The following is a 60,948-nucleotide window of genomic DNA, read 5'->3' as shown; positions in this document are numbered from 1 at the left end:
CCCTCTATATAGTTTATAAGTTAGTTTTAAGGTATCCCTTTTCCCTTTTGTAAATGTAGGACCTCCTACATTTGAAAACACTGAATAGCGAAAGCTACAATATTTCATGAATAAATGAAAATTGCTAGTATTTATAATTGAGGTGAAAAGTCAACGATTTTGATTGGACACTCAATATTATTTTTAACTGAATAAATGTACATGGAAAAGAAAATCTGAATAAATATAAATTAAAAAAAAGATATCTCAAAAAAATTAATCTTTGGGGCTGAGCTTGAGTTAGATTGGTGTCAGCGTTTTTAGTCATTATTTTGTTGAAAATTTGTACTTCTGAAGAGAACCCAAATTTGTCTCCCCTCTAAGAAAAAAGGTGTTCCGGATTTGTGGATTTCAAGGGTAAATTTTATTATAGGCTTTGTCATCATGCGAAAATTCAAACAAGCAAACTATTGTTTAGTACTTTTTATTTTCCAATATAGAAAACAAAAACTTACAAATGTACAAAATATAGAATCACTGATGCTAGAGTTGTGGTAAAATTTTGATGAATTTAGTTTCCATTCTTTAAATTTTTGCTACACCGTAATTTTGCTTCCTTTGATTCGAAATGGGTAAAGAAATGGCCTCATCACTTTCCTAAAAATGCGCGCTAGCCGCAAAGCCTAGCATCATTTTCTCTCCGCGGTTTTTTTCTTCTTCTTCACTTTTCAAAACTGGTTTTTAACGATTTTTTTACTTTTGTACAGAGAAAATTCGCACAAACACATGAGTTGTATTTTGTTACACCGTTTTTAAAAACATAATTACATTACATTATAATAAATAATAAAACACAATAAGAATAACGTCCAATTTGTTGTTCACTGCTCCTGGCTACTACTTTTTGCATCTCCTTCTTCTGCATTATTGTTTTTTCTGTCGTAACGTGGTTTCCGTAAAAATCATCCGATTTAGTGTCCCGCGCGGCCAAGTGCAAATTTATCATCCCAAAAAGGTTGAAGAGGTGTGGTTGGTTACTTTTTTTTTGCTGTTACGAGATGTTAAGCACCTTGACACTTTTTTGTTGCTGTCCACTCCCCATACAAGTCGCGAAGATTTCGCTCGGACGACAATGTCGTAGGTCTGGTTTCGTTGGTGAAATCATCCACGACAACAGCATCCACGACTTGGTGGGAAGGGGGTGGTGTTGTTTTGCGTCATTCGGTAGAAAGGAGAAATTTTACGATTTTTTTTTGTATCTTGATTCCAGTTTTCACCGATTTTGGTGACCTTGAAGAGTGATTAGGGACGTCAAAGCTGCACTCGTTCGCGTGGAACTGCTTTCGGGGGACATTTCTTGGTTGGGCACCTTTGGACGGGGAGATTTAGGGAGGCTCTCACGCGTGCGCCTTACAGACGAACTCCGGGGTTGCGCGAGCGGACAAAGTTCAGCAGCTCGTCGGAGTCCTCGCACACGAACGGCTTCAGATGGTGGCAGGCAACGTCGTGCCACTTGAGTCCGTCGTTGTAGAAGTTGTTCAGGATGGACAGGCAGGACTCGTCGTTACCCTGAGCCGCCTCGCGGTTGTCCGGCTGCTGCTGGCCGTATCCTCCGGTGTAGCTCCAGTCGCCGGTGTTGCGCTGGGTGGTCGGTCCGATCTTGACGCCCGAGCCGCTCCAGAACCATCCGTTCTCGTTCGGGGGCTGCAGGTCCGGTCGGTCACAGCCGGCAAAGTTGCACTTCCGGCCGGACGTCCAGATGTAGCGCACGTTTCCGCGGGCGATGCGCTGCTTGATGAACTCGTTCTCCTGCGGTGTCTCCATCGAGACGGCGTCCATGCAGTGCCGGCGGCAGATGTTTCGCGCGTCCAGCCAGTCCACCTCCAGGTTGCGCGTCGGCTGGTGCTCCCAGCTGAAGAAGTACGAGTGTGCTACGCCGCGGGCATCCCGGTACGTCGCGTGCCGCACACCTGGAAAAGGGAAGAAGAAAAAGTTAATGCATATATTTTTTTTACATTGACAACTTGAAAGTATTTTTGAAGCAAATGAATTCCAATGACCGAGTAAGAGATTTATCAAGCTACAAAGAATGTCGAGGGAAGAATCACTTTGGGCTAATATCTAAACATTAACTCCTAAACTCCCTAACTCGAGAAAATGTGAGAGTATCCTTACAAATTCCCCCTTTTTCTTGATCTTTTTGCCTTCCTTAATGAGGAAAGGCTGTAAAATCAATCGAAATATGAACTTCTAAAATAAGCTTCCTAGAACTTCAATTATGCAAGCGGCTCACAATGATGTATTTTTTCACTCGAATTTCTCGGCACTGACTGAACGGATTTTGTCCGGGTTAGTTCCATTCGGTCTGGTTTGAGGTTTCATAAGTCCATATTGAAAACTATTAAGTTAGGTGAAGCCCTTCAAAAGTTTTGATTGAAATCAAATTTTGGTTGATCATTATGTACATAATCTTGAAAATTCCCGAGTATTAGTCAGTTAGCCAATGCTTTCGTAGTGTTTGGCGCGATTTCAACGCTTTAATGAGAAAGGCAGTGGTGGATAAAGTTACGTTTTAAATAATAAACTTGATTAAATAATAGGTTCAATTTTATACAAAAAAAAAAACAAATTCTTTGAACTTGAGAATTTCGAGAAAATGTATGTAAAAAAATGCTTTTAGTACAAAATGATGCACATGAACGTTTTTTTGAACTCTGAATTTCGATCGCATGTTGAACTTTAAAACGCAAATAAAGTGAAATTATTTTCTTATTTTTTTTTATTATGATTTATTTCTTATGTTTAAAAATCCAGTTCGACACTTTTTGACCAAGTCCCGACTCAATTATCCGAAGGCCTTGGAAATTTATACTTCGAATAATCAAATTTTCGGATAATCGAATCACGAAACTACGCTTAATTATGATCCCTTAACTACTCGAAAGTGATAAAGAATTTTTAAATCTAAGATGGTGGCCAAAATAGTGTTTATGAGTAATGAGAAAATGCATTTGGTAATTTAATAGGCAATTATCCTTACAAATATGACTTGACATTATTTTGTAGCTGAACTTGTGAAATCTCAATCGACTTATTTAAAGAATTAATCTAAAAATTATCTATTTTTAAGACCATTTCGAATATAAAGCTTGATTTTAAAATTTTAAAATTATTTTTATTGAGAAGTTCAGAATATTTCACAAAAGTTTCAATTCAACACTAAAAATCGGACCAATAGTTACCGAGATATCGACAGTTGAAAATTGCTGGCTAATTAGGTGACACTTGACATGTTAAAAAAATGTAATATTACATCAGGAATTGGTGAATTTTCATCAGTTTCTGATAAATATTCATCAGGTTCACATTTTTACACATTTTTTGAGTAATATTACTCAACCAACCAAATTTTCAACACTCCAAAAACCATTTTTTTTGCTGTGAAAATAATTACCCGATTTGCAAAGTTCTATAGAAAAATTATAGGAATGCTTTTCATTTATTTTTCAGATGTGCTTTTCTTTCAAGGTTTCTCCCAAAACCAAAAAATTCCAAATTGAAGTACTTTGGACTGAAAAATCGATATTGCTTTAAATGTTTGTTTTTAATCATTGTTTTGTCCAGATTCGATCAAAGTTTCGAAAATTCAAAAGTAACGTATTTTTAGAATTCAACTTTCAGTCATAATCCGTCATTTCCGTGTACCATTTTTTTCTGAAAAGTCCTAATTATAACCTACACAGCAAAAAATCCGATGGTAAAATCGCATGCAAAAGCATGCACATTAAATTCGTCAAAAAAGACACTTAATATTACACACTGCATGTACAATTTTTGCAAACACAAAAAAAAAGTTGCAACCGACGGGATTCAAATCCAGCGCCAAAAGTAAGGACTAGCGCCTTAGCCCGCTCGGCCATCAGACCGATAAAGAATGGAAAGGATAAATGCATATATGAGCTTGACATTTTGGTTTCCCATTCTGATGGGCTACATATTTCAGGGTGTGTATAGAATTTCATAAAATAATGCAAAAAATATTTTACACCCAGGCCATTTACAAGCAGCTGGATTACTACTATTTGTGCTGTGTTCAACGTTGCAGAAGACACCAAATCGATCAGAAAATCCCTTCTCAAGATACAGAATTTCATACATTTTCATAACCATAATATGACCAACCTCCAAATTTGCATTGAAAAACTTATGATGCAAAATGATTTTTTTGCATAGGAAATGCATGGACAAAGTTTGATTCAAATCAAAGAATAAAATGAAAAGTCATCCAATTTGCAGTTTTTTAAAAAGGTTCACTTTCTATGGGATTATTTCTAATTGATTACAGTTCTAAGTCTGTTAAAAATTGTAGAAAGTTTTAATAATCTAAATTGGATGACGGATTGCACATGCGTATCCCATACTTTTGGGATAATTATGAAAGCAATCCGGAATATCAAAAGTTATCATGTTACTCTTTCCCTTCAGTTGTTTTACTTGTAATGCTTAATCAAAGAAATAATATGAAAATAAAAAATCTTCACAATAAACTACCTTTGTAATAATATAATTTTAATTGTATTTGAATAAGCTTCTGAAGTAATAAAATTTGGATCATTCACTTACGGTTGGCGCAGCTTCTCGGGTCGGGCAGGGCAAGTCTTCGCTGGGCCAGTACCACGGTGGCACCGATCGCCAGTAGCGTCAGTGTTCGCAACACGGACATCCTGGAAAATAGAGAAGAAGAAGAAAAACAAGGAAAAACGGTTAAAAAACAGGTTAACGATTGCTCAACATTTGCGGAATTTGCATTTCATCGTGTCTCGTGCCACAGGTGGAAAAATTCCCCCTAGTTTGGCGTTTGTCCAGCTCGCTCAACCATAACGATGACAACCGACGGCGACGACGATCGATGGGCCAAACCTATTTCCTGAAAGAGGCACCACCCCGCGTTGGTGAATTACCTGTTCGCGTATTTTTTTTTGTATTGAATTTCAATTTTATGACCGCGGTTCGCAGTGTGCCTCCATTGTTATGCTAATGGTGGCATTTCTATTGATGAAATTGATTAGATGATTGTAACATGTTAATCATCGTCGCAATTCGCGACTCACCGAAGGTTGGCCCTGGCCAAGTTCAGTTTGGTCACGTCGTCAAAAGGGAGCCCAACAATGACTTGCAAACTATTCCAGTTATTCAAAATAAAGGGTGTCCAACTGCGTTGCATAATCCTAGATCATCAGAGGAGCTACCGTCAATTGCATAATCTCTGTTCCTCTCTCCCTGCCGTGGGAAGGTTGATCGAAATTCAAGCCGAGTCCTCGCCGGCGCTGGAGGGGGAGAAAGGAGTCCGAAAACCTGACCGGAGGCCGCGGCCATAAAAGTTTGGAATCACGTTTCTGGTCTGAGCGAGATATTTCACCCGTGATTACTACATATATGCGCAAAAATAAACACGAAACTTTCTCTCCCTCACCCTGACCGAACTGGATTTGGGGAGGGGGGAATGGTGGTGGTTTGTTTGTTTTGTTATTTAACACTGGAACGCCCAACGCATGTCCAACTTACACGGACGCCCAAGCCTCCCAAAAAAGTTGGAACGGTAACTTCAACTCGCTGGTTCTCGGGCATAACTCAACCAATCAAGATGATTCTTTTTTCCAGTGATTTGTTAGAATGTCTAGATGATCCTAGAACTTTGAAGAACTTAATTTGATCAAATCTGTAATTTCTGCGACCGAAAACATCGTTCCACCTTTTTTCAAAACGACTGCCTCCGCGGAATTTTTGGCGAATTTTTTTTTACACGCGAAAAAAAAAGTTGGAACGATGTTTTTGATCGCAAAAATTACAGATTTGATCAAATTAAGTTCTGCAAAGTTCTAGGATCATCTAGACATTCTAACAAATCACTGGAAAGAAGAATCATCTTGATTGGTTAAGTTATGCTCGAGAACCAGCGAGTTGAAGTTACCGTTCCAACTTTTTTGGAGCCTTGGGCGTTGGAATGTTAAATATGTTGGACATTTAAATTAGAGGTTGCTGAACTTGTTTATTGTTGATGTATCTAATTTTATGTGTTTCTAAAAATATTATTTGTTCTATCTTTAAATAGATTTTAGTTGATAGTTTATTTGAGATATATAAAGGAAATTATTCTAATTAACATGTATTCATTATGACGATGATTGCATCTTGTTCCAAGGAGGTCAAACACCAATTGCACCATTATGAGTGTAATGCTACTGCTCATAGAAAAAGAAACAAGAGCTGCCAAGCAGTCGTCGATTGGCTAAATCATACTCAAATTAGTAATGCGCCGCGAAGCACACCATCATTGCAGTGCCGGCAGTCAGTGGAGCAGTCTAATCTATCTATTATGGGATTCGCAATAGCAATCACGGCTGTCAATCTAACCCACCTCTGATTGGTGGTGATTACGCGCGATCGTGACGTCGTCCTCGGAGAGCTGCGAAGAGCTGTTCTGATGTGGATCGTCATCAAAGAATTGAAAGTGAGTTTTTTTGTAGTATTGGACAGGGATGAAGAGTTTATCTTAGTTGAGCAATTCTTTGAGACTTCTGTAAACGATTAATATTTGTATTTTTAATTGGGATGAAATGATGTGCTCACGCGTTTGGTTTGCCAAAAAAAAAAAATGCTAGTCACTAAAAATCTTTATACAATTTTAACAACCGTTGAAAGAAAAAAATTACCACATTTTTTTGCTATCTCGAGAAGGCAAAATTATAGTTATAAAAAATAAAAATTCAGAAAATGCGTAGATAGCAGTTTATGTAACAAGTTGCAAAAAGCTGATTTTTTCGGCACGAGTCGTTCATTTACCCATCGAGGTTCACCGAGTTGGATAAATACGCCGAGTGTTGAAAAAATCAAGTTTTGCAACGAGATCCATACATTTTTTTTTTTGCAATTCCGAAAAACACCATTTGAGTGAATTATAAGTCAAATGTTAATATATTTTGTCAATTAACCGTTTAAATAAAAAAATGTTGAAAAGTATTATTTTTTGAAACAAGTGCTGAAAAGTTTAACTTTTCAGCATCCATTTCAGTGCTCAAAAGTAGAACTTTTCAGCATTTATTTAGAAAGGTGTTACTATTCGATTTTGTTATTTTAGGTACAGAAAGTAGGCTTTTTCATCGTTTAAGAATGACAGGAAAAGTAAGTTGCTACTGCTAATGAGTAATCAACAACATTTCTATTAAATAACAATTTTCTTAGTGAAAAAAAAATTACTGAAAGAATACAATAACTTTTTCAACCATTTTATCTCAAAATATCTAGTTTTTTCTTGACTTTTTAGTCTAAAAAAATAAATTATACTGAACATCGAAGAAAATTTTAAACCATAAAATAGAACCATTTGTACAAAACTTTGAAACGTAACAGATTGTGTTATTCTATATATTTATTTCCCAATAAATTTCGTAAATTTTGAGACTTTTTATTTAATGGTACAAATTTTTATTGAAAGTGTTTTTTCCTCAGCTACGGGCGAGGTCCAGGCGGAGGCAAAAAAAATATTTTTTCTTTCAGATTTCAAGCCTAATTTTCGTAAAACAAAAACAAAAGAGATTTATACCTCATAACAGCTATGCTACTGTCACAAATTTGCAAAATATCAACGAATTTATTATAGTTTTATCCTTTGTTTCATGTCTTTTTTCTGATCTGTGTTTCTGATAGTAAAAATTTGTAAAACATATTGAAAACCCAATATTTGATTAAAAGTTCATAAATAACTGTTATGCAACTTGTTCTAAATAGTTTACAACCGATTTAACAAGTTTTTTTCCAATTAAATTTTATTTTTTCTGCAATAAGTATATTATGATCCCACTGATTTTTTGGTGAAATTTGGAAGGGAGAGGGGGACAAAAATTTGCATTGGCTTTATAGAAAATACTTTTTGGTTTGAAATAATCCATACAAAAGTGACTGAAAATAATGAGGATTTTTTTTGTAAACAAGTTAAGTTCAAAATACATGGTTTGCTTTGTTATAATAACATTTATGAAAAAAGTGGTAGAAGTTTTAAAAACTTGTTCAAAAGTAATGTTTAAAAATGTGTGTTCGTAATATCCGGATGTCACCAAAGTGAACTTATTTTTCATCAAAACTCATCATATTACATATGATTAGAAAGAAAATAAAAAGGCTGAATGAGTCATAAACTTTGAAGATCTGGTAATCCTATTTTAAGTTATGGCTTAAGTGATATTTATGTACTTTTTTGAACCCGAATCTCAGCAAACTTGATAAAAATGATGAACAGATCTATCTTGTGACACATCATTCGATAGGTAATTTATAAACCTTTCCAATGAGTCATAAGCTTTGAAGATCTGATCACTCTATCCGAACAGATAATAGAACAAGTGATTTAAGGGTGCACAGCAACGAAGGAAGTTGTTGTCTTCTTATTCCAAAATGGTCAAACTTACGGACCCAATTCTGCAATAACGGGAATGTTAAATTAATCAAACTTTGTTGTAAATTACTTTGTGGACAGTACTTTAGGGGATGAATAAAAAAATATTTCGATAGTACCCGTTGTTTTGAAGATACTAAAATGTCTGTAACAAAAATCTGAGTGCAAAAGCTCTGGTTGATGTGCACCGTTAAAGACCTTTTTTTTGGTGTCCCGCCCGTGTGGATCAATCGGACCGCGCACTGGCTCACAATCCAGAGGTTGCTGGTTCAAATCCCGCGGCGGGCGCTCTAAAATTCTTTGTGTAAATATGGGTATTCGGCGCCGTCGCTCCGTGCCATACTCTAATACACTTAGGAGCCCAGGGCGGCGAAGTCCTTGTAGATAAAAAGGAAGACACTAGTGGTTGGTACTAGCAATGGTGGCTGACAGCTATAAAGTCAACTTCGTTTAAAGACCTTTTCAATGGGTCATATACTTTGAAAATCTGGTCACCCTACACAGTAAAAAAATTAGGTAATATTACAGCTGGTAAGTGGTACATCTTTTTTGTCTGAATAATGCATAATTTTACCTCTATTAATGTGTAATTTAACCTCTGAAAATGTGTGATTTTACCACTATTCTGGCGTAATGTCACTTTTTCAGTCTAAATAGAGGTAAAATTACATCATAAAAGATGTAATATTCAACCTTTTACACATTTTTTTACTGTGTATCTTAAATTATGGCAACTTGAATATTGTTGATGTTCTATTTCGAATCATGACAGAATAAAATAAAAAAAATTCGTCGATTCTATTACTCGAGATATTTGAAAGACTTTTAAAATGTGCAAGAACCGTTGATTGAACCAGAATCCTTATAATTTTGATGACCTGATGGTTCTGATTCATTACACAACACATATTTGGAAAGATTTTAGGTCCATCGACTGTCAAATTATTGTTTATTATTTATATAAACTAGATTAAATGCAATTTGAAAAATATCAGGAATGCATTCACCACGTAGATGGATCCAGTTAGTTTTTTATTATCAAATATCTCTAGTATGTTTTTTATGTTTGTTTATTTCTGCTTTATAAAAAAAAATCAAATTGTAATCATTGAAAACGCATAATCACAGATTGTGCACAAACAAATGTGGTATTATTTTATAAATGTACGATCATTAATTAGGTATGCCTATAATCTTGAATTGGAGTTGAGTTGCTGAGGGTGAACAATTGATTATCGAAATCCATTTTTTACCAATGTTGTGATACCAGCGGAGAGCCCCTCGATCGTCACAGCACGAACGAGTGAGTTCTTACCCAACGGAAAATGGGTAATACCGAGGAAGCGTGTAGGTGAGGCGGGGAGAGAAACAGGGACAGAATTCTGAGTGCAAACCTCGTGTACGGAAGTGTAATAAAAGCGGATTGATAAAACTCCAAATAAACTTAATTATTTAATGAGAAATCCTCGGTACTACAAACTGGCGACGGGCTGGAAGAACCACAGCGTGAATTTGGTTACTCAACAGGTAAATTATACTACAAAAATCATGCAAAAGAAGACGAAAAAAAAATAGGTTATGTTGACATTTTTTATCGCAGCTCTTGGAACACAGCACTGTGGCTGTGGTGGTCCCGAAGGCCGAAAAAAAAAAGAACGCAGTTCGACTGTGGTGGCTCTGAGGCCGTCGTGATTTTGGACACAGTGCAACTGTGGTGCTCCCGAAGAGCGTGACCGGATGTAAACAAAGAACGGTGGTCTTCGAGATCGAAAATTGAACGCAAAAGGTTGCGGTGGTCTTCGAGACCGGAATAAAAGGAACACAGCATAGCTGTGGTGGTTCGTAAAACCGATAAAAAAGGTAAAAAAAAAAGGAATGTAAAAAAAAGCGATGTTTGGAAATTGTTTTTAAATACCTTTCAGGTCACGTGAAATGGACAAATGGACAATTCAGCCGTTCAATTTCAAAGCTCTTCCGTCGTCTCAAGTACGGGACGAGTGGTTGAAGTACAGAAGAAACTTCAAGTACATCGCTCTGGCAAATGAGGAAACCGACCAAACCAAGCTTAAGAACGTTTTCTTGGCCAGAGCCGGTCCTGAAGTGCAGGAAGTTTTCAGCACATTGCCGGGGGCAGATGTGGACGAAGACAAGGAACAAGGCATCAAACCGTTTGATGTCGCCATCGCGAAACTCGACGAGTATTTTGCACCACAACAACACGAGATTTTTGAACGGCACGTTTTCTGGACGCTCAAACCGGAACCAGAAGAGTCATTGGAAAGATTCCTTCTGCGAGCCACGGACCAAGCAGCAAAGTGTAACTTTGGAAAAACCAAAGCTGAGAGCGCAGAGATAAGTGTCATCGATAAGACCATTCTGTTGGCGCCGGCGGACCTGAAGGAAAAGCTGCTGCAACAAGCCGGCCTGACATTAGACGAACTGACGAAGACGATCAAATCTTACTCGTCCGTTAAATTCCAAGCAGGCCAGATCGGAAATGCGACTACGCCGTCAACGTCCTTCGTGAATAAACTACAACCATCATCTCAACACGGAACGTCCGAATGCTCAAGGTGCGGGTGGACAGGGCACTTTGCGAATGATCCTTCGTGTCCAGCTCTCGGCAAAATTTGTGACAAATGCGGTAGAGCAGATCATTTTGCCAAACGCTGTAAGACCGTTCCGTCGAAACGTTTAGTGGCCAACCATCAACAGAAGCGAGGAGGCAAACGACCTTACAGCTTCCCCAGCCAGCACGGATCAAATAAACGGCAGTGCAACGCCATCGACTCGATACACAACACGGAAGAGTCTGCCAGTTTCATCTACAGTATCAGCACCCGGGAGGAGATGGTTGGTGTCACAGTGGGAGGCGTCCTGCTTGAGATGATGATCGACTCAGGTTCATGCAAGAACATTATTGCTGAACGCACTTGGCGTCACCTGCTCATGAACGGACTGGAAATGAAGAACCTGCGAGATGAATGTGATTTAACGTTTCGTCCATATGGGCTGAAATCTGAACCTCTGAAAGTGTTGAAAGTGTTTGATGCAGCAACGAGCGTGGAGGATGCGGGAAAAGTAACCAAGCAGGAAGCAACATTCTACGTGGTGGCGGAAGGATCTCAGCCAATACTGGGGAGAGAGACAGCCAAGGCCTTGGGTGTCCTCATAATTGGGTTGCCCAGCACTCGTGGTGTATCGGTCAGCACGATCAAACAGGACAGCAAGCATTTCCCGAAGATTCGTGGGGTAAAACTTTGCATTCCGATCGACAAGGAGGTGTCTCCAGTAGCGCAGCGTGCTAGGCGTCCACCGCTAGCTTTGATGAGTCGAATTGAGGAAAAACTAAACACCCTGCTCGCAGCGGATATAATCGAGCCCGTTGAGGAATATAGCCAATGGATTTCACCGCTAGTGGCCATCGTGAAGGATAACGGAGAGCTGAGACTGTGCGTGGACATGCGACGAGCAAATGCGGCCGTTCTTCGCGAAACCCACTACATGCCAACCTTTGAAGATTTTCTACCCGCATTGAAGAAGGCCAGGTTCTTCAGCCGATTGGATGTGAAAGAGGCATTCCACCAGGTGGAGCTTGAGGAATCCTCGAGGTAAGCTAAAAAAAACGGTGTACGTTAGTTTTCCCAATCGGATATTAAACTTGTTTATCGCATAGGTACATCACAACATTCATAACCCACAAGGGAGTTTTCAGGTACAAAAGGCTCTTGTTCGGGATTTCGTGCGCCTCGGAGATGTACCAAAAGATCATCGAGCAGATACTCGCAGACTGCAACAATGTAGTAAATTACATTGATGACATCCTCATCTTCGGCGCTACGGAGCAGGAACACGATGCATCCCTCCAAAAAGTTCTCAAGACGCTACAATCCCGAGGAGTGCTCTTGAACGACAGCAAGTGCGTTTTCAAAGTGCCGGAAGTGGAATTTTTGGGACACCACCTGTCGGCTGAGGGTATTCGTCCGACCGAAGAGAAAACCGATATCCTCAAGTCATTCAGAGCACCGTCTAACGTGGAAGAACTTCGCAGCTTTTTGGGTATGGTTACATACATCGGAAGGTTCCTGCCAGACCTCGGCACGGTAACAAATCCACTTCGAGAGTTGACACGCAAAGGAGTCTCGTACGATTGGACGGATTGTCACGAGCAAGCGTTCCAGCAAATCAAGATGATGATTTGCGAGATAAGTAATCTACACTTCTTCGACAACAACCTACGCACACGCTTGGTAGCGGATGCGTCACCGGTAGCCCTAGGTGCCGTTCTGCTTCAGTTCACCAACACCGACCCAACTCCAAGAGTAATCAGCTATGCCAGCAAGAGTCTAAGCGATACGGAGAAGAGATACTGCCAGACGGAAAAGGAAGCTCTAGCTCTAGTGTGGGCCGTCGAGAAGTTCGCTGTTTATCTGCTAGGGCGGAAGTTCGAACTGGAGACGGATCATAAGCCGCTAGAAGTGATCTTTTCCTCGTGTTCGAAACCCTGCGCTCGTATAGAACGATGGGTGCTTCGATTGCAGTCGTTCATATACGAAATCAAGTACCGTAAAGGTAGCTCAAACGTAGCAGATCCATTCTCGCGGTTGGTAAGGTTTGGGGCGAACAACTCGGCTGGTGGCGTAGATCTGGACACGGACAACAAGTTCATGTTGTTGGCTATTCTGGAATCAGTAGCAGTGGATGTAAGTGAGATCGAGAACGTTTCTCAAGCCGATCCCGAGCTGGTCACTCTGCGGGAAGCAATCCATTCAGAGAGGTGGGACAACCCGGCAACCAAACCGTACGCAGCGTTTCGTGCGGAACTGGGTATTCTAGATAACATCGTTGTACGAGGAAACAAAATGATCGTTCCTGCGACGCTACGCCCCCGGTTGCTGTCTCTGGCGCACGAGGGACATCCAGGAGAATCCGTAATGCTCAGGAGACTCCGCGATCGTGTTTGGTGGCCGCTGATGGAGAAGGAGGTCCAACGAACGATAGCAGTTTGCGAAGGATGCCGTCTGGTGGGTATACCATCGCGTCCAGAACCGATGGCGAGACGACCTCTGCCTTTGAAACCGTGGGTGGACATTGCATTGGATTTTTTGGGACCCTTGCCGACCGGCGAATACCTACTTGTAGTGATTGATTACTTCAGTAGATATAAGGAGATAGAAGTCATGACACGCATCACGGCCAAGGAGACTACGGACCGGCTTGAACGGATCTTCACGCGACTCGGTTATCCTGTTACCATCACCTTAGACAACGCTCGGCAGTTCATAAGCAAAGAATTTGAACAGTATTGTACGATCAGAGGCATTCACCTGAACAACACCACGCCATACTGGCCACAAGAGAATGGCCTCGTTGAAAGGCAGAACAGATCTTTGCTGAAGCGATTGAAAATCAGTCATTCTCTGGGTCGTGACTGGAAGTGTGATCTGAACGAGTACCTGATGATGTATTACACAACACCTCACACTGTCACGGGGAAGACACCTTCGGAGCTCTGTTTTGGACGCACGATTAGATCAAAGCTGCCTTCGCTGCAAGATATCGAGACAACTCCACGGAACGACGAAGTGTATGACAAAGACCTGCAAGCGAAACAAAAAGGGAAGGAAATAGCTGATCTTAAACGTCGTGCAACTCCATCAAATGTTCAAACAGGTGACACGGTATTGCTCAAAAATTTGTTGCCGCAGAACAAGCTGTCTCCAAACTTCCTGCCGACAGAACACGAAGTCATCGACAAGACTGGAGCTCGGGTAACGGTGCGAAACACTGAGACGGGGAAGGTGTACCAGAGAAATTCAGCCCACTTGAAACGTATTTCTAGCACCCCTGGGCATGGCCAAGCAGAACTCGAGCCGGAAAGCATTACACAAGAACAGGATGTAGCTGAACAACCGATCCAACAACCACATGACGAAGACGACCATCAAGAACAGCCACCGACACAGAGACCGCGGCGTCAAGCTCGTTGTCCACAACGTTTCGAGGACTTCCTGATGGATTCCGAGACTTCGTCTCTGTGAGAAAAGGGAAGATGTGATACCAGCGGAGAGCCCCTCGATCGTCACAGCACGAACGAGTGAGTTCTTACCCAACGGAAAATGGGTAATACCGAGGAAGCGTGTAGGTGAGGCGGGGAGAGAAACAGGGACAGAATTCTGAGTGCAAACCTCGTGTACGGAAGTGTAATAAAAGCGGATTGATAAAACTCCAAATAAACTTAATTATTTAATGAGAAATCCTCGGTACTACAAATGTAAAAATAACTTTTTGTTGCACTTGATTTCAGTGCCATGCAATTTTGGGCAAATCTATTGGCCATTTCTCCTCATCAAAAATTTAAATTAATTTTTAATTTTTCGTGTAACATGTTAATTTAAAAAAATATGTCTATTTTCAGTTTTTGCAGTTTTTTTTACTTTAAAAGCAATTTATTAGACATGCTATATGGAACCTTTATTAACGACCTTTAAAACTAGAGAAAAAGTTTCTAGAAAATGCTTTGAAGACAATATGATTTTTTAGAATCTTTTAACTATCAATAAAATAAAAAAAAACCTTTCCAAAAAAACCGATGATTCAACCCTGCTTCCACAACCAAAGTCGTGTTTCCCAAATCCGTCCTCTGCGGTCGTCGGCAGTCCATCAAACAATCCTCTCTCAGTTTGTTTGACTTGCCTCAAATTGTCCGACCGAATAAATAAATTGAAATCAAACGAAACTGGTGGCCGGGAGGGATTGATATGTTTGGAACGTCTCCCCTCGTGGTCACGATCTTGCATAATAAGCCCCACTTGTGCAGAGTCAGATGTGCACTAAAGGAGGGTACAAAGCCGTAATTGAACACGTTTTTAGGGCCCATCAACGATGCGCGCGCGGGCAATGTTCTTCACGTGATCTTGCTTATTGGTGTTTCTGATGGTGATGGATGTTTGGAAATTAATCATCTCAGGCTTCTCAAGGTGGCGCAGATTTTTTTTGGGTTTTGTTTTGTTATTGCGCTTTTAAAAGTTCGCCGATTGAGTAGAGAGGAAGCTGCTCCGCTGCAGCTGATCCACCTTGGGCTAATGATGCTCTTAAGACTTGTTGCAGGTAGCTGCGGGTCAGCGTTGAGCTCACCAAGATTCATGTTTGTGAAGTGAGGCACTTCTTCCTATATGTATGCAGCATCTGCCGGCTCATCTGCAATGAGTTGTTACGAAATGGCTGAAGCAGGTACCGAAACCGGAGAAGAACGGCTTGTTTTTCCGCAATGATGGACGAGAAGCTTCTCTCTGAAGTGCCATGTGTGACATAAATTATCAGCATAACCATAGCCGTTACGAAACCTGCTAGAGATTGCGGTGTGATCATGATGGGGAAGACCTATGTACCAACCATCAAACTGTACAGCTGAGTGTTGGCAAAGTAATGGATTGTGAAGGACGTAGCGAATCTTCAAGTCTAATGTTGTTATTATCATAAAACGTACAAAATTCTACCAACTCTCGTACTCCTATGGCTATCAGAATTGCAACATTCAACACAAGTTGACCTCCTTACGAGCAAGGTAGTCTTCCTTATCGCTTTTAAACCGCCACTTTAATGCCAAAAACATGCAAATTCAGCGAGGTGAACCCCTTATCGGAAGAAGCGTTTATGTCTCTCATGTTTTTTTTTGCTGCGGGTCATCGCGCATACGAGCGTCGACTGCCAAGTGGTCTTGACAAGGTAGTTGATATTCAGCTGGGAGTCTTCTTCATCGCTCAATTGAGGTCTGCGTTCAATTTGCCAATTAACATTGCCTCAACCATCGGCAGCATGAACTGTTGAAGTCGTTGAACGCTTTGCGGGTCAGCAGACCAGTTTGATTGACCGACGACGGTGAGGCGTGGTGTTGGACATCTTATGTAAATGATCTGATTGGTGGGTTAGGCGGTCAGTTGGCTTCGATGTATCGAGTGCCTATACTTGTGAAGAGGCTGTCATTATGGGCCAGTCAATGGGGTGAAATTATGGTACTTGTGTTGGCCGTGTTTGTCAACAAAATGTGAGTGTAAGTTCTTGCAACAAATTTAAGCAATGCGAGAAGATTGCAACAGTTTATGAATAAAATGCTAAATTGAAATCACTACAAGTAAGTTTTGATTCTTACTTCTTAAAGTGTAAATTCAAAATAAAAATTTTGTAATATTTGAAAAAGCATAAACACCGATATTTGCAAACATATTTCCCAGATGTAATATTACTTTTTTTTAATCTGTAGGCCAATAAGACGGCATTTTTTGGTCTAAATTCGGGTCCTCAGGAAATTCCACGTAAATTTGAATTATTGGAGTTGAAACCTCTAATAATTAATGAATTTAATTTGCAACGTCACTTTTAGCATTTTATCAAAATTTAGTTGGATTTGGTTAAGATAAACAGTCGCAAACCCGTTGTAATCGAACGAAATGTATTACATGTTCATGGCAAATCCAACAAAATGCTACTATTTTGAGGCAAAATTCAAAATGGTGCACAGAAAAAAAAATCATGGTAATATTACATCTGGGAAGGGGTACATCTTTTATGTCAGAAAAAGGTGTAATTTTACCTCTGGAAATGTGTAATTTTACCACTTTTCTGGTGTAATGTCACTTTTTAAGTCTTAATTGAGGTAAAATTACATCATAAAAGAGGTAATATTCAACCTTCCAAAATTACAGCTTCCAAATTTACATTATTTTTTCTGTGTAGTAGATCTTTTATATCAGACTAATATGTTTAATTTTCCGCCAAAATGTTTAAATTTACCTCTTTTCCGGTGTAATGCCACTTTTTCAGTTTAAATTGAGGTAATATTACATCAAAATTAGGTAATATTAAACCTTCAAATTACTTCCAAAAAAAATTTTTTGTGTACAGGGCAAAAGTTAGCGGCGTAAAAAAAATTTATGGAAAAATCGTTAAATAATGAGAAAAACTGCGATTAGCCAAAAAATTATTTCCGTAGGCTTAAAGTCCATGAAATTGAAACTTTTAACCTACGGAAGTGTTGGAGACTGTTTGAAAAAGTTATTGGGCTTTAATAAAATATCAATTTTTAACAGTAATTTACAAAAGCTATAAGAAAAAATCAAACCAATCATGGATCTATATGGCACATTTTGAAGTGCTTCAAAAGATCTTTCAAATGCAACTGAGAGAATTGGTATTGGAAGTATTCAAATTTTCGACCTCAAACTTCAATGCCCGTTATACCCCACTACCCTTTGTCGTAGAGGGCAGTTTGCAAAATATCTTCAAAGTGTATAAAAGTGTTTAAAAGTGTCTTGTATTTTCAAAGTGCAATTTGCGAAATTATTCCGACAAAGATATGTTCATAAAATTTTGGCAGCAGTCCACAAAAATGAGTTTTAAAATTTTTAGAAATCTTTTTCTCAGTAAGATACCTGTTTGCTGATCGATTTCGAGTCTTCGGCAAAGTTGCAAGTTTTGACTGAGATTATTCAATTGAGTGTTTGCACTTATAGCAAAAAAATCATCTTTGAGCTACAGCAAAGTTTGGACAAAACTGTAGCCGCCGAGTTATGATTGAAAAAAAAGTAATAATCAGTTTTTGAATATGGCCATTGCAAATTTCATTTCAAGGTTTTGTTGTACAAAAAATAGGCGGCAAATTTTTTTTTTGCTAAAATTAAAATTTTCATTAAAAAAAACTTGTAAATCGATTGTAATTTATTCAGATCAAAGTATAACGCTTATATGCAATCAAATATAGACTTTAGAATATTTTTCGGATCTCGAAATTTGAGACCACAAATCGGTACAGATCGTAAGAGTTTAGAAAAATCAATATGTTAATGCCCATCCGCAGTTGCTTTATTTATTTTTATAATTTCATGAATATTTTGCAAATATTTGAAGCTGCACACTCATTTTTGGTATTCGAGCTCGGCAGAATTCTGCTTAAAACAGAACAACTGATTTCTTCGGCAGAAAAATGCCGAACTTCGGCAAAATAACTGTCATTTTTCGCCGAGAATTCGGTACAATTACTCACATTTTGCCGAGATTCGGCATATATTTCTGCCGAGCGGTAAGTTGTTCTGATTTCGGCAGAATTCTGCCGAAGTTCGGCATAAAAATCTGAGTGTGTGCATGACTGCAACGATCTATAAAGCATTTTGTGTTACATTCTGTTTCGAAATTTTTATTTATTGTGCAACCAGCTCAATAGCTTAAATCTTATTGGAAAAAAATACTAAAGAAATTGTATGATTTGTTTTAGAGGATTGAAAATAATTAAAATGTTTTTTTTTTCATTTATAATTGTTTAAAATTATTCGGACATAGGAAATAAGTCAATTCAACTAAATTTTTGCCAAGTAGTTATCAATTTTCACCGATTTCATGTAAAAATGATAATACAGAATAATAACAGTGATTTGTTAAAAAATGACTCAATTTATTTAGAAAAATACAAGAAAATTCAATAAAAAATCAGATAAAACAATTTGATGTTAGTAAGATATGTTTTTTTGCAGTGCTAAATGACTGATTTTGTTTTTTTTTTTTTGAGATTTTTATTATATTAGAATATTTACCCGGATCCAATTTATTATTTCACATTTTTAAAATGCTGTATAAAATTTGTAATCATTGACAGATGGCTTACTAAATTTGACATAGTGGAAAAAAGTTAAATTTTATCAAAATACTCAAAATAATTATTTTAAAAAAGTAAGTCGAAAATTTTAGTAATGCTTAAAAATTTTGATTGCGGCAGATAAAAAAAAATCCTACGCGTAGGATTTTTTAAACTTTACAAAATTTAGTTGACTAAACTTATAAGACCACATTTTATGTTCAAAACTACATTCTTGGCAAAATTTCTCAAAATTTTCCCACAGTTTAAAGCATTTTTTACTAAATAAAAAATAACAAAAAAAAATATTCTTAACCCATAAAAAAAAATCAAACAGATACGTAACATTGGCTTGACATTTTACTCATTCGACACAAATTGTCAAAGAAACTCTTTTCTAAAATAAATTAAATAAATGATGATAGTTTGTTTTTCTTTAAAAAAAAAAAACAAATTTTTGGGTAAAGTAATGAAAATAGCAAATGCAATCGATTCATTTAAATTTTCCATAGATTTTGTTAAATTAAATTCTTTATCAGGATAGGAAAATTTAAAAACAACCAATAATAAACATGTTTACAAAGAATAATTTGCCTTAAAATCTTTTTTACACGAAGAACTTAAACTTTGGAGATTAAATTGAGTGAAATAGTTCATATTGTCTCAATTCAAAAATTATACATTTTTGCATCCTTTTTGCGTAATCTTCTCTCCACATCACAGGTTAGATAAGTTTACGACCCCACAAGCAACTTTTTCGCGCGTAAATCCGTCAACATTTCAAGCTGAAAGTGAAACCGTTTTTCCAGCGCACTCGATCCGCTGGCTGATTGGTGAAAGGAAAATCTTCCCTTGTGTAGTACCGCCACGCAGAAAACCGCAGGTTAAAAAAAAAACAACTTTTACAAAACACGTCACATTCTTCGAAAAGAAAAAAAAAATTGCATTACTGCAACCACTCGGCTAGGGCCTAGGAATCGACTTGCGCTGGTCCGGGAATCCGGTCCCGAAACCGGTTGAAAGTTGTGTAAAGTGAAAATTCACTGACCATCGCGCAATTGAGGGGGGACCTTCGTTCGCGGTCGCCAATATCCCAATAAGGAATTGCGCCGCTAATCGGATCTTCCAGTTGGTCGATCACCTAACTGGTTGCGCGCGGTTGCTAACTTATCACCTGCCCAAGAGACGATCTTGCATCAGATGAGTTGACTTGAGCACATACATGGACGCGTGATGCAGATCCCCTCCTCCTCCTCCTCCGCTAATGAACCTTGACTAGGGTCCGGATTACAGCAAACTATTGCGAAACTTTCCAGATTTTCCTCGCTGGTAGTTGCTGTTGATGCAGCTGCTGATGATCTGTGTGGCAACCGTTTGGCCACCTGGCGAGGATGAACCTTGCGAAACTTTGTCGGAGTCGGAGATTAGCGGAGAACAACCTTGGCGGTTACGCCGCGCCGTGTCGGCCAATTAACCTTTCCGTGCCCGCGCAGAGAACAACGACGTCTCCATTAGCAGTCTAGAACAACTCACCTGAAATGAAAGTAACAGAAAAAGAAGCAATGGTTAGTATGGGTTGTGCTACTTTGCTTACTCTGCAGCAATTAAGGGGCTGACATAATAACAGTAATGCGCGCGCAGTCAAAACACAAAGAGCAGAACCGTCAGAAGGTGAGTTTGGTTCGCGTTCTGGGAAATCTTGTGCGAATCATCTTGCGGACGGCGTCAGTCATTGTTTAGGCGTTGCTAATAATTAGTACCGGTTGAGGTGTTGCTTCAGCAGAAGCAGTCCAGATTAAGATCGTGGACGTTTTTGTTCAAGTTGCCAACCCTCTAAATTGAGCAATATTAATTGGCGCGAAGGGGGAGCAGCAGCTTATGATCGCGTGCTGGGCGGCATTTGTAAGGATGGCAGACGAAATAATTTGCTCGAGGGTTTTGATTTGGTATGCGAAAATTGCTGTGAGAAATGTTAGCGCTCCCGCTTAATTAAGTAATGAACAACTCTATTTGTTGGATAGTTAGATCCGCAAGCGGTGGGAAGTGGGTATGATTAATGGTTTAAGGGGGTTTTCCAGGAGAAACTAGATTAACATTGCTTTTCTTGATCACGATCAGAACCGGTAAACTTTAATAAAGCTCTTTAGTGCCCAATACAGTGTCCTTAAGGGGTTACATACATGTGAATCGGCAAAAATGACACGGGTTGGTATTGGCACACACTCAAACTTTTTTTAAATTTGTTTTCAGGGCATTAACATAAACATTTTTAACTATTATCAACATAATTTTGAAGGCATTTGGTTGCATCATTGCCGAGATATGGCTATTTGAAGTTAGCAGTTTAAAAAACGGGTGCCACGATATCGCAACACTGCTCCGACCAAATCGGCTCAAAAATTTTGTGAAGACTCATTGAACCGGTCCCGTGTGCATGACGAAGGCTGATTTTAAAAAAAAGTTTATTTAAAAAATACATATATTGTTGTGTTTTTCATATAAAAAATCGTCAGTTTTTGATTTTTGTATTTTTTAAAAAAGCAGAATTTCAAAATTGGGCTTCGTCATGCACACCCCAAATTTCAGCCAATTTGGTCCATCCAATCTCGAGATATCGTGGCACCCGTAAATCAATTCGGTGTTCCAAGAAAAACGCTCACAAAGTTTGACAGTCCGCTTTGCGCATGGCAAAATTGTGAACTTAAATCGTCTCTTACTCAGTTCAGTCATGAAATATCTTCGTGAAACTTTCAGGAGTGATTGAAAATCATCTTTTTAGTAAATTTAGTAAATTTTCTGTAATATGAAATTTTGTGATTTTCTACATGTATGTAACCCCTTAAAACCTATGCTATTTTTTATGTACATTGATCAAAAAGAAGTCAAAAATGAAAAGATTATTTTGACAGGTTAATTTTTGGTAAACACGATTGCTTAAAACGAGAAATAAAAATGTATACAAAGAATCGCTAAATTTTTAAAATATTTTAGTTTCAGTTATTACATAGTATTCCATTTCAGCTACTCAAGTAAAAATCGTGTTATCAACATTGAAACATGAATTCTAGAGTTTTTTTTTTGAAAAGGACCTATAAACTATTGTCTTTCATATGTTTATAGGACCTTATAAAAAAACTCTGGAATTGTGAACTTTCAAAAAAGATGTTTTTTTTTCAAAGTAAATTCACTTATTCATGTAACTTGAAAATATAATGTTAAATATAAGTTTAGTTTTCAGACGAAAAATCTTTCAGAGGGAAGTCAGAAAAAAACGAAATCGTTCACGAGCCTTGGCGATTTCTATTGCACGATGATTCCTACTCGGTCCTAGACTTGTCTCAGAAAAAACCACAATAATTTATCAAGACTTAGGCAAAAAGGCAAGGCTACGCCTTATTGAAAAGTTATTGTGAAAATTAATCGAAACTGAGTGAATTATTCGGCTTTTTCTTTTCAATTAATTTATTTATAAGATAAAATACTTAAGATAGAGGTAATATTACATTTTCCAGATTTTCATATTTTGGCAAAATGAGTGGATCTCTAGGCTCTCTAGCCGAATTGAAAATAAAAAGTTTTTTTTAACTATATTTTGACATTTGAGAACATTTACTGAACAAGAAAAAAATAATTATTTTGTTGTTGAGCAATCATATGTTGCTTAATCATCGTTTCAATTGGATTTTGCTTTTGTCTTTTGTATATTAACATTATTGTGCCAAATTAATTTAATAAAAAAAATTTAAGATTTGATTCATATCATTTCCAAAATAAATTATTTCAGAATCATTTTAAATGTGAAAAAATACAGCAAAACAAATCATTAAAAACGAAGTTGACTTTATAGCTGTCGGCCACCATTGCTAATACCAACCACTAGTGTCTTCCTTTTTATCTACAAGGACTTCGCCGCCCTGGGATCCTAAGTGTATGAAAGTATGGCACGGAGCGACGGCGCCGAATACCCATATTTACACAAAGAATTTTAGAGCGCCCGCCGCGGGATTCAAACCGTCGACCTCTGGATTGTGAATCCAGTGCGCGGTCCGATTGATCCACACGGGCGGGACACAAATCATTACATTTCTTAAAAATTTGAATTATTCGAAAACAAAACTTGGATTGTTAGCTACAAATGGACAGAAAAAAACTAAATTTAAATTTCTAAGAGTGTTCTCAGCGTTTACTTCAATTTGAAGTTTATCTTCATTTAAGATCATGAATAAAATTTACATTTTTTAAAGAACGAGTAAGCAATGTTGCTAAAATAAAGGTAATGTAATTGATTCATAATAAATTTTTATAATATTTTTTTTCCATATTAAAATTTTGATTGATAAAAGATTATAAAATGTTGTTTATATTATGATAAAATAATTATTTATTTCGAAAATAAAACTCGTTTTTTTTTAAATCAGGGAGCAATAATATGTTTAAATGCCAAGAAGTTTTGATATTTTTTTTTTAAGTTAAAGCTTTTTTTATTACAATCGACAATTCCCTTTGACTCAAAGAGAAAAAAAAAACATCAAACAAATATACTCAAAGAGAAAAAAAAAACAAAAAATAAGTCCAAATTAATATGAGAATAAAAGATTCAACAATGCAACATATCATAAATGCTCATAAAATTCAGCTTGGCAACTCCTTGTTTAATAAATAAGGTGAAAAAATGCAGATGTAAATTGATTCAAAACTTTCAAGTCTGAATTTTCGAATTTTTAAATGATGGGAAAATGATTCTGAGGACCATACGAAAATTTTAGGCTACTTAAAAAAATGATTTTTGGGTCATATATGACCTATCAGGCCTGAAAGGGTTAAAGTTTATGTCCCTTATCTCTGCTTCGTTCAGAGGAGACGAGGATAAAGAAAACATGGATGCAACATTTCAATGAAAAAAGTGTGTATTCACCAATCAGCTGTCTTCATTAATTCAATCATTTACTTCCAAAAAATCGAATCAATCGCAGAAAAGTTCGTTTTGAATTGTTTTCAGTTTATCACAAATATAATAATGATCCGAATTGATTTTTTTCTTCCCTGCAAACTGGTAATCGAAAGGTAAATGTATGTATAATTCAAAAATCTTCTAATTTTCAAGATTTGGGTCTTGCATGTCCCTTAGTGGTTTTGTCTCGAGCCGTGAAATTGAATTCACATGAAGTAATTTCAATTTCATTTTCGCTTAGCAAAAAAAAAAAATTCTATGCCTAAATACATATAACATTGCAATATAGTTCATTTTCCTCAAAATACGTAGAAAATACCAACAAATCTGCATCTGCATAAAAATTACTTTTATTTTGGCTCTCATCTGATTTGATAACAGATTCAAAAAATGTAATGCTAAAATTCATTACAACATTCAAATACGCATTGCAAATAGAAACGGTCTATCCGTCGACCACATCGCACTCACTCAACCGAAACCAACCATCTGTATCCATCTGTTCAGTAAGACCTCACTATCCGTACCGCTCCCATCAGGGAAATGTTCCGTCTGTGCCCTATCGCAATCTCCCGAGTATGCTGCTGTCAACGCCACCGCACTGCTATCGCACGTGTTCTATCAGCAGGTTTTACATACTTGCGCAGATTTTACTGTTTTTTTTGCGCAATTGCGTTGACTAACTCTATCAGCACGCCGTGCCGTGTGTTTGACAGCTGTGGGAACTTCAGCCGGGCCAAGTGTCGTCTGGTTCGCCCCAACGAACAATGGCCGGTGTTTGAGCGCACTAAAATCTCCGTATTATGAACGGCTGGATAATGGAGAAGAATCTAGGTTTACACATGACCGATGCAATAACTATACTATGTTTTGAAATTGACTCCATTGTGTGTGCGCCACTAGTCGAACTCTGTTTGAACTGGGAGGGTTCGTCTGCTTGTTGGCGTTGAAGTCTTTTGCCCCTGCGGTCATTTTGCATGTTTTGAAAGCGTTATCGCAGCAAGACAACCTCTTACATCACGCACTGGATCGATCAATTAAAATCTTACCAGCAACCATAACAACAGCAGTGCTTCAACAACAATCGGTTGGCATGAAAGCTTCCTAGTCACGTCAACTTGCCGCCGCCTTCCGTCGGCATCGATTTTAACCACAGGCAAATTAATTGTTCCTTTTTCGCCGATACCGACGATTGTCCCTCCCAATGTTCGTGTCCTCGAGTTGAGGTCTTATGTAAAAACCTCAACCCCTCCCCCACCCTTGGAAAGCATTTCACTGAATCAAGTCACGACGACGGTGGAATATCATCGCGCATCGGCAGTTAAAAATAAAGAAAATGGGGCTCACGGGAAATCAGACGAATGCCGTGTTCACATTTCTTTCCAATGCGCAATGTTGGGGGATTTGTTGTTTTGTTTGGGCTTTGCGAACAACGATTAAAAGTGTCTTACATCGGTTATAAATATCGATGGTGTCAGGTGATTGGCCAACCACTTGGCACTATGCCTTGGGCTAGACTAAATGTGATAAGCTGAAAAAACTAGGGTGGTCCCATTCCCCGGATACTACCTATTTGTTTTGAAATATTGAACCATATTTAGGCTAAATTCCAAACAAGAACTCGATCTGACTACGGGAGCCTTTGGTCTTTTTTCTTCAATTTATTTTTTTTGTATTTTTTTATAATCTGGCTGAAACTTTTTTGGTGCCACGAATGATTCATATTTTAACATTGAAAATCGGAACATTAGTTGCTGTGATATCGACATTAGAAAATGGTGTGTTGTTTGGGTAAGACTTGGAAAACATCAATTTTCCTGTTTTTAAACCTTTGCATGGCAATATCTCAGCAAATAAAGGTCGTATCAACAAAGTTCAAAAGAAAAATATAGAGATTTTCTCAACCTTCAAAAATATGTGTTCCATAGGTTGGCAAACATGTGCACTAATTAAGAAAAATTAAAAACTGCGACTATTTTCAAAAAAGTTACCTAAAAATAGATTTAACTTGAAAACGGTGCACTTTATGAAAATTTCACTAAAGTATTTTTTGATTGCAAATTTGATTTTACAACAAATTTTCAACTTCACTTTTTCAAATATATCAAAAAAAATAAGAAAAATTTATAATTGTGTTCTTTTGCAAATCAAGTTTTAGTAACAAATAGTTGAATTAAAAATCACCAAAAAAAAAATTTACCGTGTATCATATTGTTTCAGTGTAGTCCTTATTCATACCTACAACTTTGCGGAAGACACCAAATCAATCAAAAAATTCCTTCAAAAGATACAGATTTTCGAATTTTCATAAATCATTTGTGTATGGACAGCTGCCAAATTTGTATGAAAAATTGTATGGACAAACTAATGATGCAAAATGGCTTCTTTGGGCATATTTTTTCTTTAGGCGGATTTTTTCCTTACCGTACAGATTTTCGACCTTCTCCGCGAATTTTTAACAGGCCGGAATTTTTGTACGGAATTTTAGGCATAAAACGGATTTGTACGGAATTTTAACAACTTTTTAAAAATTTCATTGCTTTTTTGATTGGGCCAAAGCTTTCTCTAATTAGATGTTTTTATTTAACTGTCAGATTGATTTTAAAGGGACAACTTGCATAATTTTCCGGGTTTTCCTCAGTTCAAACTTGATTGTCAATGATTGTTCTTTTCAAATTCCTTACAAAACATATAGGGGAAATATACCCATTTTAATCACTCTAAGCCGTTCGACCAATTCTCATCACTTTTGCCGATTTCCGCTATTAAATCAACATTTTCAGATCCAGAACAATGGAGAGTTGCTTACTCACTTCTATTTGAGCTATTTATTACTTTGGAACAGTAAAAAACACTTAATGAAAGCGGTAATTCATGATCAAAGTGCTGATAGGACGATAATAGAAATAGGCTGAGAAAAGGTATAGTTCCCCTATATTAAATAAAAGATCAAATTTTGGCTTGTGAAAACCTTGTGTTGTGCTGTTATTTATAGGACCTCTAGAAATGTTTTCGTAAAAACACTAACAACGACATTATTCGTAGAAGCAAACTTAACATTTCGTAAACTTTTAAACGTTTAACAAAAATATTTTTAATTCCCAAATTCCAAACTTATCAAAATAATTCCTTGACAGTTTTTTTTCTACCTTGGTGTCATATCGGTAAAGTATACGGATTTTGGCTCAGCAAGAGTTGGTAGCCTTAGGCATACCGAAGGCACCAAAAAAGTTTCAGTCGGTTTAAAAACTACAAAAAAAATCGAATGACCGAAATCTCAGAGAATTGCTCTATACACGGATAGAAATCCGGTCCGCATAACCGAAAACAAGTTGCGATAAAATCGAAAACAACGATTGTTTTCGATTTGATCGACAATGTTTTCAAAATCGACAACATTCTCTTCGATTTTGAAACATTTTGTTCTCAAAATTTGTGAGTATACGATTTCCGGAGCGTTTAAAATGACCCAACTCCTTCCCCTTCATAACGTCAGCTCGATGTCCTTGATTTTCCATGAGTTTGTGTTTTTTTTTGTCGAAATGGCTAGGTGTCTACTCCACGAGTGATGGGCGACGGTCCGCGGCCTTATCTAATCTAATTACCCTCGTGTTTTTTAATTAAGTCACCCTCCTCTCGTCTCGCCACCCTTTTTTTCTCCTCTTACTTCCTCTAATCTATTCCTTCATTCAAACTCTTTTCTTTCCCCCACTATTTAAAAATTTCCCTATCTCCCTTCTCTCATTCTCCATTTCTCGCGCTAAAAATATGTCTATTTTCTATCTTCTATCCTAACTCAACTCTTCACTTTTTTATCAATCATTAACCCCCAAATTTAATGTATGCACTTGATCTTCACATCTTCCACACAAACAAAACCACCAAAAACTCATTCCCTCCTTTCTTTCCCTATATAATAATCTATCGCATTAAATTTTACCAAATTAATCATATACGCTTTTATTAAAAAAATATCACACCATCAGTTACCTCTAATGTCGTGGGTGATTGGTGTGTGTTGGCGGTAAGGGGGAGAGGTGGCTCCGATAGGATCTCCTCTCCTCCTCCTCCTCCTCCTCCTCCTCCTCCTCCCTCCTCCTCCTCCTCCTCCTCCTCCTCCTCCTCCTCCTCCTCCTCCATAATCAATCGATCTAATCGACCTTTATTCCACCACAGACTGCGTCGCCGACCTTTTCCACTGGATCTTCAGCCACCTCGGCAAGGAAAGCGGCCCGGCCAACATCATCCGTACATCTTGGTCAAGCTTCGGTCGGTCGTGCAGAAGGCGCTGAATATCCACACACACACTTTGCTACACTCTACCACCACAAAACTCTAATCCATAATCCATAATTCTAATTTCAAAAACTCTATAATTCCAAAACTCTAAAATTCTTAAAACCTGAAAATCGCAAATTCTAATATACTAAAGTTCATAAATTCTACATTCCTAAAATTCTAGAAGTATTCTTGAATCCTAAAATTGTGAACTTATGAAATTCTATAATTTAAAATTCCTAAAATTCGAATACTAACATTCTTATAACCTAAAAATCTCAAATTCTATTTTTTTCCAATTCTGGACATTTTAATTCTAACTTTCCAAAATTTTAAATTCAAAATGCAAAAATATCAAAATTTCTGAAATTCCAAACACTGAAACTTTCAAAACCAAAAAATCTATAATTCTAGAAAACTATTGATTTTGAACTTTGAAGTTATTAATTCTAACATTTAAAGTTTTTTAATTAAAAAATCTCAAATTTCAAAATTTCAAGGCATTGAATTTTTTAAAAATAAACATCCGAAAACTTTACAATTCTGAAGTTTCTTAATTTTAAGATTTGAATTCTTTACTTCCAAAAATTCTTTGATTCCAAAACACTGAAATTTTCTAAACCTAAACCAAAATTCTAAAATTCTGAAGTTTATAAATTTTTTATTCAAATATTTTAAAGTTTTAAAATTTTGAATTCTTACCTTCCAAAATTTGAAATTCTTAGATTATAAATTTCTAAAATTCGATAATACTAACATTTTTTTAAACAACACAAACACAATCAACAAATCTTAAAACACTGAAATTTTCTAATCCTGAAAATCTTTAATTCTAGAACTTTGAAGTTTTTTAATTCAAGAATTCTAAAATTTCTTTAATTTTCAAATCTATACTTTCAAAATTTTATATTCAAATATTCTAAGTTCCAAATATTCTAAAACAAAAACTAAAATTTCAAAACCTAAAAATCTTAAACTCTAGAATTAGAAAGTTTTTAAATTTTTTATAAAAAAATCTACAGTTCTGACATTTCTATTATTAAAAAATTCCAAAATTCTGAAATTTTGATATTTCAAAATTCTAAAACTCTAACACTCCAAAATTTTAAATTTCTGAAAATCTAAAATTCTGAAATTTCAAAATTCTGTAATTAGTAAATTGTAAAATTTTGAAATTATAAAATTGTAAAATTCTGAAATTCTAACATGCTAAAATTTAAAAATTCTTAAATTCTAAAATTATAAACTATTATTTTTGAAGTTTATAATTTTAGAATTTCAGAATATTAATTCAAAAATTATAAAATCCTGAAATTATAAATTTTTAGTTTTTGAAATTCTGAAACAGTCGACATTCGTGCATTTGCACTGATTCTGAAATAATAAACTTAAAAAATATATAGTTCAAAAATTCTAAAATCCTGAAATTTTGAAATGCTGACATTTTAAAATTCTGATATTCTAAAATTGTTAATTTCTGAAATTTTAAAATTGTAAAACTGAAATTCTAAGATTCTAAAATTTCAAATTCTCAAATTCAAAACTTATAAACTTCAAAATTATATGATTCTTAAATTCTGAAATTCTAAAATTATGAATTTCTGAAACTCTAAAATAGTAAAATTCTGAATTATAAAATACCACAATTCTAAAATACCACGATTCTAAAAATTTACAATTTTAAAATTCTTAAATTCTAAAATTGTAAATTTCAATTATTCAAAAATTTTAAAATTCTCGAATTTTAAAATTATAAAACTCAAGAAATATATAATTCTAAAACTCTAAAATTCTAAACTTCTAAAATTCTAAAATAGTAAAATTCTAAAATACCACAATTCAAAAATTTTAAAATACTGAAATCCTAAAATTGTTAAATTCAAACATTCTAAAATTTTCAAATTCTCAAATTCAATATTAGAAATATTCTAAAATTCTAAAATTCTAAAAATCTAAAATTCTAAAATTCTAAAATTCAAAAATTTTAAAATTCTAAAATACATAAAATTCGAAAATTCGAAAAATCGAAAATTCGAAAATTCGAAAATTCGAAAATTCTAAAATTCTAAAATTCTAAAATTCTAAAATTCTAAAATTCTAAAATTCTAAAATTCTAAAATTCTAAAATTCTAAAATTCTAAAATTCTAAAATTCTAAAATTCTAAAATTCTAAAATTCTAAAATTCTAAAATTCGAAAATTCGAAAATTCGAAAATTCGAAAATTCGAAAATTATAAAATTATAAAATTCTAAAATTCTAAAATTCTAAAATTCTAAAATTCTAAAATTCTAAAATTCTAAAATTATAAAATTATAAAATTCTAAAATTCTAAAATTCTAAAATTCTAAAATTCTAAAATTCTAAAATTCTAAAATTCTAAAATTCTAAAATTCTAAAATTCTAAAATTCTAAAATTCTAAAATTCTAAAATTCTAAAATTCTAAAATTCTAAAATTCTAAAATTCTAAAATTCTAAAATTCTAAAATTCTAAAATTCTGAAATTCTAAAATTCTTAAATTCTTAAATTCTAAAATTCTAAAATTCTAAAATTCTAAAATTCTAAAATTCTAAAATTCTAAAATTCTAAAATTCTAAAATTCTAAAATTCTAAAATTCTAAAATTCTAAAATTCTAAAATTCTAAAATTCTAAAATTCTAAAATTCTAAAATTCTAAAATTCTAAAATTCTAAAATTCTAAAATTCTAAAATTCTAAAATTCTAAAATTCTAAAATTCTAAAATTCTAAAATTCTAAAATTCTAAAATTCTAAAATTCTAAAATTCTAAAATTCTAAAATTCTAAAATTCTAAAATTCTAAAATTCTAAAATTCTAAAATTCTAAAATTCTAAAATTCTAAAATTCTAAAATTCTAAAATACTAAAATACTAAAATACTAAAATTCTAAAATTCTAAAATTCTAAAATACTAAAATTCTAAAATACTAAAATTCGAAATTCGAAAATTCGAAAATTGGAAAATCCTAACATTCTTAAATTCAAAAATTCGAAAATTCTTGAATTCTAAAATTCTAAAATTCTAAAATTCTAAAATTTCAAAATTTAAAGAATCTTAAATTCCTAAATTCATACATTCCTAAATTCCTAAATTACTAAATTCCTAAAATCCTAAATTCCTAAATTACTACATTCCTTAATTCCTTAATTCCTAAATTCCTAAATTCCTAAATTCCTAAATTCCTAAATTGCTAAATTCCTAAATTCCTAAATTCCTAAATTCCCAAATTCCCAAATTCTTAAATTCTTAAATTCTCAAATTCACAAATTCCCAAATTCACAAGTTCCCAAATTCCCAAATTCCCAAATTCTTAAATTCCCAAATTGCCAAATTAACAAATTCCCCAATTCCCAAATTCTCAAATTCTTTAATTCTCAAATTCCCAAATTCTAAAATTCCCATATTCCCAAATTCTTAAATTCCCAAATAACCAAATTCTAAAATTCCCAAATTCCCAAATACCCGAATTCCCAAACTCCCAAATTCCCGAATTCCCAAATTCCTAAATTCCTAAATTCTCAAATTCCCAAATTCACAAATTCCCAAAATTCCCAAATTCTTAAATTCCCATATTACCAAATTCCCGAATTCCCAAATTTTACAAATTCACTAATTTCCAAATTCAAAAATTCCCAAATTCTCAAATTCCCAAATTCTTTAATTCCCAAATTCACAAATTCCCAAATTCACAAGTTCCCAAATTCTTAAATTCCCATATTCTTTAATTCCCAAATTCTCAAATTCCCAAATTCTTAAATTCCCATATTCCCAAATTCTTAAATTCCCAAATAACCAAATTCTAAAATTCCCAAATTCCCAAATACCCGAATTCCCAAACTCCCAAATTCCCGAATTCTCAAATTCCCAAATTCCCAAATTCTTTAATTCCCAAATTCTCAAATTCCCAAATTCTTAAATTCCCATATTCCCAAATTCTTAAATTCCCAAATAACCATATTCTAAAATTCCCAAATTCCCAAATACCCGAATTCCCAAACTCCCAAATTCCCGAATTCCCAAATTCCTAAATTCCTAAATTTTCAAATTCCCAAATTCACAAATTCCCAAATTCTTAAATTCCCAAATTCCTTAATTCCTAAATTCCTAAATTCCCATATTCCCAAATTCTTAAATTCCCAAATTCACAAATTCCCAAATTCACAAGTTCCCAAATTCCCAAATTCTTAAATTCCCAAATTAACAAATTCCCAAATTCCCAAATTCCCAAATTCTTTAATTCCCAAATTCCCAAATTCTTAAATTCCCATATTCCCAAATTCTTAAATTCCCAAATAACCAAATTCTAAAATTCCCAAATTCCCAAATACCCGAATTCCCAAACTCCCAAATTCCCGAATTCCCAAATTCCTAAATTCCTAAATTCCTAAATTCCTAAATTCCCAAATTCTCAAATTCCCAAATTCACAAATTCCCAAATTCTTAAATTCCCAAATTCCTCAATTCCTAAATTCCTAAATTCCCAAATTCCCAAATTCTCAAATTCCTAAATTCCCAAATTCTTTAATTCCCAAATTCCCAAAATCCCAAATTCCCAAATTCCTAAATTCCTAAATTCTCAAATTCCCAAATTCCCAAATTCCCAAGTTCCCAAATTCCTAAATTCCTAAATTCCTAAATTCTCAAATTCCTAAATTCCTAAATTCCTAAATTCCTAAATTCCTAAATTCCTAAATTCCTAAATTCCTAAATTCCTATATTCTTAAATTCCGAAATTCCCAAATTCTTAAATTCCCAAGTTCCCAAATTCCCAAATTCTCAAATTCCCAAATTCCCAAATTCACAAATTAACAAATTCTTAAATTCTCAAATTCCTAAATTCTCAAATTACCAAATTCACAAATTGTATTCCAATATTCCAAACACACACACACACACACTCACACAAAGATTAATTTTATAATTAATGATGTATTTTTTGCCTCAATAAATAAAAAAAAACGAATCAACTGTTTTACTGAACCAAAAGAAATATCCAACGGTCAATTCAAAAACCAAAACCAACGGTCAATTCAAAAACCGATTAAACCGTTCGGGATGGCTGCGTGCTTTTTGTTTTGCCAGGCGTCACCAACCGTGACGACTCAAAATCGACAACATTGTTCTCGATTTTGTTGCAAATGTTACCGGACGACTGGTCGACAACATTCTGAAACGAATTTCAGAACGAATCGAGAACAATGTTGTCGATTTCCCGGACAGGATTTCTATCCGTGTAGTAAAAAACCGTTATACATGTACGTACATGAAGAAAAGCAACTGTTTCCGATTCTGACCTATTCAGGGCATAATAGTTATCCGGTTCTTTTGTATTCTCGGAAGAAAGATTTTCATTAAATTTGAAACAGTTTTCGTAATGACGAAATGATGATTTTTCAAAATTATCAGCTTCGAAAGTGATCTTTTAAAAAGCCAAGGGGTATTACAGAGAGGTACTCTGATTTGAAATACACTTGTAAATTATGTTTCAACAAAAATCCTAAAAAAATACGCATTTTTAACGATCTTAATTGAAAACAATACCAACATTTGTGTTTTTTATGATTTTTTTTCATTGGTCTTGTTCTTGGAGAGTATTTTAAAGTATTCAAAATTCAACAGTAATTTAATGTATTTTTTGTTAAAAAACTTGGTGAAGATTATTTTTGCCTTCCTCACCTCACTGAGGCAAGGCTATAAAATCACTCGAAAAATGAACTTCTTAAATACACCTCCTAGATATACCTTCACGTATACCTATCGACTCAGAATCAAATTCTGAACAAATGTCTGTGGGGATGTGTGTAGACATGATTTTTTTTCCACACGATTATCTCAGAACTGGCTGAACCGATTTTGGCCGGATCCGCCTTATTCTGTTCGTTCTGAAGTCCCCTAAGACCCTATTAAATTTTATTCTGTTTAGTGAAGTACTTTTAAAGTTATGCCATGAAAAAGTTTTTTTGTAGCTACAAAAAAGGGTGATTTTTGCATAACCTCAAAGGCCGGGTCTTTTTGCTTACGCGCGAGAGTCGCGCAGCATGCGTAGGGATTTTGGTCTGACCACGCGGGGGATTGGCAGCCACACCCCCTTGTTTGCGTATCGCCCGGTTGCCACATTGCTTAAGCAGTGTCTGCGTCTCTTCTGGAAAAAGTCTGTATTAATTATGTTGCTGAATACATCATTTTGTCTCGACAAAGATTCACACGAACTTTTTACTGAAATATACAACTCATAAGACATTGTTTACTAAGACTCGGGGGACAGCATGCAATTCCATCGTGCACTTAATGTTGGCATATCAGCGCCTTTAAATTCAATTACTGCCCCCCCCCCCCCTTTTCTCCTTTATTTTGGAGAGTTGATAAAAAAAGAATTGAAAATTGATGTTCTGGTAAAAACAATAATTATAAAAAAATCAAATGAAAAAAACTATGAATTAAATAAAAAAAAAATAAAAAAAAACTCTTAAAATAATTTGTAAATACTACCTAAAATACAACATGAATGTGAGGAAGGCACCAACCACCTTAAGGTGGATTAAGTAACGTTTTTAAGTTCTAACTTCTAACTGATTAGTTATCTTTGTATGACTTTACAGTTTTTATTTTATTTTTTTTGTCCATTCAGTCCTTTTCTATCTCCGATATCAATGTTAAGGATATAAAATCTCGTGAAAACCATGTATTTGAAAAAAAATATTACATTGTACGGTATTTAGATTTTTACAACTCAATTCTTCTACAGAGTTATAAAGTTTGAAAATAATCATTTCTAGAGTTTTTGCCTTCCTCACCTCAATGAGGAAAGGCTATAAAATCACTCGAAAAATGAACTTCTTTATTAGACCTCGTAGACCCACCTTCACGTATACCTATCGACTCAGAATCAAATTCTGAACAAATGTCTGTGCGTGTGTCTGGATGTGAGTCCGTGCACCGAAAAATATGCACTCGATTATCTCCGGACTGGCTGAACCGATTTTGACCGTTTTGGTCTCATTCGATCCGTCTTGGGGTCCCACAAGACCCTAGTTAATATTATGAAGTTTATAAAAGTACTTCAAAAGTTATGCTAAAAAACGATTTCGAATAAAATCCGGAAGATTGTAAAAAGGGTGGTTTTTGCAAGAAAATCCGTCATGCTATACATTTTTAGAAAGGTATTTAGAATACCTTTCCAACGAGCCCAAAACGTTAAAGATCTGAAACCCCTATCAAAGTTATAAGCACTTAAGTGTTATTTATGCACTTTTTGGAGGCCGGATCTCAAATATTTTGATGAAAACGTTGTCCGGATCTATCATGCGACCTGTCTTTGTATAGGTAATCAAAAGACCTTTCCAATGAGCCCAAAACGTTCAAGATCTGACAACCCTATAAAAAGTTATAAGCGCTTAAGTGTTATTTATACACTTTTTTAGGCCAGAACTCAGATATTTTGATAAAAATAAGTCTTATTTATACTCTTTTTTGAGGCTCTGTAGTGTATTAACTTTATGAATGTAAGGAAGGCACCATCCACCTAAAGGTGGATTAAGCAACGTTTTTTTTATAGGTTTCATAAACATATGAAACACAATAGCTTATATCGTCGCCGTCGTGCTAACTTGTCGTTGACCTTCACGGATCCCCAAAATTCGATTTCAATCCTGAGATATTCAATGAAAACCAAAAAAGCTCCGAAAATTTTTGTCACTCTACATATAAAAGAAGTTTCAATCCTGTCGTGCTATCTTGTCACTCCCTGAAAATTGATGTAAGTGCGACAAAGGGCAAAGGAATTTCAGGTCAGAATGCGTTTGACGTACGTACAAGTTAGACTACCGTAAACATTTGTAATTATAACTCGGGACTCCAGCAACCAACTTCAATGGTCAGCCAACCAAATGGAATGGTCAGCCAAACAAAACGTGTTTGTTATTGTTTACATTGCGTGCTTTCGTTTTTGTTTATTCAAGATCAAACATTAAAACGCGTTTTTCTCGGAACGTCAAAATGGCGGGTGCGACATGATAGCACGACGACGTCGATATGACCTTTTCAAAAAAAAAAAAAAAAAAAACTCTACATTTCTTTGCCTGCACTCTTCTGACCTTTAACAGCTTTGAAGGACATGAATTAAATTTTCATTATTCAGATTCTTTGTATAAAAAGCTGTCGATTAATATAAAACAGTTTTAGCATGCATTTTTACCAATAATGTAATGCTGTTGCCTCATGAGTTGATGGCTTTGCGCTCTCTTGTACTAAACTTGCTGGGATTCCTACACTGAAATTAAAATAATGTGACAAATTCCTAAATTTAAGGAATTTTGCCTCTTTTCTTCATTTAATAATTGGGTTTATTGGATTATTAAATAAGGAAAGGAAGCAAAATTCCTAGAATTTAGGAATTTGTTATTTTTTTCTTATTTCAGTGTTTCTAGTTAGCATAAGAGAGCACAGAGGCATCGAAGTGTCAAAACTTCACCACTCGCACCACAACTCAGCATTACTGTGCTGCGGGCGTGAGGTGATAAAACTGCCAGACACACATAAAGATAGAAAGTGACAAGACCAGATGAGGGCCCATTCACAACTACCACCACCACCACGGTCTCTTTAGAAAGCGAAAACGGCCAAGGTTCGAATCCGGAACAAGTTCTTCGTCTCCGGAGCGGCGGAGTTGGGTTGGCAAACGGCAAGTGTTGCGTGTTCGCGCATATCCGAAGGATTTGCGGTTTGCCAACGTGCATGCGAAATAAAAATAAACATAAAATTTAATATTAAGAGAGCAACGAAAAAATGCACACGTCCACGGTAAGTTCACCCCCGTCATCTCCGGGCCAGATTCGCAAAGTTTCCGGATCAACTCACATACACGGAATTGCAGCGTCGCGACGCGAGAAGAAAGTCAGATTAATCAAATGTTGCTGAGAGTGCGCGCGGCGCGCAAGCTAAGGTGACGTGTGCGTGCCAATGTGACGTTTGCCTCCCCCCTGCCCTCCTCCTTCTTTTATTATTGTTGTGATTATTGATGTGTGTCTGGGTGTAACGTATAATCAAGCGGGAACCACAAAGGTTCCCATCGTATGAATGAAAAAGGGCTGAAGAATGCTGATGATGGGATGCAATAAATTGAGGTGTTCCGGATCACAGGGCACGGGGGAATTTAGCGCGGAACAAGCTGTACCGTAAAGCGCGTTGGAAGCAAGTTCCAGACCATATAATTGAGTGGATGCGCGAGTGTGTCGAAGGTCAGTTCAAACTACGAAAGGAAATGGCTTGAGAGTGATTTTCAATCGATTTTGGTGCAAAACCTTGGGTTTATGGGTTAAATCATTGCGGTTGAACTGTAACTTGAATTTGACTTAAAAAAAAAACATAAAAATGCGATTCTTCGGATAATTGATACTTCAGAAAATCGATGTTTCAGGTAATGAGTCTAGAGTCTAAACTGTAGACTGTAATTGTACTGTAGAATCCCTTTTCAATTAAAAATGGATTAAAATAGAAAACCACAGTTGAAAGAGTTGATTTAAAAGTAGCAGTTGATTAACACAGTTTTTTCTGCTCTCGCTTAATTGATTGACATTTACTGAACTTATTTCATCCAATGATTGTATCTGAGAAGCAATTAGAATTAGTTTTAAAAATACAAAATACACTTTCTTACGCTGTTTTTTTTTTTAGAATTTTGGGGGATTTTGAACCTTCCAGTGTTTATTTTTATTTCAAAAAACTTTATTTTACCACAAAAACAAACTCTGTTGAATAAAAATGTTGAGCCCAAGCAAATTTTGTTAGGACTTCTACCAAATTTCGATACAAAATTACCCATAAACTTGAATTTTTACCAAATTTATTTTAAGAAAAACATGTATTACTTGTTTAATTTTTTTTACAATCGTATAAATAACAAATTTGTTTGTTAATAAATCGGCCAACTTTACATATTTTATCAATTCTATTTTTGATTTTTAATATTTTTCATAGCCCTTTTTCGTCTGATGACTTTTCCTGAATTTCGCCGTGAAATTTAAACATTGGATTTTGAGTTATAACGAATTGCAATGAATATAAATACATAATAATAGCGTTTAGCTGAAAAAAGTTAAAATATTGAGAGAAAAAAAAAATATTTCTTTGTTTTGGAAAGGACAATTTGGGAATACAATCCAAAAGTTTCGTTTAATTTATATAATTAAAAATTTTTTTTGTTGGTCTATGCTTGACAAATTGTTTGAAAATTGAAATCAAATTAAATAAATGTTTAAAACCAAAAACAATAATATTTTCAAAAATGGTGCAAAATTTAACGCTGATAACATAAATTCGCACAAGTCTCTTGCATAATCCCCGGCAGTCATTGCATAAATTCCGACTTCCTAAATCACTGCCACCATATCGAAGCCGACCTCCCAGTATTATGCCATAATCGCCACCACCGCCGTCCGGTTGAACCCCATATCGGGGCGCGGCCCCTCCTGGGGTCCGAAATTAGTATTCAAAAGCGGCGACCACGTATGGTTAGTGTGTCAGGCCTCAAAAAAAAAAGTGTGCCACCTCAAGGAAGCCACCCGGCGATGGCCCGCCAGTTTTTCGCATCTTCACCTCGACTTAATCGCCTTTCGGTTTTTGTTTTGATCCATGCTTCTTTCTGCCAGAGGTCGGATATTTGTGCCAGGTTGCAAAATCTTTTTTCCTGACTTTGAATATAATCTGACTTAATCCCTTGCTTGACAACTTTGTTGCATAATTTTACTCAAAGCTTTCTCCCTCCCCAATAACGATTTCTGTGGTCCGGAAAACCACGAATACTCGCGTAACCGTCGCCTCCGGCGACATCGGTTCTGGCAACATCGATGACGACCTGGCCGCAATAAAAACAACCAGTAGTGTGCAGATAAATGATCGATTTATGGCCGCGTCTTGGGGCCCCGTTCCCACCAAGATGTCATCCAGCCAACCGTAAAGCATCGGAGTAAATTATAATCGCTCCATCTAGTGAAAGCTTAATCATCGTAAAACGCTTATCTTTATACCGATCTCGGAAGAAGGTGGTGGCGGTCACCATCGGGTTAGGTCGTTTGTCAGACGAGGGCGCTAAGTCGGTCGTAAATTCTGGCCCTAATTAGTAGCAATACTGAGTTATTTGATGACTTGGTTATGTAAATGTACGCCCGTGTACAAAGTGTCAATCGGGTGGCCAGCTTGATGAGCACACATGGATACGGATCGTAACCTGGTCGGAAGTGCAATTACGTGGGTTCGTCGCTTAATGCTGTTGATGTCTTTTGTGATGAAAGTCAGGAAGTTAGGTGGAGGTTATGTTTGCTTACTCATTTAAATTATGCAATTACATACAACATTTTAAATGTGGGTTAATAATCAACATTTTTTTAATTCAAATGATATTTTTGCTCCTACCAAAACTCCCAAGCTCGAGAAAAAGTGGGAGTTTCCATATAAATTTGCTAAGAAAATTGAACAAGCTTTCCTCCAACAACAAACATTGAACTTTTCAGCACGTAATCAATAACAGGTCTAACGACGATTCCATTTCCCAACTCCAGCAGCACACTAACCCCATCGAGCCGATTATGCTTCCCAAATAAGGTTGGCAGAAATCGAAAGTGCACTCCATTCCCCCCTATTTGGGGCTGGTTTGATTTGCTGGTATGCCATTGCGAGCATTGCTTTCTTCTTCGCTATCATTAAATTGAGCCACATTGCGTGACTTACTTCGTCGCCATCTCCGCCACCAACTTGGTATTGCCACCCATGTCGAGGCACGTGAATTAGTCGCTTTGTTTTGAATTTTGAAGAGCGGAATCGAATCAAATTGGTGTTAATTCGACAATGAATGGGCTCGATTACGGCGGAATTTAGCAGTGCATGGACCTTTTTTGATGGGGTGTTGAAAAGTTTGATTAAAGATATTTATTTTCGGCTTCACACCTGTTTGTTATTCAATCAGTATGAATCCTTTGAACAATAAAATTAAATAACATTATTTTTAACTTTTATGTGCTCTTGCTCAGGGTGGCCAATCAGATCAGACTTTTGGTCAAAATCAAACAGAAAATTTTTGTATTTTCGGTTCAGTAAGAAAACATAAGCAATCACCATATGAAAATAATTTCAAAAGCTTTTCAAAACATCAAATTTTAAGGCTAATTTAAAAATCAAGCCTACAGTTTTATCTGGAAAAGGTGAAAAAATCGTGTAAAAATATGTTTTTATCAAAGGAAAATTAATTAGTTGAGTTTTTAATAAATAAATTAAAATGTAGCATTACTACTGCTTTTAAAAACTGTCAAGGGGATACCTGATTCAAAAAGTTTGCAAGTACTTGAATAATTTATATTTCAAACTATTTAGCTAACAATTCTATGTTCCCAATCTCAAGTTGGAGTTCTTTTTCCAAACATATATTAAATTTGATTTTATATGCCTTTTAACTCAAATAGTTTAAGTTAGTAAAAGAAATTTGAATCAAATTGAGCACTTTGAATTGATTTGAAAATTTTACAAAAAAGAAGAGCACACAAGTGTAAAGCCTCTTTAATTCAATAAAAAAACAATTATAAGTAGAAAATTTTTTTTTTGAAGAGTGCTTGCAATACCCGAGTTTTTGGCGAAAATCCGCATATTCCCGATATTTTTGTGGATTTTGACAAATTGCTGACTTTCTTTTTTTTTTTCAAGACTTGAGAAGCTGCTGTAGCTTATGGGTCAGTGGTGGGATATCGAAATATCTATCTTTTAAAATTATAAATACAATAAAAGCATAATTTTGTTTACCTCTCAATTATTGTTTTGTTAACATATTTTTTTTTTTGAAAATGGAATTCATGTTTTTTAAACAAAACAATATAATAAATTTGCTTAACTAATCATCTTGTTGAAACTGTAAGATATTTATTTAATTTATTTTCACAACAAGCAATAAAACTTGATTATACGCAAAAAGTGGTTTATTGAACTAATTTTGCTCAAAGAATTTCAATATGCGCCAATCGAACTATCGGTTCAGTGTTTCTGGCTTCAGGACAAATAAATAAATTTTAAATTGTTTATATTGAACATGAAAATATAAATCCCTTAAGGCAGGGGTGACCAAAGTATGGCCCGCGGGCCAAACGTGGCCCGCGAAGTGATTTTTTGTGGCCCGTGGACCAATTTTGAATGATCATGTAAAATGGCCCGTTGATTGAAAATAAACCGTGATTTTATACTTCTCAAAATCAAGGTTTATTTTTGACATTTTATGTTATATTATATTTTTGTTAATATAAAACTGATAATTTATCCATATTTTGATTCCCATTTAACGACACAAATATAATTTTCAAAAATCTTTCTAATTGAAACAATTTCACACGTTACAATATGAATAAAATAAGTAAATATCAAAATTTTCAACAAACATTTTTGGAAATGTATATGAAACGTTCAATTTTGACTGAAGTAAAAAAGTGTAATTATGGCAAAAATATAAGTATTACATATTAATTTAGAAGTCTAAATGACCCTTTTTATGGACTGAGCCTTTAACTTATTAAGCACTTAGAAATCTTCCATCTCGGGATCTGAACTAATGACAGTTGGATAACGAATCTACCATCTCATTCAGGCAGACAAAATGTCAAAATCAGAGGAATAAGACTGTTGCAAATATTTTTCAAAGCTTTTTTCAACCCACTCTTCCCCGGCTCGAAAAATCGGAGACAAAAAAATACTTTTTCAGACTTACAAATTTTAATTGAAAATAAAGTGCAATCAGCTGAAATCAATTTAAAATTCATACCTCTGCGTTTATATTCATTTTGAGCGTGTTCGGTTTATTCAAAAATAATTAGAAATCTAGAGAATTTTTTTTCGCTTAAATTTTTATTTTCGTCCAATCTTACACTTTTTCAAAATAATACACTTTCTTTTTTTTTTTTGTCGTTGCAAAGTTGAAATAGTGTTCGAAATTACAATACTCTTTTTTAACCTCCTTTCGCCAGAGTCAAGGGACAAAAACTTGTTTTTTTTTTATATTTGCATCGACCTTATTGTTGAAAAATAATTTTCCAACTATTTTTAATTTGTTGCATGCATGTAAAGATAAAATTGCACCTTGCATAAATTGTTCAAACTTCATGTCACTAGTTTAAAGATTTTAAGTTTCAATGAAAATACAAAGTTATACTAAAAACATTCTGTCTTTTATTTTTTAATAACAAAAATGTTCAAAAAACAACAGAAATTTCTTTAAACTTCAATTATAAGATGTAGGTAGTTTGTTGTCTTTAAATTAAAATGAAGCTATTTATTTTTTTAAATAACCATTTTTATACATTTGGCCCGCAAGCTCATTTCCAGAGTTTTTTTTTGAAAAGGACCAATAAACTATTTTCTTTCATATGTTTATAGGACCTAATAAAAAAAAACTCTAGATTTGAGCTTCAAATTTGGCCCGGAATCCAAAAACTTTGAGCACCCCTGCCTTAAGGGGTTACATACATGTAAATCGTCAAAAATGTCCGAGGTTGGTGTGAGCACACATTTAAACTTTTTTATAATCTTTTTGCAGGAAATTTAAATGTACATTTTCATCTATTAACAAAATAAATATGAAGACATTTGGATGTACCATTGCCGAGATATAGCTATTTTAATTAAGCAGTTTCAAAAAACGGGTGCCTCGATATCTCAACACTGCTTTCACCAAATCAGCTTAAATTTTTAGTGAAGATTCGTTAAACCGGTCCTGTGTGCATGACAAATGCCGATTTTCAAAAACTTTATTTAAAAAAAATATAAATATTTTTATGTTTTTCATATAAAAAACGTCATTTTTTGATTTTTGTGTTTTTTAAAAAAGCAGTAGTTCAAAATCGAGTTTCGTCATGCACACGGGATATGTCTTGGGAGTCTTCACCCCAAATTTCAGCCAATTTGGTCCATCCCATCTCGAGATATCGTGGCACCCGTAAATCAACTCGGTGTTTAGAGAAAAACGTTTCGCAAAGTTTGACAGTTCGCTTTGCGCATAGCAAAATTGTGAACTTATATCGTCTCTTACTCATTTCAGTCATGAAATATCTTCGTGAAACTTTCAGGAGTGATTGAAAATCATCTTTTTAGTAAGTTTAGTGAATTTTCTGAAATATGATATTTTGTGATTTTCTACATGTATGTAACCCCTTAAACGAATGAAGTCTAAAAAAACAAATATTTTTTTACGTATTTATGAAATATCCGTAAAATATCAATTTTGTTCTATTTTGCAAATAGTATAGGAAATTTCAAAGTCTTGAATAAGTTAAAAATCAGCAACTTAAAATGTTGAATGTAAAATGGTATTTAAAAAGCAAAAATAAGCTATAACACAACATTTCATGAATTATTAAATCGTTTTCATGTTAAAATGTTTTTGATTAGTTTTAAAGAAGTACAATTTGCGAAACATTAAGGCCTTATCAGAACCCCTCTGTAGAAACGTAAATAAGCATGAAATTATGTTTCTTAAAATATTGCCACAATAATAAATTTGTCGTGCTATGCCTCACACGAAAGACTATTTGGAATGTTAGCATCGATAATCATATTCTATTTGTGTACCATTCAATTGATACCCATTAAATCTTACTACAGAGAATGGCCCAAACAAAACGACAAGCTTTTAAATTTGTAGATTGTAGACACTTATTTATTACTCTTAGCTTTAAGAAAACACTAATTACAAAAGTCAACTCGGTCTTTACCTGGTCCCAGTACCAAATAGAACTTAATAAAAAAAAAAATGCAATTTTGCAATATGCAATAGTTAAATCCACCCAAAAGCAACAAATTAAGCATGATGTGGAGCAGATATTTTTTTATTTAACAGAAAACAGTATTTAACCATGGTTTAAATGGAGTCTATACCAATGAAATATTCCGGTAAGAATAAAACAAACTATTCCAAATATGTAGGACTTTAAAGAATGCATACTTTTTCATGATAATTCATGTTACCAAGCCATTAAATTATTATTTGCGCCAATTTGCACCGGTTAATTTCCACCACAGATTGCCCAAAAATTCTCCGTCAGGTGTCATAAATTTTAGCACCCACAACGGTTCCCATTTATTACCTCCATCGCTTGGTCTTAGAACACACTGTCGCACACACTCTTCCCTGACTAAAACTAAACAATTGCCACTAACTGACAGTGGCAAAATAAGTAACTGTTACTTCCTCCTCTTTCGCGTACAACGCAAGAGGTTAAGCACTTTTTCCCGTGGAGGGGAAATTCCACGCCAAATTCCGTCTCCATTGGCAGCGGCGCAACCAACCAACGAACGCTTCCAGGCCATGTTTCCGCACCGTCGCCGTGCCGGAATTTCGAACGCGAACGAAAAAAAACCGCTACCAGTTTTGAATTTTTAATTAAATAGCGCGCGCTTCCAGAGTGGGATTGTTATAAGTGGCCAACTCCCGGGGAAGGTAAGGAGGAATGCTGGGAGTACTGCTCCAATCAACAACAATAACATCAGCACAGTTGGCCGCAACGCAACGACGCAAGTGCCAACTTTCTTGACGTGGTCAACAACAGGCACACGAGGCCGATATCTCCTCTGCCGGATGACTCTTTGCCGATGTTGAATGACACGGAAAGAGTTCATGTTTCATGGAAACATTTTTTGGATAATATGAATATAATGTGATTGATTCTGAAGCAAGATAATAGTATGTTATGCTTAGCAAAAAAAAAAAAAAGGGAATCACACTTAGGATCAATGTAACTAAAATAATCATTTTGAAATCAATTGATCAATCAATTTGAAAAAAATATCAAGAAGTTTTTTTCAGTTTTTTTCAAGTGCTTGAAAAATGTTCGCCGAAGACAGTAACGTCATGATTCGAATTCCCGGACGCTTCGAAACCCGGACACCTCATCTTGTTTTATCAATTGTTTGGATATAAGTTCGCATCATAAATGTCAAAACTGTGTTATTTAATGAATTCTAACATCAACTTTCATTTAAAAATTGTTTGAACGCTGTAGTTAGAGCCAAAACAATTATATAAAATAAAATTATAAGTTTACCAAAAATTTGAAACATTTCACTGAAATATTTCATAGGCGTCCGATGCACCAGGAAGCCAAAGCAGAAATTTATGGTTTTGATTTCCTTAAATTCTAACAAATTCTTATATAAAATATCGATTGTTTTGATGTTAACAGCATGTTCATAAGCAAAATCGAGTGTCCGGAATTCGAAGCAAAAGTTTCCGGATTTCTAATCAGCTTTTATCAGTGTCCGGGATTCGAAGCACAACAAGTCATTTAAATTTTAAAATTATGATTTGCTAGTAGAAACATATTTTTCACGCATTCTCTTAAAACTGACTGTTTATACTTTATCCTGATGTTACTTTTACATTTGCAACTTGTTGCATGATTTTTTTTGCCAGCTATAACAAATATGATATGCTACACGGATAGAAATCCTGTAAGCAAATCCGGTAGCTCTGTGTTGTTGAATTCGACAATTTCCAAAATCGTCAACATTTTTCTCGATTTCGCTGCAAATGTTTTCAGAATCGATAACATTGTTGATCAAAATCGAGAAAAATGTTGACGATTTTGGAAACATTTCCATATTGATAATTCAACAACACAGAGTTACCGGATTTGCTTACAGGATTTCTATCCGTGTACTAACTGTCCGGATTTCGAATCATGACGTTATCAACGTTCTAGTGATCCTGCACTGAAGCGAATTTTAAAAAGATTTACAAAAAGTTATTGGTTAATATTCACTCTCTCCTGCGAAATGAAAAGTTCGCAAAAGATGTCGAACAAATTAAACCTTATTCCAAACCTTTTTGGAAACTTTCAAAGGTTCTCAAAAAAACCTAAAAAAACAATCCCATCTTTAAAAGATTGTGATAATATTTTACTTGCTCAGCAGTTTGAGAGTGCTCATAATTTCAACTTAAATGTTTTGAGTCCTATTGAAGATCAAATTTCAATAGGATTTAAGAATATTGCTGAACAAGATTTTTTTTTTAATTGACGATTTAATACGGATCAAATCTAACAATTTCTAAATATGAATGCCCCTGGTGAGGACGGTATTTTTTACATATTAGTTAAAAAAAAATACCAGAAGCAACTTTAAGTAGCTTGGTAAACAAATTCAACAAATGTTTTAATTTGGCATGATTTTCCAGCAGTTGGACAAATGACAAATAAAATAAGATTAAGCCACACAGGGAGGGGTTTGTAAATTACAAATATAAAACCCACGAGGTTATGGCTTTAATGTTTGAAAAAATCTAAACTTTTTACAGCATTTTTTTCTACAATCGCAAAAAAAAAATCAAATACTTCAAGTGTTTAATATTTAAATCACTAACCACTTATGTTAAATGCAATATAAAACCTCGTTGAATATTTGCTCAGTTATCTTTTAAATTGCAAATACTCACAGTTTTATTTCATGCAAATCTATTTAACCAAACTACTCTTGTTTAATATCTAGAAATCTATCTTGGCTAACATTTCCTTTAAAAAATTAAAAGAGTCAACTATTCTTTTTTTTTATTTTAAAAAATACTCACAAAAATAATGTTTGGAAACTCAATTTTTAAAGGTTTTGACAATAGTAAAAATGGTGCAAAAGCATTAACAAATTTATGTAAATAATTTCCTAACAAAATTGAAGATTCCAAATTTAAATTATTTTCAAATACTTTTCATGTTTCATGGAAAACTAGAACAAACAAAAATCGAAAAAAAATCTCTTACAAAAAAACTTGAACCCAGCTCATGATAATCTCAATTCCTAAAACAAAATCTTCAAAATAGCTTAGGAACATTTTCAAGAACTGCTCTTTTTTTTAGAGAATTCAAAGACTCGCAAAAATCAATAAAATACTAATAATAGAAAAGTGGTAATATTCGAAAAAAAAAATGCTAATTTTTTTTATTTATTGCTTTTGAAATAAATTTTAAATAAAGTATGCAGTTTACAAAGACAATTTTTGGTATTGATATAAGAACAAAATTACATTTTAAGCTTTTGCCCTTTGGCTTAGCTAATTTGAATAAATTAAACAAAATAGGATTTGGATTGCAGCTATCCAACAGAACGTAGGAAAAACACTACTATTGACTACAAGCAATCGCATTCTGTTTTTGAAAATACTTTTTAAAACTGATTTCGATAATCTCGTCACCAATTATGCCTATTTTAAACTTCAGTAGAACGTAGAATGTGCCTTTTTGCATTCATAAGCATCTCACAATACCACTTTTTCCGATATCACAAACATACGTTTTCGGTGACACAAAAATACACTTCTTTCCGTGCACTGTACGTGAATGATACGGAGAGAGGGAGGTGGGATGTGGAACATAATGTTTTCATCACCGTTCCCGAAGATATGCCACTGCTGGCTGCTGCTGGTCTGAATTCTTCGCGAACCATTTCGCCGTGGCCTTTACATCACTCTTGGTCCCAAAGATTCACCCAGTCAGTGTCTTCACCGATTGCTCCATTCCACCAGCATCATCATGATCATCAGCCTGCTCCGGCGATGGACCCCCTGATTATAACGGTTTGTTTTGGTTCGATTTCACTTGGTCACTTGGCTGATGTGTGGCCACACTGGGGCAACCTGGCGACAATTGCGCGCTCGAAACAGTCCAGCAAGTCGTGCTACGACAAAGTGACACAGATCTTCACAGAGGTTTCGCGAAACTTACCTTAAAAATAGTAAAAACACAGTTTCTGGAACGTAGAATAACCTTCCTTCGGGGCTTCTTCCCTCCTCACAAAAAAACAATCACACTAGTGGGGTATCAAATCACACACGCGCACTGCTGATGTTCTTCTTCTTCTTCTTTATTGTTTAAACAGTAACACTACAGCAGAGAGGTCCGCACAGGTCTCTGGGGAGGTTTCCGCGTGTGCAACACACGATCAGTTCACTTCGGCAGTTGGGGATATGACTGAGTGGAAAAACGTTCTGGTATCGGTTTATAGCTGGCCTAAATGTGGCCAACGACGACGACGACGACGACGACGGAGACTGCTGCTGAACTCGACGCTCAATTGAGGGACCCCCTTTGGATACGACGGCGACAGTCAACGGGCGCGCGCGCGAAACAATGACCGACGATCGCGACGACGAAAAGTGAGCAGAGCGCGCGCGAGCTGGTTTAGACCTCTAGCGTGGAGAAGCTATGAGCTGAGAGCGGGAGAGTTGGCAAAACTTGATCAGCGGCGGCTACGATGAGAGAGGATTTTCCACGAGAGTGGGTTAAAAGAGCTTTCGCGAAGGCGAACAGTGATGGTTGAAAGAGTAGGAATTGCTGAAACAAGCTAGTTTAATCTTTGTTAATTGAAGAATAAACCCTGATCACTATTGATTTTGAAAAAACTCCCACTTATTTTTATCAAGCAATCTTGAAGCCACTCAAAAATATTTGTTGTGAAAAATTAGTTTATCTCAGTGCAGTATTACCTAATTAGCCCTAAATTGTTTAACTCGGAATATCACGGAAACTATTCGTCCGATTTTAAATGGGAAGAAATAAAGCTATTGTGGATTTTTTGCTATTTTCATTAAAAATAATTTCAAAATTCAAAATTTTGTGCATTTTTTAAAATTTTGTATGGCATTTTCGAGTTTACTCCAAAAAAATATATAAAGAGAAAATCTTATCACCAGTACCAGAATTTAGGAAAATCCTTAACTCTCACATGAAAGATTACATGAGAGCAATTCCAGCCCAAAACAGGAATTTTTCTGGTACTTTTTTATCGACCCTCTCCGATTTCAATGAAACTTTGTAGACATGTTATCCTACGCTTATATAAGCCTTTTTTGTGTATATGGAGCCAGTTCCACTCGATAATGACATTTGAGAAGGGCTTAAGTGTTTTAAATATTTTTGTAATTCGGAATTTAAAAATTTCTGTATCTCAAAGCCGTTGCATCATATCAAAAAGTGGTCAGAGACAAACTTGTAGGAAATTTGACGGGCTTTTCGAAAAAAATACACTGAAAGAAAAAAACACTCTACTTTTACGAGATTTTTCGATTTTTAAGTTTAAAAGTCAAATTTGAGGGGGAGCCCACGATTTTTTTTCGTTCAAAATTTTTGTGAAAATAGCCTAAAATGTTACAAAAAGACTCAAAAAAATTCCGGATGGAGCAACACACCTAAAAAAATACAAAAATCATTTACTGAAACTGTTTTTTTGAAAAGTGCTCTAAACACCAAAATTTTCAAAAACCGAACACGAGAGTCGATTCTCCAGACAATTTTACATAAAAGTCTCCATATTGACTACTGTCCTAAGTCCAATCCTTGTGAAGTTACAGCGGTTTTAAAAATAAAAATGTTGAAAAAATAGGTTTTTTTATGGTTTTTTGCAATTTCTATATGACAGACTTGATTTTTCAGTCTCAAAAATATTTTTACCGGAAAGCTCGTCCAATTTCCTATAAGATTGTCTTTGACCACTTTTCAAAATAACTGATTTTTTTGATGATTTAAGCTAATTTACTATCCAGGTTACTATACTACACTGAAAAAATATTATGTTTTCAGTTATGAGCAATGTAATTAGCTTATATCTGTAAGCCCATATATCCAATTGAAACAGTTAAACCTCGCATAGTGCGCAGGCGTTACGCTTTGTAATTCTTCGATTACTCTAAAACGACATAATATTTTTGCAATCTTTTAGAAGCTAATTGTAGATTGGAACAAGACGAAATTGTAAATTGACGAAATACAAACCGTAACGCCTGCGCACTATGCGAGGTTCAACTGTAGTCGATAAAATTCAGCACAGTTGAACCTCGCATAGTGCGCAGGCGTTACGCTTTGTATTTCGTCAACTTCTTAAACATGACGTTATATTTTTGCAATCTTTTTAAAGAAATTTGTTCGTCTTGTTTCAATCTAGAATAAGCTTCTAAAAGTTTGCAAAAATATTATGTCGTTTAAGAGTAATCGAAGAATTACAAAGCGTAACGCCTGCGCACTATGCGAGGTTTAACTGTTCACAGTATTTGACTATGACATTTATCGAAGCTGGGATCTTGTCCACTTTTAAGGAAAATTCAGTTAAAAATGTGAACAACATAGGAAAGCCGTGTAAGCAACTTTTATTTTAATTAACTTTCATTATTATATTGTTATGAGTTTTATGGGGATATTACATTTTTTAAATTTTGTGTTTCATTATATTTTGTACCAATCCTATTAATAGTCTTCTAAATTGACTCCAGAAATTAAAAAAAATATCCACTAGGTGCCAAGAAAAAAATGATTTTTTTTGAAAATCGTAAGAGCTCTGGAATTTTGAGCAAAATCGGTGTAAGCGTTAAGGGTCGCTTTTTAATAAAGTTTTAATTTTTTATTTTATTTAATTTATTTTTTAAAGTTTTTATCGATGAAGTTTGTATGGGGAAATTCGAAAAAATATATAAGGGAAAGGAAAAATTTCAAAATTCCGCCAAAAGATGGCGTTAAATATGTCGGATCATTGTCAAGGGACCATCCACAAACCACGTGGACACTTTTTTGGGATTCTGTAACCCCCCCCCCCCCCCTCGTGGACAATTGTCCATACAAAAAAAAACTTTTTTGTATGGATCGTGGACAATCGCCATACCCCCCCCCCCCCCTAAAGTGTCCACGTGGTTTATGGATGGTCCCCAAGTGTGAGATTCTTATGTAAAATTTTATGATACACAACTTTGTCTAAGATTGCAAAACGATCCGAGTTAACCCTGACGAGTTATTAACGATTTAAAGAAGATGTTTCCATATAAGAAGATTTTTTTTTCACCAACTTCAACGATAAATAGCGACCCTAAACTCTTAACCAATTTCACTAAAAAAAATTCACAGTTACTTATTTTTACCTAAGATCAGGGGATATCTCTGATGTAGATTTTTTTTAATGTCACCTTAGTGTACACGTGGTTTATAGATGTTATACCAAGGGTCATTGAGTTGCTAGCCTTAGGTATGATTCAGCTAAAATTTTATTTTTCAAAAAGAAAATGTAACTAAGCTAATATTACAAAATGAGAATAATTTAAATTATTTTAAATTTCGAAAGTGATCTTGGATTTTCTCACAAAAAATAAAACATTATTGGATGTAAATTGCATTATTGGATTAAATTTGCATTTCAACATTACTTTTGTTAGAAAAACAACCTAAAAATTATTTTAACTTGACAAGTTGCGCTCACCTGTGCCACATGGAGGCTTGAAATTTGGGCTAAAGGCCTCAATTTTGATACTCTTTCAGGCATTCTCGAATAATTTTTAATCTGAGCAACTCGAACAAAATCATATAAAAATGAGGTAAAACTTGTAAAATTGATACATATTTCGAAGCCTCTATGTTTTCTGTATGTGAGCTACTCAAATTCGTATTTAGCTTGAGTGGAAAAGCCAAATATTTTTTTTATTTGGACAAAGTGTGATCCAAACATTAAAATGCAGTGATGATCGATTTTTAGCTTAAAATTAACGAACCAGGAAAAAAAATTCCACATTGAATTTCTGGTTTTATTTTTTGTTGGATGTGAGAATTAATGTAGTCAAAGCTTTGGCTCTCCAGCATACCAAGCTCTCTTCAACACCACATTTTCAACCCCCTCCCACGAGAGAGCGAGAGCACGATCGAATCCCACACGCGAGCGGGGGTTGCACATATCGGAACCCCTTGCAGTTTGTTCAAACAACCAAAAAGCTCCAACATCGTCTGAAACAACACTAAAAAACATTTTTGTTTTGGTTCTCCTCCACCATCGCCAGGAAAATAAAACATCGATAAAATATGCAATATTATGTTTTGTCGGCAGTCGACTTCCGAGGCTATGCCCTTCTGCGGTGTTAATTTGTTTTTCGGATTAATCGAACATCAATTAATTAAACGCTTTTATGAGGAAGACACTCACGAGAGGGCGATAAAAGTGGATTTACGTCAGCTGGAACTAATCGGGTAACATTGCGAAAGAATTTGGTTAAAATGCAATCGTTTAGATTGCTGAAAAACATCAGCAAGGTTAATAGTCGATTGATTTGTGTAGTGTAGTGCAGTTCCCTAACTTTTTGCAAAAATAAAATAAAACTCATTTTCATTTTTATACAATTGAAAATTGATCAAGCTAACCAAATCTAAGATGTTCAATTTAATAACTCATCTCATCGTTTAGTTGGTTGAATTTTGCACAATTACATAATAAACAATTGAAAAATTACAGTAATTCCAAATAGCGTTAATCGCGAGCCGTTCACCGTAATTGCAGCACAATTTTCAGCCCGACACCAACTAAACACCACAATAATTCACCCATTGTAACTGATTCGATAATAATCGAGACATTAATTCATTAGCCAAATAATGACTTAAACTCTTGGCAAAAACAACAATAGCTGAGATTGTGAGACTTGTGGGGAGGCTGCAAAAGCCCAACCACCAAAGAGGCTATTTTTAAAAACCAAGTCGCCACCTACACCACTAATACACCAGTCAGTCTGTCGGCATAATTATGCCATGTTTTGTTTGTTTTTTTCTCGAAGTTTTCCTCAAAACCATGTACCATGAGCGAATAAATTGAAAACCCAATTTGCAAAACGACCGTACAAGTGACTGGAGGGAGGGGGAGGGTCCCCTCGCTGAAATGTAGTGTATAATAGCTCAAGTTAAGTCTCTCACTTCTTGGGTGATGACGGCGGTGACGACGAAGACGACAAAAGCTTCTACTGTGGCCAACAATGGGTAATAAGCTTCTGAGTTAAGATCATTGATGTAACAGTTTTCACTTTCTTGGGTCGTGCGCGTTAATAAGGCCACAGCATACGGTGCTTAAAACGACTACTCAGCAGCAGCATAGAAGTGTCGGCAAGTGGATGATGATTGCGATGTTGGGTTGGAGTTGTTGATGGTGCCACTTTTTGGGGGCAGACAAAGTGGCACGGTTGTAACGTTACAGCTTGGGGTTAATTTGCTTTGCAATTTGGGGTGTGGAATGTTCTTGAAGATCTGGCCTTATAAGCAAATTTTGGAGAACTAACAGTGAGCGCTTGTTGTAGGAGGGTTTATTTATTGGTTGTAAGCATTGTTTGAAGGGACCATCCATTAAGCACGTGGACATATTTTTTAAATTAATTTTTTTTCCAGGATGTTAGTGTTTGGTCATAACTCTTTTATAAAAAGATATCCATAATTTTAATATATTTTAAAAACCACTATTTTTTTAAAATAAATGTAACTTAAGCAAACAAATTTTCATCAATTTTGAAAAGGGACCATCCACAAACCACGTGGACACTTTTTTGGAAATCTCAACCCCCCCCCCATCGTGGACAATTTCCATACAAATAAAATCTTTTTTGTATGGAGCGTGGACAATCGCCAAACCCCCCCCCCCCCTCAGGTGTCCACGTGGTTTATGGATGGTCCCAAATCTGAATCATATCCAAAAATAAAAATGAATTAATATGGGGCGAGGTTTTAATTTCCGCCTTATCCTCCTGGAGCTTTTCATTCAATGTTTGTCCCGTTTAATATAAGTGCTCAGTCTGCTAAGACTGATTGTTTTTATTTGTGCAATTTTGTCAATTTCCAAGCTTAATGAACATGATTTATTCTCCACTAACTCACCTAAAAACGGAAAAAGTTTCCCCGACCTCTCTTTGATTTTTATGAAACTTTCATGAAGATTTGGTCTTCATAGACGAATCCGAGTTTTTCTTTTTTTGATAATTCATCATAGAGGGGTATTTCGATCCCTACAACTTTTCTGCATTTTTTAACTAAGACACAAATTTGGTATCAAAATTTAAAGTCCGCTTCTGGACATACTCAAAATAAAACATAAAAACGTACCGTTCATAAAATAAGTTACAAATAGTTTCAAAACCGCTTCGATTTCCCACTATTCAACTGAAGAAAAAATCGAAAGATATGTCATTTTATGGAAAATTTCATTTGACTTTAAAACCAATTACACAGAAAAAATAAATTTAAATTTTGGCAATTTTACCTAAAAAGATGCGTAAAATGTGAACCTGGAGAAAATTCACCAGAAACTAAAGAAAATTCACCAGTTCCTGATGGAATATTACACATTTTTCCCTGATTGAATATATTTTTCTGTGTAGTCACAGGGTAAATTTCTTTGTTTAGAACAGCAAACTAAATTAAAATTTCAAGTTTTGATATTTTGCAGGGTTATTTTTGAGTGCAAAAATGTTATACAAACATGTAAAGCTGACAACAACAAAATAAAAATATGTGCATAAGTAGTTATGCATTTATCACAAATTATCATAATTTAAAGAAAAGTTTTTTTTTTGAACAGATGATGTTTATGCCAGTTTTTGACAAGTTTCTCGAAATTTTCACCTTTAAAACTAAATCGTATGCATTCGAAAAGATGGCTTTGCAAGAAATTATCAAATTTTGCATAAGATTTAAACGAGCTTTAAATTACTGTTCGTGTAGAGCGTCCAATTTTCCAGGTAATAAAATTCCCGGGAAACGGGAAAATTTAAACAAATTTCCCGGGAAATCACGGCAATTCCCGGAAAATTTTGAATTTATCGAAAATTGGTCTGATCCTGCTTCTGATTTATTTTTTGCAACAAAATTGTATATAACAGCAACTTTAATGTTCATTTTTTTTAAATCGTACAACTTTATAAACATATTAAAATTTTATAATTTTATATGCTGTCTTTCAGATTGTATCAAATCAAAAAAAAAATTTTTTTTGTTGAGAAGTATTATTTTTTAAATCAAATTTTGAATCAGTGAGTATAATCAATGCTTCTCCACCATGAAAATGCTTTTAAATTTGTCTCTGTTACCATTACGAGGGTCAAAAAAAATCATGCAGAAATTATGTTTTTCATGGCAAATAACTTGTTCTAGACCGTAACTTTATCAAAAAAAAAACTAATTTTAACGATTTTTTGGCAAAAAATTGACTTTTAAACAATTTTACCTTAAATTTATATTTATTTTAGTTTCGATCTCACTAGGTTTTTTGGCTAAATTTTCCCTAGTTTTTGTTTAATTGCATTTGAAGAACCTTCTGTTACCAAACGGTTATTGAAAAGGAAATAGTTGCAAGGAACACCAAATCTCTATGAACCAGTTATTCACACAAATTGTAAAATTGTTATTTCGGTAAATAAAATGAATTGAATTGAAAAAATTATATTTATTTTGATAAAAGCTTACAAACTAAACTAACAACATTTACACATTGATTTTTTTTTTCTTCTTAAAAACTAATCAGCAACCTTAGGGATTGTGTAAAATGTGAACAGCTTAAATCTGATTTTAACAACAAATACTTTGTCTATCAAAGTCACTCCAGAATGCTAAATACAATTTTTAACGCCACTGTTTTTTTTAAAATAATATTGGAAAAACAAATTTTTCCAAACAATAGTGCATGGACCTTGTGTGGCCTACCCCAGTACATGTTTTACAAAATAGGGTAGGGTAGTCATCAATGAGACACTTTTAGTTTTCAACTTTCAACGATTTTTCTAATTTTTTCATCAGCATGCTTTAATGAGCTTTTAGTTGCATTATCTTTCTTTTAATGTGTTCTAACATTGACCAAAATATGAGATCGATCCGACATCTACAGCCAGAGTTATTCAACTGTCTCATTGTAAACGCACTTGGCAGGAACAATGAGACAGCTGGGGAACAATGAGACACTCTACGAAAATCAACATTTTTCTAGCAAAACATCATGTTTTTGTATTGTTCCATTGCAGGTGACTTGCCTTGAACATTTTAGAGCAATTTTGCCAACATGAAACTTTTAATAACAAAAGTTACACTAAAAAGTATTTAAATTTTGTAAAATCCATATATTAACACCAAATAACTTTGTATTTTTGGTTAAATGAAGTTTTTTAATAAATTTTCAAAAAAGTGGGACCAAAAATTTTGTAAAAAAGTATACTTCCGCTTGAATTTCGGAAATATAATTTTTCGGAAAATCACTGGAATTTGCCAGGAATTTCGCTCTACTGTTCGTGTCCAGAGTACAACATTGCACAGTGGGCGAAATTCCCCGGATTTTTTAACATAAGAAACACTATGTTTCGTACCAGTGAACCAGCCGCGTTCAATTAAGTCCGATTTTGGGTTCCATTCCGCCCACTGTGCATTGCTGAAGAGCGTGAAAATATTACAGTCTTTTTTATTTTCTTAACTTTAACTTCAAATTCGAGTTCTGCGCAAACATTTCTTTCAAACTTAAATGGCAGCACTTGCATCTGCAGAGAGGTTGAAGTCGGCGTCGTCTTCGCAAGGAATTGTTTACGTGTGCAACCATGTCGCAAAATATTGTACAATCTTTAGCGCAATTAGTTATAAGATCATAAATAAACTATGGATGCAACCAATCGGGCTTAAACTAGAGATTTGGGCTCTACATAACATCAAGAATATGTCTTGTAATGGAAGTAAAAATTACCATAGTTTGAGTCATACAGCCATATAGCCTTTCCTCAATGTCTAAGGCAAAAAATAGTAATTTGTTCCCAACTTCACCAAAATGAGGTTGTGTCTACCATTTCAATTGAATAAAATCGGATGAAGACTTGTAAAACTCAAAACTCGTCTCTTGCTCAAATAGTAAACATGCCCAATAATGCCGAATAAGTGGCCGTGTAATTGCTCTTAACACAAAAGTCTGAGCAGGTTCGAGAAGTTACCAAATAGTACCAGCTATCCGGAACTAGACCGCAGTTGGTTCCAGTACGAAGAACACATCGTTCAGCAAACGATTGTGCTTCCTTCACCACCATTCAGCCGCCAGCGGCTACATCCTGGCCCTGGAACAGTCGGAGGATTTATCAAGATAAATGGAACTTTAGTGATGGCTCATTTTAGTGACCACGACCCTGAGTACACACTTACGGCTTCGGCGAATTATTCGTCTGGAAGTTTTGACAAATCGTCTGCTGTTATTTTTTTTGTGAGTCCATTGACGACGACAGTCTGGTCCAAATTGTTGACCTCTGCCGGGGATCAGCTGCGGTATTTGGCCACCTTTCAAACGGTTTGCCCTCAGTCACGTGCGCCGAAAAGTTCAAGTTCATCCGCGCCGGCGCACCATCTCCGGCAGAAGACGATGCTTCTCGATCTTTCTTCTGGCTGAAATGGGTTGGAGGGGGTTGTGGGGGATAGGGGAATTGTTGGCAGGTGATTTAATCGGTACCGGTTGATGCCGTCTGGAGTGCTCTTTGCTGTTTTAATGATTCAAGTTCTAAGTGGATGGAAGTCCTGGTCACCCTATCCGGAACTAAAGTCTTATTAGCAATATTTAAATTTTTATCACAAGAAATGGAAGGTTGCAGAACTAACTTTGCATGTGCGTGCACCAGGATTTGAAATCATGTGTGCACCTTCTAAGCACGACATGGGGGATAAAATGGAAAGTTGTTTTGAGATCATGACTCCACTTAGCGAGCAGAAGATGAATGATGAATCCTCATGACACATTCGAGTCATATCGCTGTGTGTGATGCCGCAATGCAGCGCTAGATGCAATTAATTTGTACTACACTGCGGAACATCTGTTACAAAATATAAAATTGATTTCTAGTTTTAATACTCTATACTGCCCATGATCGCATAAATGTCCCATATGCTTTTTCATCATTTTTTAGTTATTGATGCAGTTTGGTTCAAAATCGTGTGCTCTTTCAGAAGAGCCTATAACATCCAGTACTTTGTTCTAGAAATCAGGACGAAATCCAGTTTTTTCGTGAAAACTTAACAAGTAGCCTTATGTGTGGGACAAACTTCAAATGCGTTTTTCTCAGCTTGCTGTTTTTGCATATTGGACATTTATGCGAACATGGAGTATAGTAAAATTAAATAAATAATTAGAAAGATATTTTTGAAACATTCATTCGGTTTACATATTATGTTTTACTGTGTACACAAGATGCAACTCAAATCGATTGCCACAACATAATTACAATTCTAGTCACTCGACATTGCAACACACTTAGCAACAGCGCATCCTGACGCTATTTATGAGCGACTAAATCATTGAAATATAATTATTTCCAATAACTACGCGTGACTTTACTTGTGCGCTCCCTTCACTCGATTAACCTTAAGATTTTTTGTTTTAAGTTTCATCAAGCTCCAGCATTGACTACCGTTCGCGAAAGATGCACAAAGATTCGCACAGCTGAAGATATGGGGTCAATAGGGTGACCAATCAAACTTTTTTCAATTTCACTTAAAATTGATTTAAAAAACTCATAAATTCACATAAATAAAATAATTTTGAAAATTTATCGATTCCATGAACCACCCTACCCCATCACGCCAGCAAGAACCAGAAGTGCACATTTTTGCAGAAGATGCCTCGTTCTACTCAACCGGACATTTGGATCTTGTTTCATAGGCCGTCATCGCGTCGTATATGGAGAGAGAGATTGTTGTTCGACCCCCTCTCGTCGTGCGCTCGGTCGTTCAGCTAATAACTTTTATGACCCTATTGCCAACAGCAGTTGGATGCTCCGAAGATGTGGTGCTGCTGCCGGCAGGTATACTAAGCAGCATTCCCTAGTCGTTCTCGTGCTGACCTTAACGAGGTCTTGACTTCCAACTGACCTGAGGAAGAATAAGACGACGACGACGGATTATACCGAATTATTGCATTCACGGTGGAGTGCACATCGTGTACGAATTTGGTGGGTCGCCAAATTTAGATGGACAGCTGTTTAACCCTTAGTGTTTAATTAATTTCAAAGATTTCATGTAGCAGAGGAGTTTCGGTTGTAAATTTTGTCTCACAGAATTTGCGTTTGGAAATAAGAGAATATAACAATTTTGTTGTTGAAAAGTCACGTTTATTTAAGATTTTTTAGCAAAGTAACAAATCGATAAAAAACATTTTTGAAGTTTGACAAGTTTGAAATTCATACAAATCTAGACCAAGAGAAAACAACATCAGATGATTGCCTTGAGAATTACTGCTTGTCTTGAGAATAAAACTATAACCCTCTCGACACGTTATACCGATTTTATCGCACAATTGGTCACAATGCTTGCTTAAAGCGTATCCAAGACCGTCCCAAAAACCGTCCAACTGCAAGCGAAACCATGGAGAATTTCCCTATCCCCTTAAAAAATTGGAGCATTAACGATTCGAGTCTTTCAAATCCCTTACCTTGTCCCCGGTGCACGGTCGACTGTCCAACGATAGTTAGCAATATTTTTTTCAAAATATCTGAGACCCGGTTTCAAAAAAGTGTATAAATAACTAAGTGTATAAATAATAAGTGCTCATAACCTTTGATAGGGTTACAGATCTTCAATCTTTTGGACGCGTTGGAAAGGTCCAATTCAACGATGCTTCGCATGACAGATGCGAATTGCGGACAGTGTTTTTATCAAAATTTATGAGATCCGGCCTCTACAAAGTGAAAAAATAACATCACTTAAGCAACTTAAGTGCCTATAACTTATAATAGAGATGTCAGATCTTCAATTTTGGACTCGTTAGAAAGGTCTTTTAAATACCTTTCTTTAAATCGTTTTATAATTTTCCGGACTTTAGTCAAAAACGTTTTTTAGCACAACTTTAAAAAAAAAATTATTAATATGAACGCTCCATGGGGGCCCTAAGACAAATCGAATTATACCAAAATGGTTAAAATCGGTTCAGCCAGTGCTGAGATAATCGAGTGCATATTTTTCGGTGATCACACACACTCAGCCATCTGTTCAGAATTTGATTCTGAGTCGATATATACACGTGAAGGTAGGTCTCGGAGTTCAAATTAGGAAGTTCTTTTTTCGAGTGATTTTATAACCTTTTCTCAGTAAAGTGAGGAAAGCAAAACAATCCAGATTGCAAGCCCAAATTTCAACAAATTTAAGCAAGAATTTTCACAAATTCTCTATGCTGCCATCTTGGATTTTAAAATTCTAAATTACTTTAGCGTAGTTCTGGGGTTATACTCAAGTTGAACAATAAAAATTATGACAACAGTATTTTTTTTTTCGTGATTTGATCATCCGAACTGAAATCGGATCGAGTCTGGAGTCAGTTATGCTACCGTACCGTGGGGTTCCCTGGCCGAAATAACTAGACACTTATTTTTTTGTTTGGCCATTAGGGTGACCATTTTATCGGATTCCCCGGACATTTTTACGTAACATACTAAAAAATGGGAGGAGTTCATTAACAGGATTCCAAGATATGATTTTTTGAAAATAAAATCCGTGTTTTTCGACGCGCCGCGCGCAAAAACAGGAAAATGACGAAATCGGCAAAAATCAACTTTTTTCACTAAAACTGCGATAACTTTAAAATTTCAGCGATGACCTATAGATGTCTGGGTACCATTTAATTACAAAAATTTTGGTACCCAAACATCTATAGGTCATCGCTGAAATTTTAAAGTTATCGCAGTTTTAATGAAAAAATATGATTTTTTGCCGATTTCGTCATTTTCCGGTTTCTGCGCGCGGCGCTTCGAAAAACACGAATTTTATTTTCAATAAATCATATCTCAGAATCCTGTTAATGAACTCCTCCCAATTTTTAGTATATTATGTAAAAATGTCCGGGGAATC

General features: G+C 35.2%; 2 protein-coding genes across 3 annotated transcripts; one reads left to right on the top strand and one right to left on the bottom strand.

Moving 5' to 3' along the window:
* Positions 1 to 447: 447 nt before the first annotated feature.
* LOC120420134 (uncharacterized) lies at positions 448 to 48,399 on the bottom strand. The gene is made up of 3 exons (XM_039583086.2): positions 48,040 to 48,399; positions 4,603 to 4,703; positions 448 to 1,949 (listed from the first exon to the last, which is right to left on the bottom strand). Exons 2-3 carry the CDS (start codon positions 4,700 to 4,702, stop codon positions 1,390 to 1,392), a joined length of 660 nt encoding a protein of 219 aa, XP_039439020.1. The 5' UTR covers position 4,703; positions 48,040 to 48,399; the 3' UTR covers positions 448 to 1,389.
* On the top strand, positions 9,744 to 14,662 carry LOC120420133 (uncharacterized protein K02A2.6-like). 2 transcript variants are annotated; one of them, XM_052707903.1, is made up of 3 exons: positions 9,744 to 9,958; positions 10,032 to 12,042; positions 12,108 to 14,662. In XM_052707903.1, the coding sequence occupies exons 2-3, from the start codon at positions 10,364 to 10,366 to the stop codon at positions 14,470 to 14,472; spliced, it is 4,044 nt and encodes a 1,347-aa protein (XP_052563863.1). In that variant the 5' UTR covers positions 9,744 to 9,958; positions 10,032 to 10,363; the 3' UTR covers positions 14,473 to 14,662. The 2 variants fall into 2 exon arrangements, with proteins under 2 accessions (XP_052563863.1, XP_052563862.1); XM_052707902.1 differs by having other exon boundaries at positions 9,744 to 12,042.
* Positions 48,400 to 60,948: the final 12,549 nt, after the last annotated feature.

Source organism: Culex pipiens, chromosome 2, assembly GCF_016801865.2.
Source record: "Culex pipiens pallens isolate TS chromosome 2, TS_CPP_V2, whole genome shotgun sequence".
NCBI lineage: Eukaryota > Metazoa > Arthropoda > Insecta > Diptera > Culicidae > Culex > Culex pipiens.
This window is presented reverse-complemented; position numbering and strand designations above follow the sequence as displayed.

What these genes read in the sequence shown, in the direction of transcription:
- LOC120420133 (XM_052707903.1), top strand. Translation starts at nt 10,364, where the DNA reads ATGGACAAATGGACAATTCAGCCGTTCAATTTCAAAGCTCTTCCGTCG. An exon ending in GAGCTTGAGGAATCCTCGAG is followed by an intron (nt 12,043 to 12,107) that starts GTAAGCTAAAAA and finishes TTTATCGCATAG; the next exon opens with GTACATCACAACATTCATAA.
- LOC120420134 (XM_039583086.2), bottom strand. Translation starts at nt 4,702, where the DNA reads ATGTCCGTGTTGCGAACACTGACGCTACTGGCGATCGGTGCCACCGTG. An exon ending in CCCGAGAAGCTGCGCCAACC is followed by an intron (nt 1,950 to 4,602) that starts GTAAGTGAATGA and finishes TCCCTTTTCCAG; the next exon opens with GTGTGCGGCACGCGACGTAC.